The 71,047-nt window shown below is 40.1% G+C and overlaps 5 protein-coding genes across 10 annotated transcripts in view; 2 read left to right on the top strand and 3 right to left on the bottom strand.

Annotated features, from left to right (window-relative positions):
* Positions 1 to 26,142: 26,142 nt before the first annotated feature.
* Positions 26,143 to 33,298, top strand: LOC121986028 (protein ALTERED PHOSPHATE STARVATION RESPONSE 1-like). 4 transcript variants are annotated; one of them, XM_042539789.1, is made up of 7 exons: positions 26,143 to 27,674; positions 27,766 to 27,902; positions 28,794 to 29,017; positions 30,795 to 32,209; positions 32,376 to 32,553; positions 32,657 to 32,763; positions 33,070 to 33,298. In XM_042539789.1, exons 1-4 carry the CDS (start codon positions 26,363 to 26,365, stop codon positions 31,519 to 31,521), a joined length of 2,400 nt encoding a protein of 799 aa, XP_042395723.1. In that variant the 5' UTR covers positions 26,143 to 26,362; the 3' UTR covers positions 31,522 to 32,209; positions 32,376 to 32,553; positions 32,657 to 32,763; positions 33,070 to 33,298. The 4 variants fall into 4 exon arrangements, with proteins under 4 accessions (XP_042395723.1, XP_042395722.1, XP_042395720.1 ...); XM_042539788.1 differs by having other exon boundaries at positions 32,319 to 32,553; XM_042539786.1 differs by having other exon boundaries at positions 30,795 to 32,553.
* An 835-nt stretch (positions 33,299 to 34,133) lies between these two features.
* Positions 34,134 to 39,634, bottom strand: LOC121986027 (protein NLP1-like). Of its 3 annotated transcripts, none has more exons than XR_006113326.1 (5): positions 38,460 to 39,634; positions 38,212 to 38,259; positions 37,106 to 38,129; positions 34,301 to 35,851; positions 34,134 to 34,198 (listed from the first exon to the last, which is right to left on the bottom strand). XR_006113326.1 is itself a non-coding variant. In XM_042539785.1 (5 exons), the coding sequence occupies exons 2-5, from the start codon at positions 39,279 to 39,281 to the stop codon at positions 35,001 to 35,003; spliced, it is 2,745 nt and encodes a 914-aa protein (XP_042395719.1). In that variant the 5' UTR covers positions 39,282 to 39,392; positions 39,497 to 39,634; the 3' UTR covers positions 34,134 to 35,000. The 3 variants fall into 3 exon arrangements, 1 of the variants encoding a protein (XP_042395719.1); XR_006113327.1 differs by having other exon boundaries at positions 34,485 to 35,851; positions 38,460 to 39,633; XM_042539785.1 differs by having other exon boundaries at positions 34,134 to 35,851; positions 38,460 to 39,392; positions 39,497 to 39,634.
* A 1,144-nt stretch (positions 39,635 to 40,778) lies between these two features.
* On the bottom strand, positions 40,779 to 44,368 carry LOC121986030. The gene is made up of 6 exons (XM_042539790.1): positions 44,187 to 44,368; positions 43,677 to 43,995; positions 43,463 to 43,539; positions 41,881 to 43,356; positions 41,631 to 41,793; positions 40,779 to 41,496 (listed from the first exon to the last, which is right to left on the bottom strand). The coding sequence occupies exons 2-6, from the start codon at positions 43,768 to 43,770 to the stop codon at positions 40,913 to 40,915; spliced, it is 2,394 nt and encodes a 797-aa protein (XP_042395724.1). The 5' UTR covers positions 43,771 to 43,995; positions 44,187 to 44,368; the 3' UTR covers positions 40,779 to 40,912.
* A 1,340-nt stretch (positions 44,369 to 45,708) lies between these two features.
* Positions 45,709 to 48,504, top strand: LOC121986031 (probable phospholipase A2 homolog 1). Its single transcript, XM_042539791.1, has 4 exons — positions 45,709 to 45,949; positions 46,033 to 46,072; positions 46,162 to 46,281; positions 48,219 to 48,504. The coding sequence occupies exons 1-4, from the start codon at positions 45,839 to 45,841 to the stop codon at positions 48,401 to 48,403; spliced, it is 456 nt and encodes a 151-aa protein (XP_042395725.1). The 5' UTR covers positions 45,709 to 45,838; the 3' UTR covers positions 48,404 to 48,504.
* A 21,662-nt stretch (positions 48,505 to 70,166) lies between these two features.
* The window catches only part of LOC121986026 (protein indeterminate-domain 5, chloroplastic-like), a 2,822-nt gene continuing 1,941 nt past the window's right edge, over positions 70,167 to 71,047 (bottom strand). The window contains exon 3 of the mRNA XM_042539784.1: positions 70,167 to 71,047. This exon is cut by the window's right edge and continues 89 nt beyond it. Coding sequence (XP_042395718.1) covers positions 70,266 to 71,047 — 782 coding nt within the window. The 3' untranslated portion in view covers positions 70,167 to 70,265.

Below are 71,047 nucleotides of genomic sequence, written 5' to 3'. Positions count from 1 at the left end.
AGAATTTTAATTTTAATTTTTATTATGTGGAAGATATAATTTATTACAGAGAATTAAAATTAAAATATCTCTCTTTAAAAGATCTACAAAAGATTAAAAGAAAGAGATTAGATCTCTTTCCTTATTTGTAGATTGGAAAGATATTTTATTTTTTCTCTTTGAAAATTATTCACATGTTGAAAATTAAAATTATAGAAATTTCTTTTTATCAACCATGAAGGGATTTTAAAGGGAAATTTTATTTTTTAAAATTTCCAAAGACAAATAAGGAAGTTTTAATTGTTGATTAAAAATTGGCTTATTTGTTCTCCATGAGGTGGCCTGCCACATTCAATTAATTAGGAAATTTTATTTATTTTTTCTTAATTAATTGTTGTCAAGGAAATTAAGAAAATTTTATTGTAATTAAATTTCCTAATTTACCAAGTCTAAGGAATATAAAAGAAGGGGTGGGGGTACCTTCATGGGGAACAACCTCTATTATTCTCCCTCTCCTATTCCTTGGTGTGGCCGGCCAACATCCTCTCCCTCTTTTCCTCTTTGTGGTGGCCGAAACATCCCTCTTGCTTGGAGCTCTTGTGGCGGTCGGATACTACTTGGAGAAGAAGAAGAAGGAGAGAAAGCTTGCATCCCTTGGAGCTTGGTTGGTGTTTTTCTTCTTCCTCGGTGAAGCTCTCTTGTTTTGGCCGAACCTAGCTAGGAGGAGAAGAAGGTGTTTGGTGGTTTCTCATCTCGGAAGATCGTTGCCCACACAATGTCCGAGGTTAGAAGAGGAATACGGTAGAAGATCAAGAGGTCTTTCTAAAAGGTATAACTAGTAATTTTTCTTTCCGCATCATATTAGTTATTTTTGGAAATAATACCAAATACAAGATGCTTACGATTCTAGTATTTCGAATATGTTTTTCGATGTTGTGTTCTTTTATTTTATTTTTCCTTGTGATTTGATTGTTCCTTTCGGTTAACCTAAAGTTATTTTAGGAAATTAAATATTAGCTTTCCATAAAAGGTTTTGTCTAGTCGGTGGTGGTTGCTCTCATATCCAAGAAGGTCATGTGCCTCGCCACGTCAGTACTGGGAACCAATTATGGAAATTAATATTTAATGGAATTAATAACTTAAGGTGGTTTGGATCGAACGTGTTAAGTTCCGCAGGAGATCCAAGTCTAAACCTAAAAGAACAAATAGATTAAATTTTGGATCAAACGTGTTAAGTTCCGCAGGCGATCCAAAATTTAATTTAAAAGAACACATGGTAGCTAGGAAAAGGTTCAGACCTTTGTACAAAGTTTTTATACAGTGGAACCTCTAGGTTTTCCGAGTAGCAACCAACATGAGAAATAGGACGGCCAACACCATCACCAACAATGACACCATCAGAGCCAACATATGGAGTATGCATGGAGAGATTGGCGAGATCATAAGTGACATGATAATTGACTCCAGAGTCCAGAATCCAGTCAGATTGAGAGGGCTACGCTAGTGAGTAAGCAGCGGTATGGAAATCAGACTGTCTAGAGTAAGGGCGAGGATGCGGTGAATGAGGCACAAAGGCAGTATTCGGCAGATATTGAAAATACGGGCAACACGTGACAGAGTAACCCTGACGACTGCAAAGCTAACAACGACCGAGATACGGGCAAGGTGCACGCTGGCCGAAAGACAATTGGTACGGCTGCTATGGTTCACACATGATGATGGGTTGTGGCTTATGCAAGTGCCAACCGACGGGAGAAGCCAGCAGATTGGATGGTAGGATGAGCGGTGGCTAGAAGAGTAACTTGAGTATCCCGACAGGCAGTGAGGTGAGCTTCATGATTGAGGAGCTTTTCATATAACTCCTCAAACGAAATGGCAATGTCCCGAGCCTGAATTGCATGAGCAAACTCCTTATATATAGTCGTCATCCAGACCATGGAGAACTTTGATGGTGAGATCTTCATCGTCAATGGGTGCATTCATGAGAGCGAGTTCATCAGTCTTTGATTTGATAAACTGCAAAAACTCAATGATGGATTATGACCCTTTGACCGGATTTTGAAGTTGTGTTTTTAGTTGTGTGATGTGGCCATGAGAGGGTTTGCCATAGGTCTAAGAAAGAGTGTTCCAGGCTTCGGCAAATGTGCAAGCAGTCTCAATAAACGAGATCAAGGATGGAGACAGTGATCCAATGATGATGTTTAATATGAGTTGATCTTGGCGAATCCACAAAAGATATGCAAGATTAGCCATCTGAACATTGGAGGTAGTATCAAATTTGGCTGACCCATGGATGGGAGTCATCAACAAATCCAAGTAGATCATGACCAATGAGGAGGGTCGTGAACTGCAAAAGCCATGAGAGATACTTGGAGGAGGTAAGCTTCAAGGGAGCATGAGCAGCAGCATTGAAGGAGATCAGAAGAGTGGGGCAGCAACAGGAGAGGAGGCAGCCATAGGATTGTGGGGAAAAAAATGGCGGCAACGGCGACTAGCTAGAATTAGGTTTAGTGAAGTAGATCATATTGCTTTGATACCATGTAGAAGCTATTGAGAGAACATATATTCTCATATATTTTAAGAATGAATATTGATCATGTCCGAATCGCCGAACCAACGGGTGCTGGGCACGTGGCGCGCTCCTAGTCGATGGCGTAGGCCTCCTCCTGGTCGCACGAAGCTCCGGTGAACCTGCACAGAAGTTGGGTCGGGGAGATCCCCGGCGACGACCCTCCGACGCTCAAGTCAGGCAAGGGGACAGATGAAGAAGGTGGCTGCAGGATGAAGACTGGCGTGTACCTCCGATGAAGAAATGAGAGGTCTTATATAGAGCACCCAAGGAACACCAGGCAACTACATCGGGAGGCCCGCATGCCCTGTGCCATGTTGCGGTATGGTCCTGTCAGGGGAGCATATCGCGGTATGGTCCTAGCCATGGAGCATGTGGGCTTCTTCCTCCTGAGCCGAGCGCTCACCCGCCCGGCTGAAGCCTTTCTCCCGACCGGACGCCTGTGCCGGCTTGGCTTAGAAGACCTCTAGTGCTTGAACACCTTTTCCCCTGTTTCCCTGTGGAACGGCCAGGCGGTCTAATCGCTCGGCCTCTGCCTTCTTTCCCTATGTCCCGGCCGAGCGGTCCATCCGCTCGGCCACTTAATTCCTTGCGTCGGAAACCCGAGCCCCTGGCCGGGTTATCTTTGGTTCCGCTCGGACCAGCCGATCGGGTTAACCAGGCCATTACCCGATCGGCTTACCTTTGGATTGATGATGTGCGTAGATTATATATTCTTTTATGCATGTTTTCACGCACATTTACATACTTTGAGCATGCTTGATCTATGCATTTTTATACTTCCAGCTTTCCTTTTAGCATATTTACTCTTTTGGTTCGGAGATCTGCTTTTTGTGCATTTTCTGTACACAGGAGTCGATTTGGTGAAGAATCTACATCTTTGGGCATGCATTGGAGGAAACGAAGGGAGAAAGCACCAGGTCGTGTACCTCACACGGCCATGCACTGGGATGGAGCTCGGTCCGTGTGGAGTTTGGCACCAACAGAAGAGGAAGATGACATGGCCGTGTGAACCTCACACGGCCGTGTCAAGATTTGAAGCCAACCATGTAACGCCCGCCCTCCCTGCTACCCTAAGGGACGGGGCTACAATACTCTACGTGTAAATTTTTCGGTGAAGCCAGCGGAAGGCACCACACGGCCGTGTAGCATTTCCAGAGAGCAGAAGGGTTCTGGCCGTGTGGAGTCACACGGCCGTGCAGGTTTGGCAGAGAGGGAACTGGACATGGCCGTGTGAATCTCACACGGCCGTGTCACGGGGCCGTGTGGCGCCCGATTCCCTCCTCTATTTAAACCCTTCTTCATGAATTGAAAGGGGATCTCTCCCCCTTTGGGAGAAAGCAAGATTTGGTGGTTTCCTCCCATTCTTGGGAGGATTTCTGGGCAATTCTAAGGGAGATCTCGACGATTTCGACTCCGGAGCGTGGATTGGATCCGAAGACGAAGCTTCTTTGTAGATAAGTTTTCTCTTTTCCCCTCTTCTTGTTTTCTTGGATTGGGGATTCAAGGAATGCTTGTAATCTCTATTTCTTCGGGTTTTCTTCCTCGATTTATGGAGTAGATCTTGTATTCTAGGATTAAGGGAGTATTTGTATGATGGATTGATGTAATCTCTTATGGATTTGCCATCTTCTTGTTTCAATGACATTATCTTGCTTGTATCAATTAGATCTTGAATGATTGATGGTGGTTTGTGCTTAATTCTCATTCTTGATTGATTGTTTGGATTTCTTATGGACTTGGTAAGGATAAACTCTCACTCGATCATCCGAGGGACAGGTGCAAGCCCGTGTAAGGACGTTTGAGAGATAATCTTGAAGAGGAAATAGGAATATTCAAGAGAGTAGGATGGATTCTATGATTAGCTTCTTGTATCTTTATAGATTAATAAGTTGTGGGCTTCTATGTTGATATCCGAGGAAGGCATAGTAATAGGTGCGCTTCTGTGTAAGGACAACGTAGGTTCATGTCTAATTAATCCTATTTAGATACATTTCTCAGTCCTTAGCCGGTTGTCTATTGCAAGAGGGAACCGGCAACTTTCTACATGTTTGGAAATTGAGGAATAAGAATTGGTGAACCATTTACATTCAAGAAATCTTACAAAGAAACCGAAACTCCTAGAATCTCCCTTTATCATAACCCAAAACACTAAACTCTTGTTTGTTGATCTCTAATATTAGATTTGTTTACCTTTACTTTGCTTTTGAAACGATTGGATAGTTGTTTAGCTAATTCGCATTGAGACATTTCTAGTACTTATTCCAGTCCCTGTGGATACGATAATCTTTTATATTACTTGCGACATTTCCGTACACTTGCGGAGCGTAACAATTGATCCTGACCAAGGACCCTCCTTAAAGCGGGGCCCCCTCTTCTTAATACCGGATCACTTGCCTGCCCTTCAAGTCTAGTCGAAGGAGGCGCTTAAGTCCGACTGACTGGACTATGTGTCCGAGCGGGTGCTTTTCGCCTTTTGTTTTAAAATTATTCCACAGGCCGCTCGGCGTGTGCGCCGAATTCAGCCGTTCGGCGCTCGCTCAGATGTGACTCATGCGGCCTGCCATCGTTGCCGCCTATCCGAATCCCCTCGGGAACGGCTGCAATCCATTCCCTTAAGGTTGCGCGTGCATGGTATGGTGCACATTAAATGCGCCGAATCGCTCAGCGCCACGCGTCGACCATTGCGTGGCGGCGGCGTTACTTATGATGGGACGCCATCGTTTGAAATGGACGGCCCGATGGCGTCCTTGTTTCTCGTGACCTGGATCGGACGGCGGAGGCCGACCGGTCTCGGTCGTATAAAGCCTCAGTCCCCCTCCTCTGCCGCACGCTTGCTCGTGCTTTGTCCTTCTGCCTCTTCTGCTGCTGCGGCCTCCGGCGATCCAGTTCCTGTTTTTCGGCGGCTACCATCTCACCGGTGATCTTTTCCGCCCGTCTCCTTCTCAATGAGCCTTCTTTCTTCGTTTACTAGGTCTTCCCTACTCATTTTGCCTCTCTTTCGTTCCCATTCCTTTGATTTCTTGCTGTCCTTTTGTCTTTCCGATATGGCGAGCTATTCCGAACCCGCTACCAACGTTCACGGTCCATGGTATACGACCATGGAGAGTCGGTTTGATGAGGAGGACGCTCGGCGTCTTGTTCGGACGTACGGGATCCCGGACGACCATAAAATCGAGATACCCTCTCCGACCAGTCGTCCTCATGAACCGCCGCCTACCACTATTTGCTTCTTCTGGGGCCAGTTCCTGGGTGGCCTTAGGTTTCCCCCTCATCCCTTTATTTTATTAGTTTGCAACTACTTCCGTATTCCGCTCGGCGGATGTAAAATTTTTGTACGTGCCGTTCGGCATAATTGTGTTCCTTTGTTTCTATTTTTGTTTGCCCTTCATTGCCCTCTTCTGTCTGTTTGGTGCTTATTCGTAGAGTCGGTTAAGCTCCACGTGTTTCCCACTAGACGACCGATCAGGTTAATCAATTGACTCGTTTTCCTCGAAATCGTTTAGCGCTTGGCTATACTGTTTGCATTTAGTGAATGCGAAGTATTGGCAAACCGATGGCCGATCGGACTTAATCAATTTAGTACTTGCGAACGCTCGTTATTTGGCGTCCTTAGTTCCGTCCAGTAAGTTCATAGTCGCGGGTTCGACTCTCGATCTTTAACGACGGGGCTCGTCGGCGCGGATATTTATAGCCGGTCGGCGCGGCTCTAGATCTTTAACGACGGGGCTCGTCGGCCTTCCGCTCGGACGTTTATAGACGCTGGCTCGTCTCTCGATATTTAACGTCGGAGCTCGACGGCACGGATATTTATAGCCGGTCGGCGCGGCTCTAGATCTTTAACGACGGAGCTCGTCGGCACGGATATTTATAGCCGGTCGGCGCGGCTCTCGATCTTTAATGACGGAGCTCGTCGGCACGGATATTTATAGCCGGTCGGCGCGGCTCTCGATCTTTAACGACGGAGCTCGTCGGCGCGGATATTTATAGCCGGTCGGCGCGGCTCTCGATCTTTAACGACGGAGCTCGTCGGCACGGATATTTATAGCCGGTCGGCGCGGCTCTCGATCTTTAACGACGGGGCTCGTCGACCTTCCGCTCGGACGTTTATAGACGCCGGCTCGTCTCTCGATATTTAACGTCGGAGCTCGACGGCGCGGATATTTATAGCCGGTCGGCGCGGCTCTAGATCTTTAACGACGGGGCTCGTCGGCGCGGATATTTATAGCCGGTCGGCGCGGCTCTAGATCTTTAACGACGGGGCTCGTCGGCGAGGATATTTATAGCCGGTCGGTGCGGCTCTCGATCTTTAACGACGGAGCTCGTCGGCACGGATATTTATAGCCGGTCGGCGCGGCTCTCGATCTTTAACGACGGGGCTCGTCGGCCTTCCGCTCGGACGTTTATAGACGCCGGCTCGTCTCTCGATATTTAATGTCGGAGCTCGACGGCGCGGATATTTATAGCCGGTCGACGCGGCTCTCGATATTTAACGTCAGAGCTCGTCGGCGCGGATATTTATAGCCGGTCGGCGCGGCTCTCGATCTTTAACGACGGAGATCGTCGGCGCGGATATTTATAGCCGGTCGGCGCGGCTCTAGATCTTTAACGACGGGGCTCGTCGGCGCGGATATTTATAGCTGGTCGGCGCGGCTCTCGATCTTTAACGACGGAGCTCGTCGGCGCAGATATTTATAGCCGGTCGGCGCGGCTCTCGATCTTTAACGACGGAGCTCGTCGGCGCGGATATTTATAGCCGGTCGGCGCGGCTCTCGATCTTTAACGACGGAGCTCGTCGGCGCGGATATTTATAGCCGGTCGGCGCGGCTCTCGATCTTTAACGACGGAGCTCGTCGGCACGGATATTTATAGCCGGTCGGCGCGGCTCTCGATCTTTAACGACGGAGCTCGTCGGCACGGATATTTAGCGGATATTTATAGCCGGTCGGCGCGGCTCTCGATCTTTAACGACGGAGCTCGTCGGCGCGGATATTTATAGCCGGTCGGCGCGGCTCTCGATCTTTAACGACGGAGCTCGTCGGCGCGGATATTTATAGCCGGTCGGCACGGCTCTCGATCTTTAACGACGGAGCTCGTCGGCACGGATATTTATAGCCGGTCGGCGCGGCTCTCGATCTTTAACGACGGAGCTCGTCGGCGCGGATATTTATAGCCGGTCGGCGCGGCTCTCGATCTTTAACGACGGAGCTCGTCGGCACGGATATTTATAGCCGGTCGGCGCGGCTCTCGATCTTTAACGACGGAGCTCGTCGGCGCGGATATTTATAGCCGGTCGGCGCGGCTCTTGATCTTTAACGACGGAGCTCGTCGGCACGGATATTTATAGCCGGTCGGCGCGGCTCTCGATCTTTAACGACGGGGCTCGTCGGCGCGGATATTTATATCCGGTCGGCGCGGCTCTCGATCTTTAACGACGGAGCTCGTCGGCACGGATATTTATAGCCGGTCGGCGCGGCTCTCGATCTTTAACGACGGGGCTCGTCGGCCTTTTAAGGCTAACTCCTTACCAGGCCGAGCGACCTTGGCCTTCGTATCTTATCCCGCGCTCGAACAATATTTATGCCCGGCCGAACAGCACGGGTCATTCGCTTACGAATCTAAATATATACTCCTCCCGGCCGATCGGCTCGGGGGCCTTCGCTCTCGAGCTCCCAGCTCGGTTATAAACCTCCCAGCCGATCGGCCCGGGGGCCTTCGTTATTCGAGCGCTTGGCTCGGATAATTTATATGCCCCGGCCGAACGGCAAGGGGTCTTCACGCAGTAAGCCGTTCGGCGGAGAATGCTCAATGTGTTTTCATGTTTTTGCTTCCTGCATCACAAGTACATAGGCGACCGAAATGTATATAAATTTACATTTAGCGCACCTTTCACCCAGCTCGGATAACGTACTCCCGGCCGAACGACTCGGGGTCTGCTTCGTCGAGCGCTTGGTTCGGATATTATACCTCCGGCCGAATGGCTCGGGACCTTCTTTATTGAGTCGGTGTCTCAGATCTTATACACCATGAAGATAGGCCGCTCGGCCGATAATGCCAATTGCGTTTTTTAACATTTTGCTTCCTACATTTCGAATATACAGCCAAACAGAAAATACATAGCATACATTATATTGGCGCACCTTTCACCCTGCCCTGGAAAGACTGGAGATAATGTGCGCTTCATGGTTGATCCGAGTCCCAATCCATCTTCATCCGCTCGACGGCCCGTCCACCCATCTTCCTCCTATGTGGTCAATTCATCGCTTGACATCAAACTCCCGCTCTTGAGGTTCCAGAAGAGGGGTTTGCTATAAGTTGAATTCGGGAGACGAAGTATCTGCTTTTGAGGGAAATGGGACTGTGGCAGTCGATGCTTCCGCTCGGCCCTCGGAGGCTAATGCCGCTTGTCGCTCAGCCGCTCGGATGCGGCTTTCTGTTTTTGCTCCACGAGCTTGGCGGCCCTTGTCTCGATCAGAGCGTCGAGTTCCTCGTTTGAAAGCGTCACCATGTGTTGTCGTCCAGCCTCGTCCATTGTTTCCGATCGGATGCAGGAGCGTTCCAACAGACGGTGCCAAATTGATCCTGTCCGAATCGCCGAACCAACGGGCGCTGGGCACGTGGCGCTCTCCTAGTCGATGACGTAGGTCTCCTCCTGGTCGCACGAATCTCTGGCGAACCTGCACAGAAGTCGGGCCGGGGAGATCCCCGGCGACGACCCTCCGACGCTCAAGTCAGGCAAGGGGACAGATGAAGAAGGTGGCTATAGGATGAAGACTGGCGTGTACCTCCGATGAAGAAATGAGAGGTCTTATATAGAGCACCCAAGGAACACCAGGCAACTACATCGGGAGGCCCGCATGCCCTGTGCCATGTTGCGGTATGGTCCTGTCAGGGGAGCATATCGCGGTATGGTCCTAGCCATGGAGCATGTGGGCTTCTTCCTCCTGAGCCGAGCGCTCACCCACCCGGCTGAAGCCTTTCTCCCGACCGGACGCCTGTGCCGGTCTGGCTTAGAAGACCTCTAGTGCTTGAACACCTTTTCCCCTGTTTCCCTGTGGAACGGCCAGGCGGTCTAATCGCTCGGCCTCTGCCTTCTTTCCCTATGTCCCGGCCGAGCGGTCCATCCGCTCGGCCACTTAATTCCTTGCGTCGGAAACCCGAGCCCCTGGTCGGGTTATCTTTGGTTCCGCTCGGACCAGCCGGTCGGGTTAACCAGGCCGTTACCCGATCGGCTTACCTTTGGATTGATCCTGACCAAAGACCCTCCTTAAAGCGGGGCTCCCTCTTCTTAATACCGGATCAAATATAAAACAAATTTATATACAAAATATAATTATACTAAATAAAGGAAACATAATATACACAATAAATGTATAATAAATAGAGGATATATCATAATAAATGTACAATAAATAGAGAATATATCCCAATAATCACTATTAACTGTTAGTGATGACAACAGATGACATTTTTCTTGTAGTGACACTAACCTATGTGGGAGGTCATACCAACTAATAATGCTTTTTTCCTTGCGAACTTGAACATGAATCCTTCCGTTAGAAACTAATATGAATGCAATGTGATGTGAATTTGTCATCCAAATATTTTGGACAAAATAGTTGGGCTCACCAACATGAATAGAGACTAAAAAGATTATTAGCAAAAAATCTGCAAGGATGTAATGGAGTGTTGCCTATGTGTCATGACTTTGAGCTCTTTTGGATCCTCAATCGATTTTGGCTAAATTACCTCAAAATTGTAGATAAAAAGTATGGATTTTTTTTAAGAGTTTAGTAATGAAAAAATGATTCCTGACATGAAATTTGAGCTCTTTCTATATCAAATTGCATGAACAGGGACTAAAACAAACAATATTATAAGATCAATATGGACATGATCATAAACAAAAAGAATAAGGGGGCGTTTGATTTAGGGTAATAGGAATAGGGAATGGGAATGGGAATCATTGATTCCTATTGTTAATGTTTGGATTATAGGAATATGAATACAAATAAGGGAATGAATCCTTGAAATTGGGTAATAACTCATTCCCATGTACCCCCCTTCAATGAGTCATTACCCTATTTTCATCAATCAAAATATTCTCTTATTCCAAAAATACTCTTGACTTAAAACTAAAATTTTCTCCATTAATATCAAATATCAAAATATATTTATTTATTTTTTTCTTTCATATCACTTATCTCTCCTTATTCTCTCTCATTATATTTTCTCTCTCATCATAGTTTCTCTCTCATCATTTTATCACACACTTTCTCTCTCATTAATCTCTGCTATCACACTCTCTTTCCTCTTTTTTTCTCATTACACTTTCTCTCTCATCATACTTTCTCTCTCCTCAATCTCTTCCATCGCATTCTCTTCCTTCTTTTTTTCCTCATCACACTTTCTCTCTCATCATGCTTTCTCTCTCCTCAATCTCTCCCATCACACTCTTTTTTTTCTCATCACACTTTCTCTCTCATCATACTTTCTCTCTCCTCAATCTCTCTTATCACACTTCCTCCTTTTTTCCTCAATACACTGTCTCTCTCATCATACTTTCTCTCTCCTCAATCTCTCTTATCACACTTACTCCTTTTTTCCTCAACACACTTTCTCTCTCATTATACTTTCTCTCTTATCATACTTTCTCTCTCCTCAATCTCTCTTATCACACTTACTCCTTTTTTCCTCAACACACTTTCTCTCTCATCATACTTTCTCTCTCCTCAATCTCTCCCATCATATTCACTGTTCCCTTTTTCTCTCACCATACTTTTTCTCTCCTCAATCTCTCTCATGACACACTCTCTCCTCATTTTTTTCTCATTATATTTTCTCTCTCTTCATCCTCTCTTATCATACTTTCTCTCACATCATATTTCCTCTCATCATGCTCTCTCCAATCACACTCTCTTTTTTCATTTTCTCTCATCACACTTTCTCTCTCTTCATTCTTTCTTATCACACTTTCTCTCTCATCATTCTCTTTCATCATATTTTTCTCTCACATTCATCTTTCTCTCACATCTAATTTTTTCTCTTATTTTCCTTTAAGGATAAAAAAGGAAACTTTGATTTATTCCGATAGAAGATATACAACTAACCAAACATTGCTTTTAAGAGTGATATCCATGCTCATACTCATTCCCATTCCACAATACAATGATTCTCATTCCGATTCCTATTCCTAGGAAAGAACCAAACGTCCCCTAAATAATTCTAAGAGATCAATGTAGGGACCCAAGCTCTTTTGGGGGAAACGCAATTGCCTTTGGATAAATAAAAAAAATCATAGCCCACAAACTGACATTTATTTTAAAGCCTCTAATGCGCAACTTAGAAAGATGTCATATATAATTAAATATAAGAAAGTTGGGAAAGAAGTTAAACTGCACACTTCCCGAAAGAAGGAACCTATTTTTTTATTCAAAAGGCTGATGAGATAAAGGGTACTTTGTAATAATTAAACCATGGGAACTTGTGTTTGCTAGGCCTGCAAATTTGATAGTGTTGAAGAAGGGGGTTTTGATGGATGGGACATTCTAAGTTTTGACTGTATCCACGCAGGGAATATAATCATTTGGCTCGGTTGCCTTTGACTCCTTATTAAACCCACTCTCTGCTCGAGCCTATCGTACCATCAAAGACTGTGCAATCCCAGTATATCATGTCCATTCCAGATTATACAAATTTAATTTAAGTTAATTTTGATGGTGCCTTTTTAATGGAATTGAGTTGATTTAGGTTCAACATATGGAGCTCCTTAGACCAGTTTATTTTAGGTTTTCAAACTGGCAAAAGTCCAAAATGATCATATCCGACTTGACATGATTTCAAATGGAGCATGTACAGCACAACAGTATTAGTTGATTCTCTGATCCCTTCATTTTTGAGTCTTCTTCACCCTTGAGGGCCTTGGATGGTATGAAGTTTGCCCTTTTTGCGAATTCCTTTCTAATACCAAGAGCGACCATAGCTAGGGGTGGTCATGCAATTTCATGGTCTAACTTTTAATAGTCTGAGTGGTGAAATAATCCAAAGAAGTTAGATTATTACTTCCTAATCCCTTGCCATATCTTGGGGGTTGGGGCACGTTGGAGTAACTGACTATATCCTTGTAAATGTGCAACGTCTTCTTCTTATTAGACACCTTAAGGGGCTTGTAACAGGCGGCCAGAGGTTAAACACCCAATATATTCCTATAGTAAGTCTTGCTTGCCTTAGCTGCTTCAGGTTGAATAGACTAAGGAGGACTTTTGATATTTCTTACAACTGATGAAGTGGTGTAGAGAGGCTAAGCAAAATGGTATTCCCAAACGAACCATAATACTCCTCTACTTGTAGCGGCCAAAAATTAGGAGGTTGCTCCTTAGGGTATCTTTAATGATTAGAGTTCTAATTGAGTTGTATAGCTTTATGCATAACTCGAGTTTTTTTTTTATTCAATTCATAATATACAAGACCGTCTCAAAATTTTACGAGGTCCTAGGTGAAAAAAAGATCATTAATAATATTTTTTAAAATTCATTTTTTTTTCTTTATCTTTTTATTCAGATTTGGGACCGACAATGGTGGATTTAACTTTTTTATTAAATAAATCATATTTAAAATTTATGTCGTGTAATTTTAAGTTTATGATATTTCAAAATTTGATTATTATCGACATAAATATATAATAAAATTCTCATAATTGCTAATAATTTAGGTTTGGGTTCATAATCCATTCCTTCTATAATTTATCATTTATATAAAATAATAAAAAATATTTCGAGGAAAAGAAAAGAGCGAAAAAAAAATTACCGAGTGAGAGAGGAGAAGGATGTCTTCTTAGGGAACCAATGACGAGGGAGAAAAAAAATACATGGAGCACTAATGAGAGAATGAGTAGATAATTAACTAATTACAAAATGAGATAAAAAAAAAAAGACATTAGGTGTACATGCATGTAATTAATATATAATATGATATTATTAAAATACCCATGTATAATGCATGCATGCATATATTCTAGCTGGCCAGATTCTGGCCATTTAGTACTACCCGTAGTTTTAGAGTAAATCTTGTTGGCCATAATCTGGCCAGCTAGAAATGAATTGTAATGTATGCATGTACATGCATGTAATTAATATATAATATGATATTACTAAAATGTCTATGTATAATGCATGCATATATTCCGGTTAACCATATTCTAGCCATTTAGCATTATCCTAATTTTATTGTAGCTCTTGATTTTAGGACTAGAGAATATAATAATTATAATTAATATATAATTAAATGTAATTTTCATTGGAATTAATTGAAGAGCACTATGGAAATTGAAATGTGTAAAATCTGAAGCAAAATAATTGATGGAAGCCAGCAAAATCTAAAGAGAACTAGAACGAAAATAGAAGCAAGCATGTCTAATAAAGTCTGAGAAGTATAGTTGTTAAATCTAAATATTAGGTATTAAATCTATTTATTTTTTTTAAATAATAATGGACCCTAATAAAATTAGGGCCCTAGGCAGGCCTATGCCTTGAGCCGGATCTGATAACATGAATTATATGATTTTATACATATTATATCAATTTTAAGACAAAAGATCATATTTAAATTTTCACTATGACAAATCTCAAATCTATCTATAATGATTTAAAGATTTTTATTCATTTTTTTAAAATTTTATAAATCTGTCATAAACTTTACATTAGAGAATGGAGACGCCCTTAGCCAAAATCTCGACTAAGAAGGGGATTCCTTTACATGAGGGTACCTCATTCATGGCCTTCCGAGGCATTAGAAGATTCCCTTGATATCTACAAAGACTTGATTGGTAGGACACTCTCGAGAACTTTGGGATATGAATTTTTGGAGTTCAGTAGTTCGGGTTCTACTCCTCTGCTTGGGACTCATAAAGAAGAGGATTTTGTGTCATTTTCACTTCCTCATCGGTTGCAGTGATAAGTTAGGTTGGATGTAGCATGGTAATAGGCCACGCATCTTTTTTCAAATTGTTAAGCGAGGTTGATGTTGTCGACCATCCAAAGATAGCCTCTTCCAAATTATTTCTCTAAGTATTCACCATCCTCAATGTCTCTCGCACGATCAAAACAAATTTTTGTGATATCAAAATGATGCATTTTAAATCCATCTCCACGCTAGCTAGATGCTTAAAGAAATCGTCCTATCAGTGGTCGATTCTCAGGAACTGACGACCTAGGGTTTATCCCATCATGCGCCTATGGCCTGTGTATCTGCATAAACCTCCCTTCATATCCATGGGGTCGACACTAGGGGGGCCGCTAAGGTAGCGGATCTACCTTTAAAGAAACCGTCCTAGGCTCCCAGGGCGTAGCACAGACGGTGGACGCATGGTATCTCTGGCGTAATGGCCAGGGGTCGATTCTCAAGAACTGACGACCTAGGGTTTACCCCGCCATGCGTCTATGGCCTGTGTACCTGCATGAACCTCCCTCCATATTCGTGGGGCCGACACTAGGGGGGCCGCTAAGATAACGAATCTACCTTTAAAGAAACCGTCCTAGTCTAGTATGAAGACAGTCTGGTGCAAGGCAACACATACTAAGAGCAACTCCAACCGTATCCCTTTTACATCATTTTAATAAAAAAGGAACACCAAATGCACTTCAACCGTGTTCCCTAAACTTGCACCAAAATAGTACAAGTGCCTATTTTTTTTTCTTTTTTTAAATTTAGAAAACTACTTTCTTTAATATAATATATTATAATATTAAAATTATATTTATAGTATTCTTAAATATTATAAATTAATATTATTTAATTTAGCTATTATATAAATTTTATATATTATAATTTTATATTAGTTATTAAGTTAAATAAGTAATATTTAAAATATTTGTAAGTCTAATTAAAGTTCATAATGATGTATTTGCAAGTGTTATTTGTTTTGTGAAAATATTTAAAATATTTGATCTTAATTGTTTATGGTTGTGTATTATCTTTAAATATTAGTATGACTACTAAATTATTTCCACTAAAATTAAAAATAAAAATCCTAATTTTTATTTTCTTATAACTAAAAACATAATATCATAAAAATTAATTATCATGTACCATAAAATTATTAATTTTAATAATAATTATTATTATCACAATAAACATATTTAACAAATTAATATGTATATTGAATAATAAATTATAAGATGAAAAAATAGAATATTATAAGGAATATTCTTTTTTTTTTATTGTAGGAAATGATGTGTATTAATTGGAGTTGAAAAAATATTTGATGCTAAAACAACACTAAATTAGTGTTAAAAATGCATCAAAATGGATTTTATGGTTGAAGATGATCTAAGGGCAAAGGAGTTGTCCGACAAAACCCCTTTGATGCTTAAGTGATCACTACACTAAAATGCTATGGTTGCAAATTAATGTCCATACCACCACTTTAATGCTTATAAAGGATCAACATCCTAAACTCTAGGGTTGTTGGGCCCTAGGAATTATGGGTTGTAGCCTGTGAACAGATCATGCCCAATTATTATTATTATAAATTAATTAATTAATATTAGGTATTCATTTAAAGGACTATTTCAGTATTTCCTCATTCAAAGCAAAATTAATTTTTTTTATTCATTTTTTCAACAAAATAAGTCATAGCAATTAAAAAGGCCAAGTTGGATGACAACGACCGAGCCGAATACGACCTAAGGAGTAAGGACTGAGTCATCCAGAGTCAGGCAAATAAATTAATTATTGTTACTGAAATTGGACGCGTTCGTGCATGCGAACGTAGACTAAGAAATATACGAAGGCATGCAACGACCACCTTTTACTTCCTTCCATTTTACTTCTATTTTTTAAAATGCTACTAATTTCTTCTAGAACAGGGACGCACGCGTTGACTAAGAACCCAAACCGTCAATTTTATTGAGTCAATAACTTGAAAATTCATCTATTATTTTTTATTTACTATTTTCATCTTTTAAATATAGTTACCACTAACCATGTAAATTGGGTTAGCCACATGTAGTCTAAACATAAGCATAATGATATAGTCCCACGGATATAGTCAAAATTCTGATCTTATAATATGGATAAATATTCGCTGAATTTTAAATATCCATGAGTTATGCTTCAAATTTACTCGGTATCAAGAAAGGGTACATCTTAGTATTACTCGGATGAAATTTGGACATGTAGCTATCAATCAATCAATCAATCATTATAATAAAATATATAAACTTTTTGACTTAAAAAAAAAAAAGAAACAGGTCCAATTAAAAATCTGTTTTGATTTTTTCTCTCCTTAATTGTTTCCTCTTCTCCCATTTGATTTTTCTTCTATCACATATTTTCTTTTTCCTATTTCATCATTTTTTCTTCTACTCATCTAATCCCCTTTTTATTTTTTTTCATAATCTTAGGATGCGTTTGATTGAGAGTTATTCTGGATAACTTTGATTATTTATTCAAAATTATCAATAAAAATCTTATTTAATTTAGATAATTGATAATTCTCAAATAATGTTTCATGTCCGACAAGTCAGCAAAAGAGATATACAACTAGGAATCGAAAAACCTCAAAAAATTGAGATTTTCTTAATTTCGGGGTTAACGAATTTTTTTTACCCAAAATACCCTCAGATAAGAGAATAATATGACAAAAAAGAAAAGCATAAAGAAAAAATAGAAAAATATAAAAAATAAAATTAAAAAAATTAAAAAATAAAACCCCATAAAAATAATTAAAAAAATTAAAAATTGTAAAAAAACTTAAAAAAATAGGAAAACATTAAAAAAAATAGAAACCCCATAAAAAATGAGGAAAAAAAATAGAAAACCCATAAAAAATGAGAAAAAAATAAAAACCCATAAAAAATAAAAAACATAAATTTTTTTAAAAAAATTAAAGAGTAAAAAAATAATTAAAAAACGTTAAAAACATAAAAAATAAAAAAAAATGTAAAAACACATAAAAAATTAAAACAACAAAAAAAATAAAAAAATTAAAAAAAAACTTTAAAAAAACTTTAAAAAAAATTAAAAATGTAAAAAAACATAAAAAATTAAAAAAAAACATAAAAAACGTTAAAAATAAAAAAAGGAAAAAAGGGAAAAAAACTTTAAAATAAAAAAATGAAAAAAATAAAAACATAAAAAAACAAACAAAATAAAAAAATAATATATATATATATAAATAAAGAAAAACGTAAAAAAAAACGTAGAGTTAAATATAATTGGTTTTGTAACTGAGGGTAATATAGTAAAATATTAAACTAGGTTATTCATTAAAACCTTCAAACAAACAAATTTTTATTGCATTACTTAAATTGAACCAAACAATATTTGGTTATGTTTTATTTCCCATAACTTTGGTTATGTGATTATCTGATAATCGCATAACCAAAATTATACATGATAACTTGAACCAAACGCACCCTTAATATTATCTTTAAAATTCCCAGTCGTAAGTGGCTACCACTGTTATCAACATCGTCATTGCAGCATGCTATTGTTACTAGCGTTGTCGTGGTTTGCTGCTAACTCTGTTGTCGTCACTTTGTCGAGGTTCCACAACAGACACTTTTTGATTGGGGTAATTTTCTTGCTCGATCTATTTTAATTACGAATTTAAGTGTTAAAAAATATATAGTGTTAATTTATATATATATATATATTAATGCTTTTGTTTGCTATCTATTTTGTTTGTTATTTTTTTGAATTATTAGAAAAAGATAATAATGAAATTAGGTGATTATGTTTTTAAAATATTATACTAATGATAAATTAAGTGAAAATAATAATATTAAAGTATTTAAAAAAAAATACAAGATGAATTTACTTCAAAATGACATCTCCCCCTCTACCACTTCCTCCTCCTTGTCTTTTCTACTATTTCTTGATGTCGACTTGAATGGATATATTAATAATCTTGGACTAAGAAAAAACATCCTTGAGTATAATTTGAATGACTAATCATTATTTCAAATAAAATCAAAGGTTAAAATAAATTTTTTTAAATTTAAGTTCATTTTTAACTATTTAAATTTGAAATTTAGATTTTGAATGATAAAAATTGATCTACATTAATTTTTAAAAAATTTCTCTTCTTAATTAAAATTCTGACTATGCCACTAACCACCAGAGTAATTATGTTTGATTTGATTAATAAGTTGGGATAGGCATAAGTGGCTTGATGTATGAGTCAAATCGATTATAATTTAATTGTGGATTATATCACATATGACATATATTTGAGTTAATTGTAAAACATTTAAAGTATAAAAATTATCATAAAATTTAAATTTTAAAAATTATTTAAAAATTTTAAAATATATTTAACTCTTAAAATATTTTTTTGATAATTTAGATGTTCCGATTTTGTCTGATTAATTTTAGAGATAGATAGATCTCTTAAGTCATCTATCAAATAAATTTAGAATACAATTTATACCCACGAAATTAACTTTGAGAATATTTCTTTCATTTAGAATTTAAATTCAGATACTCTTATTATTTCTTTGAGTTGTTTAATATTGCACCAAATTCCATGGGTCATTTTTTTTATAATCAAGGATAGCTTTAATAATTTTCTCATTTTTTGTTATGATTTAATATTTATGGTGGATAAAAAAATAAAAGGGCATCCTTATTTTTATTATCATCAAAAGGTTTTAAAAATATCAAAAGAGAGATTTTCATTGAATAAATACACTTATTCTAACACTATAACCATACTTACTATAATATATAGTAGTGAACTTTATCAAATTATACAGCAGCATAACAGTTGCTATAACAATATTAAAATATTTTCTATCGAATTAGAATGATTTTTAATTGAGCTCGAGTAACTTTAATTAATTTAATAAATAATTTTAGTAATTTTAATCAAATTATATTAATTTCTGTCCATGTTCTAATAGTTATCATCATAACTTCTACAATAAAATAAAAATAAAAATATTTTTTGATATATATATATATATATAATGATCTTTTAATAATCATAAGAATAAGGGAGGATTTTTTAATTCTTGCCCATTATTATTCATGTCCTACTTAGCTTATTGCAATACAAAAATTTTATCTATGTCATTGAAAGAATATTTCTCTTTTAAAAATTATTAAAACAACATTTTATATATAATCTAGTATTCAAATACTCTTAAAATTATTTTGCACTAAATAGTATGATTTTAGGGCTAAGGAGTCACCAAATTGAATTATCAAACTATTAAGTTACATTGCTGATGAACAAGAAAAAAAAATTAACTGTAAACTACCGGAAGAGGTATCTTTTTAAAATTTCAAAAAGAGGTGTCTTTTTAATAATATAATTAATAAAAAGAGCTTTCGATATTGAAGAAACGTCATCATCCGGGTCTTAAAAGAGTATAAAAAATAGCCAATTCGAATATAGATGATATTTAATTTACTAATCATGAACTAAAGTAAGTTTAGACATCAGACATAAGGAATTAATGGTACTTCTGAGGTTTGGGGATACTTCATTTTTAAAATCGTCTGTTTTTATTAAATATTTTAGAAATCTCATTTTTCCATTCAAAGGATTACGTGTAAAATATAAGTATTGTAAAGTATTCTTCAAAGTCCAATTGAGTGGCAGTTATGAGTTATTGAAATGACATGACGAAAAGTACCTGACAAAATTTAAATCGAACATTCTCAAACGCAATCATCTAGATTTTTCTTGACTAATGCAGACACCTGTTCAAGTTTATTTAAATATTCTGATTATAAATTAGATAATTATTAGTTAGATTTTTTTCAGTAGCATATATTTCTTTTAATTTTGAATTTAAATACACATTGGAATATTTTGTGAAGAATCATTTAACTCATGCTAAACATGATCTTCGTGTTAGGAACCATGCGAGTTAAAGGGGAGGGGGCGGTGAATAATTCTGATTGCTTTTCATCTTGATCTCGTGTTCGTCGTTTGAATACACAGTGGAAACTTGAATCCAAAACCAATGTCACATGCACAACTCTAGGATTTACTTGTTATCCGTCTCTTAGGTGATTAATCCAAGGCCTGCTCCTAGTGATCTCCCTTCAACTTTCTCTTTTTTGAAAACCTTTCGAAGGTGAAGGAGCCTCTTATAAGCTTGTTTTTACAAGAATGCCATAATGCAACAACAGTATAAGATATACAAGCAAATACAAGAATGTAAACAACTTTACATGAATCTCACTTTTGATCCCTATTGATTGCTTGAGAATGTCTCTTGTTGATCCGGAAATATACTAGTACTTCACCTCAGAATCTCTAAGAATCGGCTCTTAAAATCTCCTTGAAACCCCTCTTTTAAAGCCTTTAGGTCAGGGTTGATGTCCACCTATCAATCAACTGATCTCACCCATCAGTCAATTAATCTATTCTTTGACGGTTGAACGACCTCTGAATTTTTGGAAATTAGTCTGATTTTTTCGATTATTTGAACTTTAGTCGACTAATATCAACTAGGGCTGGCAAAAATAACAAAATTCCCGACTCTTGACTCCCAACCCGTTCCCTTCCCTAAAATTTTCCAGACTCAAATTTTTTCCAACCCGAGTGATCGAGATTTTTCCCGACTCGATCAAAATCGGAAAAAGGATCAAGAACACAAGCTTTACCTGATTGGATTCCCAACCCAACCTGAATATATTACTAATATTTTTTTAAAATATATAGAAAACTAGGGTTCAACACATCTCGTTCAACAACCACTCTCCATTATTTTTCTCAATTATATGAATGGTTTTTAAACTTGGTGTGAAGGAGAGAATCCGTTGCCGATAAGAGCCTAGTGGCCACTCCGGTTGAATCCCCCCCAATCCTTCGATTGGCCCCTCCACTCTGATATATTTCATTTATTATTAATTATGTGAAAATGGATGCATCTAGCGGAAGTGGTAGCTCTCCTTCTACCACTCAACCTCAAGCATTATCTCCATCCAAAATACCAATCATTCATGAGGAAGTAGTAAATATTGGAGACAAAAGGAAAAAAGTATCAGATGTATGGTCACACGCCAAGAAAATTATAAGGAGAAATAACAAAAATGAGATCATTGCTATTGTTACTGTTTGTAATTATTGCAAAATTGAAGTTCCTGTCCATAGCAGAACACATGAGAATAATGACATTGATGGACATATGAAGAAAGACAGAAAGAATCCTTATAATGCGGTCAAGTTAGGTTCTTTATTTGGTTATTGAATGTCAAATGGTAGGTGTTAAGAAATTTAAAAAAATATTTTTGGAATATCATCATCCTACCCTACGGGATCTTGAACATTCAAGATATTGAACATTTGAAGTTCGACACTTGTCGGGTACGAGATCAGGAGAAAAGAGATTTCCAATTTTTATCGGGACGGTGATATGGTAAGATGGTTATGGGATGGCTCCTTACCCAATTCCACCCATAATATCAACCATTAGTCGAGTTGAACAGTTGAATTGACTTGCTTTTGTTTGATTTTTTGATAGACATTAATCGACCGATATCAACCATCAATCGATTGATATTATCAGTCGAGTTGAACAGTCAAACTCAAATAGACTTGCTTCTTTTCGATTTCTGATCCACATCAATCGGCCGAATCAATCATCAGTCGATTGATATCATCAGTCAAGTCGAACAATCAAATTGATTTGCTTCTGTCTAATTTATAAAGTCATCAATCGACTGATATCAACCATCAGTCGATGATGTAATCAGTTGAGTCAAATAATCGAATCAACTTGCTACTGTTCGGTTCCTAAATCCATCAGTTGACTGATATTGAGTAAGAAATATAGATATCTGAACGAGCTTCGTTTCACACTAAAAATTGTCTCGTTTTGGAAGTTTACTTAGTCGGGACTATCAATCGATTAATATTCCTGTTTCAGGCTAATTAAAGTCGAATTCCCAGCTTGTCTGATATCTAGTTAACATCAACCTATCAGGGCTTTCTTTACTCGACATTCGGTCAATCTTGATCTATCGAGACTTCCCATTACCTAGCATCTGGTCAACCTTAATCTACCGGGACTTCCTCGTTGGCTCGTTACTTAGCATCCGATCAATCTTAACCTGTTGGGACTTCATTGTTTCTTGGCATCTGATGAAGCTTGACCTATCGGGACTTCACGTCTCATGCCAACTCACTGTTTGACTTTCGACTATTAAGTGTTTGGTTAACCATGATCCACTTGGACTTTTATCTTGCCAACTATCTGTTGGATTTTCGATCACTATGTATCTGGTCAGCCATATCCACTTGGACTTTCATCTCATGTCAACTCCATGTTGGACTTCTAATCGTCATGTTTTCGATCGACCGTGACGCATTTGGACTTTTTATATTTTATCAAGTATCTGGTCAACCTTGTCCAACTTGACTTTTTGATCAACTAACTTAACATATTGATCGACTGTCAAGTATTCGATCAACTTTGACCTACTTGACATCTTGATGAACTAACATATTGATCAAATATCGAAATCTCAACTCAAGTCAACTTGAGTTTGACCAATTTTGACTAGTGGTCAATTGCACCAATACTTCGAACTACACTTGTAAAATTAAAAAAAAATAAGAAGGTACGAAAAAAATTTAATCGAAGAATTTAATAAATTAAATAATAAAGTTTTTTATCGTATGATATTAACGGTGATTATTGGCAAACTCATTGATGTACAAGTGTGATTTGTTATTGGATCTATAACTCCTATTTTTTTTATTATTACTTTTGATAATGCAAGTATCCAATTTTTTACACCGGCTAAGTCTTAAAGGTGACCGGTTCAGCCTCATGGAAAGCTCCCACTGACAATCAGGGTAAAATTGGAAGCGTACACAACTCTCCGAAAGAGCACGCGACTCTTTGGCCAACAACCAACGTCCCAGGTTTTTCATCCAATTAGAGGAAAATGAGCTGCAATGTGTCATAGCTAAGAATCAAACCATGAATGCTTGATTAATCTGTCAAACACCTTATCGCTACATCATTGTCCAAGGACATTCAAAAAAGTTTATTAACTTATAGGGTGCGTTTGGTTCAAGTTATCATGTATAACCTTAGTTATGTGGAATAAAACATAATCCAATATTGTTTAATTCAACTTAGGTAATGCAACAATTTAATTTAATGTTTTACTAATTTACCCTTGCTTCTTCCTCGAGGAAGAGGAAGCGTACGCCCTCTTCCTGGACATGCCAATTTTTCCCTCGATAACATTAGTGTCTAAATGCAAACTGCCCTCAGAATCTATTTCAAGACATTAGAATTTCAAAGGAGACACAACAAGTGATGATAATAGCAAAAATCAATCTGAAAGCAAGAAATTCGGTGTTCATAATCCAATGAATGAACCAGAAAACATTCATCGGAACATGAAAATCAATCGAAAACCCTAATTTGGTAGTTAGCCTACCTCTAAAAATCTTACTTTGATAGACGTACCTCCTTCAATCGTCTCTCTTCGGCTTACCCACTTATACCTCTGCCACCTCTGGACCCCATGCGACACGGGCGAAGCTACAAAAAGTCTTCCAAGGGACAGGATAGAGATCATGTCCCACAGTAATTAGTTGTTAGCTTCTTCCCTAGTTGGTGAGTTGGCGATGGGTCCTCTTCAAGTCTATATTTAGGCTTGTTGCCAAAAATGCATAATAAATCACTTGTTCAATGAGGGGATGGCAGTCGGGGTCGTTGCCAAACTACTTGTCAAGAGGCAGAATCCCAAGGAGGCACCGCCACGACCGAGATCATCAAAGAGACCGAGGAGGGAGTCGAGGTCGAAAGCGCTAAGCCATTCCTTGTATCGTCCAAGCATTGAGACAACCCATGTGAATAAATCCGAGTTACAAGGCCACTGGCAGGCGCAAAGCCATGCTCCTCCTCAATCGACGCAACAAGGATCCTCTATCCCAAAAAACCCTTGTCCCCGTGTCCCATTCAGTTTTTTTTTTTTTGAATTTTTTTAAAGCTTTCGATTGTGTGCCAATGAGATTTTGTTTTTAGTGTTTAAGGGTTGAGTTATAGTATTAAGCATACACAAATTTTCAAATCATTTTTTTTGGATGTGCACGGAGTATACGGCACGTAAGGTCCTTAAGGTATCATTTTTCATATGATTTTTTTTCGATTTAAAATTTTTCTGTGCTTAATACTATAACTCAACCCTTAAATCCTAAAGGTAAAATTTCATTGGCACAATCAGAAGCTTAAAGAAATTCAAAAAAAAAAATTGAATGGGACACAGGGATAGAGATTTTTTGGGGGATAGAGGATCCAATCTCCTCTGCAAAGGCGGAGGAGTTGAAGAACCACGTAGGGACCCAAACCTTACGCAAAGGCCGCGGGAGATGCTCGGTTTGTTGAGGGTAATTTTAGAGAAAAAAATTGTTTATCCCATAATAGTAAAATACCCTGCGCTTATAAGTTTTTCTGATTCCGAATTATGTTTCTAAATTAATGACGTGACGAGAATTGCTTATTACCAGAAATAGTTAATTACTTAAATCAAATAAGATTTTTACTGATAACCTACCGAGATTATTAAGATAACTCTCAACTAAATATCCACGGAGAATTTTTGATGAAACACATATTATTATAACCTCTCTTAAGTATTATTCTTACTTTTAGAAGAATATAAATTAACTTTCAAAACATGTTTTAATATCATAAGATAATATTAATTTTAATATATAAGTATTGATGTATTTAAATATATATATATATATATATATATATATATATATATATATATATATATATAATCTTACTATTTTATTAAAAATCTGTCCCCTTTACTAACTAATTTTGGTGAAGCCTAAAATGAATTTACGTTAATGTCATTTTTTCTATTCACACTAAAAATAATTTTAAGATTTATTAGTAATTCCACAAGCAAAATAATCATTGATCTAGAGTTCGAGACTCAGCTACGACGTATTATTATAAATTTTTCTCATCATTAATTTTCTGTGGTTGTTTTATATAAAAAAAATATAGTTCTTTTTAGTCCCACATCTTAGAATTAACAACACTATAATCAAAGAAGCTTTTATAAATTTTTTAGGCTGACGATGTTAAAAAATATACTTTTTTTAGTTTTTTTTACTAAAATAAGTATAATATTAAATTAAATTAATTTTTTTCATAAGGAAGCCTGTTATAGTAGTTTGTTGTTAGGATTCTCTAGCATCATCCTTGTATTATTATATTATTTGTATAGGTCTGATTAATCATAAATTTTACCTAAATAATTAATTCTTGATTCTTAAAATTATATTCTTAGAATTATATTACGCACGCAACCGCGATCACTAGTATTAATGATTTATTTTTTATTGATAAATAATTCGACATTCCACAAATTATTGGTTAGGAATCATGGAGCTATCTATCGATTTCGAATCGGAATAGTGTCTAGCTGGCGGCTAGGCATTGGAAAACTTTAAAATGGAAAAATTGCTGCGCGAGAGGCGTCAAGATGACGTGGCACAAAGGGAATATTTTTATTAGGCCCGTACCGAATAATTACATTCGTTATTTTGTGTGTGTGTTTGTTTTGTTTTGTTTTCATCTTTACGCAATTCCTACCGCCATCAAAAAAGCCAAATAGCAATTCGCTTTTACGACGCGGTCGACGATGTCATGATTCGCTCTTCTTCTACGGCGGAATCTTGTCCTTCTTCGATCGCACAACCCTAATCTCTCCGATCGCTGCCGAACACGGCCGCTACTCCTCCGGAGAGACTCCGCTGACGTGATTTCCGCTGGTTGGGTTGCCTTGGCTGGTAGATTTTGGGGTGTTCGCCTCGGGATGGGTTGCGGAGGCTCCAAGCTCCAGGAGGAGGCCGCGGTGTCTCTCTGCCGCCAGCGATCCCAGCTCCTTGCCGAGGCCATCCGTTATCGATACGACCTCGCCGACGCTCACGCCGCCTACGCTCGATCCCTCCAATCCGTCGCTGTCGCCCTCCATGAGTTCCTATACGGCACCCGGCCGCCCCCTCAGGCGTCCCCCGTCCTCCCACTACCTGCCCAGAGGAAAGGTGATCCTGTTCCGCCATTCACGCCCTCACCCCTCCCCGCCGCCGCCGCTGCAGCGGCTGTGTCCCTTCCCTTTGCCGCTGTCCACGGCCACTCTCAATCTCACTCTGGTTCGCACATCAATTTCCACCCCTCCGATTCCGACTCGGATGATATTTCTCCATTTCACTCGGATGGAGGTTCTCCGCTTCACCACCTGCCCGTGGATGATTCTGCCGCCGTTGGGAAAACCTACGTCAACCTTAACTATGCAAAAAAGGGCCCGACGCAGTCGTCCGTCACCCACGAGCAGCAGCCTCCAAATTCCGAGCCGGTGCGTTTTGGCTCCGTCGATGAACCAGCTTCCGTGGCTGGCCCTTATTATGGCTACCCATATCCTCCTCAAAATTCCAACTTTTACCCTTCCTATCCTTCTTACCAATCACACATGAACTACGGGGATGGGATGAGTGGTGGGTTCTTTGGTTTCTCTTCGCCACCTCCAAGCATTCCACCACCAGCCATGGCAGCAAGTGGGAATCCTACTTCCCGGGAGCCTCCACCGCCTCCAACTTCTACGGCTTCAGCATTCGACTTTTTGAACCCATTTGAATCGTTTGATAATTATTTTGCTCCATACTCGCCTAGACGTAGCTCAAGGGAGTTGAGAGAGGAGGAAGGGATCCCTGATCTAGAAGAAGAAGACCGGGAGGTAGTCAAGGAAGCATATGGCGATCCAAAGTACACAGCTTCCACATCAGCCTCTGCGAATGGTGCGAATGCAACGTACTCCGGCAAGACTGCTAGGCGATCAAAAGAAGTTGAGATAAGCAGAGCTGATGATGCTTCCCAACGAAAGGCTAAGCCAGTAGAGGCAGGGAGCAGCTCGGAGCATGAGATTCACATGATTGAGAAGAGTGTGGTGGCTGAACCTGCAGAGCGGCGCACTGCAGGATTTACAGTTTCCCGAAATTACCGGAATGATTCTGAGATCGTACAAGAGATAAAGACTCAGTTTGATAGGGTTTCGCAATCGGTTGAGCAGGCGTCCAAGATGCTTGAAGTGGGAAAAACTCTATATCAGAAAAAAAATTCTTCTCACAAAGGTGGACACGTAGTTTGCAATTTGAGTGGAACTTGTTTCTTTTATTTATTATTATTATTATTATTATTAATATTGTTGTTGTTTTTTAACAGTTTCTGTCAGGAGGATGATATGCGGGTTGTCTCTAACTTCGACCAATGCAGATCTGTCATATGAAGAAGATGACAGTCTTTCATCAACATTGCAGAAACTCTACAGTTGGGAACAAAAGCTTCTTGCAGAAGTCATGGTTAGTACAACGATCATATTTTTGAGGTTTAGTAGTCATGTCATTTGATTTTAATATTTATATGGAACCGGCTGACCACAAGCAGATCAAAGGTGAAACCAGGGAAGCTAATGATTCTGGATAGTCTAAAGCAATAATTCTTTGGCTATCATAGGAAATATTTTTTTTTTTTTTATCATCTCCTTAAATAATACTTAAAGACTTATAGTTTTTCCATTGACCAAACTTCTCAGAGAGGTTTTTTCCCCCTTCAGATTACTTCTCCAGGTCCTTTTTCAAAAGTTTGATTAATTTAATGTTCCAGTTATTCTACTTTATTGTTTTCAACCAATATCTGGTTGGTTGGGACCATTCGTAGTTGACTTTACATACCTCCTCTGATATTAAACTTGCAGGAATTTTTTTTTTGTTTGATTTGGAATTATTAGTCATAGCAATACCTGAGCTATGTTCCAAATGGGAATTATCTTTAAACTTGGTGGCATGTTCCTTGATCTAATCCATCACGATGCCATTTTTGTCAAATTCATCTTCTTTTTTTTTTAAAGTCTAGCCTATATGTGTTTATTGACCTTCACATTGTTTCAGCTATATTTAATATACTTAGAACATGTATCTGGACCAACCCTGATATTCTAGCTTTTTGAAGATGTGAACTGTAGGAATCCTCCTGCAGGATTCCTGCATGCGACATACATAATGCATCCGCCTTGTGAATATTGCAAAAGGCAATTATGTATGTTGCATTGAAGCTTTCATTATGGTTGTCTTGATGAAGTTTTATGTGTAACTGTTTGAGGAATCATTGTTCCTTGGCTATTTTCATATACTCAAGTTGGAAAGGTATGTGCTTGTCTTGCTTAAATGACTTTATTCTAACCTTATATGTAGGTTGAAGAAGAGATGAGAGTTCAATATGAAAGAAAACGTCAAGACTTGAGGTACTTGAGTGAAAGGGGCGCAGAAGCTGAAAAGCTTGAGGCAGTTGAAACTTCCATCAGAAAGTTATCTACAAAGATAAGAATATCCATTCAGGTTGCGGGCACAATTTCAAATAAAATTAATCAGCTAAGGGATGGAGAACTCTGGTTACGAGTCTGTGAAATTATCAATGGGTATGTAATATGTATTTGTCGCTCTTTTTATATATATTATTTTGTTTTGAAATACTCTTGTTGAGTATGTAGTTATGTTAAAAATAAAACAGTGTTGCCATGCTGAGTTACTTTAATTGAATGTGATATGAATTTGTATGTTTAACTATGGATAATTTAAATAGGATAATCTAAATAGGTTAATTTAAATAGGCTTAATCAAAGTCTAATAAAACTATTCCATTAATTTAATATATACTTTTTTATTTATTTTAATTCTGAAAATATATAATGAAATTTTTATTTATTTATCATATGGAGGCATAGCGATCTAGTATTTTCTTTTTAAAACAATTATTTTATTTTATTTTATTTTGTATATTTTTAATTATTTAAATATTTAGATTAATTTTTTATTTTTAATTAATATATTTATATTGAAAAATACTGAAATCATATTAACATGGCACAATACAGTACCGAAATTGTATTATTCTTGTCATAAATTAAAACTCTGATACGGCTCGAGATTTTAAACCATGTGTTTAACTATTTCCAATTAATGTAGTTTATATCTCTGGGTAGCAAGTCATTATAATCGCTACTTGGGAAGAATTGTTGCATATTTTTTTGTGTTGATGTCTTGTGGACGACCCTTCATGGTCATAAGAGTTTTTCTTATACAATGAGGATTGAGGGGCTACCCATCTATGTGATTTCTTAGTAACATACTGTTTCCACTTTTGTGATTCCTTGATGTACATTCTTTTAAAGGCAGAAAATTTTATTTGGTTTCCTATGCTTCTTATTGTGGTCTGTTACCATCTTTGGGTCTCTGCATTATGCCCTTTTGATCTTTTTATCTATAAATAAATAAATTTTGAAGTAATATCGGGTCTTTTCAAAAAATTATTCTATTGGTACTTTTGGACTTACTCTCAATTTTGACGAATTATTTGCTTGGAGTTCATTATATTTGTAAAGAAAGAAATATAAAGTAGTTCATTATATTCACTTGGTTATCATATTTGCTATGCCATTTGTTTGGAGGATGTTATACTCTCTTGTTGCTCATTTAATAACTTTTTTTCAATTCTCCCTTGATACACTTAATTCTATTGCATTTTCTTGAAATTAATCTAATTAATTGATTGGTTGTTCAATCTGGTAAACATTTGCTATGTCTACTACCTTATGATTTTTTTTTTTTTTAATTCTAATGTTCTGATGATACTGAGAAAAGGACGTTTGCTGTATCTTGGTGAGATAAGAACAAATTATCTCAGTATGCTATATTAGTTTTGAGGCCACAATTTTGTGTAAACTAGAGCCTTATTGATTCCCTAAAATTAGTAATTATTATCAAATTGTGAAGTTAATGTCCTCTATGATTGATCAGGGGCAAAGCATCAATATCACTGTAGGTTTGTGTATGTTACGAGGAATGTGAATCAACTTTTATTTTCTTGCCCTTTTAAATTTTGATGAAGAGAAATAACATTCTAAGTAGTACGTAATTTTTATCTTTTCCGTTAAGCTTCTAGAGATGAGTTATCAAAACCTTGTTTCACCATTATTTTATAATATGAAAATAATCCACATGGTAAATCTAATATGAGATTTATATTTGTTTCATTGAGCTGTTTGATATAGTCTATCTTAATGTTGGTGCATATCAGCTTGTATGTGGCATTGTGAGATCTTACTGCAGAATTGTCTCAATATTCAATTTCATGCTGTTTCACTTTTATCCATCTTAAAGGTGCAATGTGTTCTTATTGTCACAACAACCTTGCAGTTTTGAAGAAATGTGGAGAGTCATGTCAGAATGCCATCTTATTCAGCATCAAGCAATATCCCAAGCACAAAACCTAGACTCTGCTGTGCCTGGAGGAAAGCCTCCTGATGCTTTGGAGACAATAAAGCATTTAGAATTGGTTATGGCTGAATGGATTGCCAATTTCTCTATTTGGGTTACCGCTCAAAAGATGTATGTCAACGCTTTGAATGGATGGTTAAGGAAAGGTATAGCTTATGAGCCTGAGGTTACTGATGATGGAGAGGTTCCTTTTTCTCCTGGGAGATTAGGTGCACCCCCTGTATTCGTTATCTGCAATTACTGGTCCTCCAGTATAGATATGGTATCTGAAATGGAAGTTATTAAAGCAGCACGGTCATTTATCGATAATGTCCTAAATATATGGAAAGAGCACAAAGCTGTGCAGCAGCAGAGGCAGTTAACAAATAAAGATAAGAATAGCAAACTAAGGTCAATTGAAATGGAAGAACAAGAACTGCTTAAACAGAGAAAGAAATTACTTACAATTTCTAGCGAGAACAAGATGCCAACAATTGGACATGAGGATCGTGGGCCGACTGTCATAAGTTTCCAGTCAAGTCTGAGACATGTCTTTGAAGTTGTGGAAAATTTTTCTGCTAATACCATGAAATTATATGAGGTTCTTAACAAGCAAACTGAAGAAGAGAAACAAAGATTGGTTGGAGAGGATGCAAGAGGGTCGTAGGATTATGCATCACTTTTTTGAGTTTTCATTTGGTTGGCCTCCCTGAGATTTTACAAAGTCTGAAAGCCTGATCTTCTACCTTATATTGAAAAGGCAAAGCAATTCATGTCATGGATAAACAGGCCTTACAAGTGAATTGTGGGGAGGCCTGACAAGTGAAGTGACTCATTGGCTATGAAGCACAGACACTAACTTAGGAATGAACACTTGATAAAAATTAAATTCCATACAGTAAATTGTTTAAGGATGGATAGCCAAGAATGATGACAGGTGTTCCGAATGGATTCTATGCCCTTCCTAAGCAAGGAATGAAATCATCTTGGTACTGGATCCAAATTTGCCAGCATAGTGTATGACAACAGATGCTTGGTGGAAAAGTGAACGAGTCATTTGACATAGCTACGAGTTAGCTCCATTTCATATGTTTGCAGTGGTAGGGGTATGCATTTGAGTATGGAATGGGCTTTGGAGTTTCTGAAAAGCAATCAGAATCATGAAGTGAACTTAGGCTGAATGGTTCTGGAATGATGTTGAGTGACGACATAAATACATCAAACAGCTCGGGGTGATCTGAGGTGAAAACCCAATCATCCATGATTACTTTGACCGGCAAGTTCTGAGTAGCTGTCTTTGCGGTAGTATGGGGAGCAAACATCTGGAGAACAATTTCCATGCTCCAAGCCTGCAGGTACCAATATGTTCTTGTCATCTCTTATTATTCAGCAGTCACAGTTTGAAAATGGAGCAGATAATTTGATACCAACGCCCGAGTTCACATTTGTTCAATCATTATTCAGTTTATTGTCGTAGCAAGGCAAATACTACATGCTTCAGAGTCCACCTGTTTGTTACAGTCTAGAAGTTGCGGTACTCTGAGCCAAGAGTGTTTTCGAGTATATGTTGCCACTTATGCTGCTGTTGTTGCTGCATCACGATGAGCTTGGTGCAGTGTAAGATGTGAACATTTGCCGCAAACACAGTTTCTACCTCTCAGATGCGCGAGCACATCATTATCTGTTCCTGGTGCATTAGGTAAGTAGTTCCATTTTTTTTTTTTTTTGCATAGGTGTCTATTGCTTATATTCATAGTAACGATGTGTATCTGGAGTAATTTTGTCCTAGTCGATTGAAACAGGGTATACAGGTTGCAGGGACACAAATTTCGAACCAACATATTTCAGTTTGCAATCTCATGTATAGGCACTAGTCAAGGCATGTTGAGTTCTTTATCGATAGAGTGAGGTAGTTTCTCTTTACACTAGAATGGCACAGATTTAACTTTTTTTTTAATAATTTATTATTACAATGTTTTTTTTTCTTTTTAAAATTCAAATATTTATGCTGGCACTGCCAGTTTTGTTTCCTTAATTTCGGTGGCTTATTGTCAATTATTCATGTGTTTTACTTAGATCAGTTCATACTGAATTGATTACGTGCAGTGCTATCAATATCATCAGATACCTGCACAATGACTTTGTTTCCAAACTGTTTCAAATTGTGAATTTTAGAATCTCCTCTGAAGCTTTTGTATGTAATTTAATATTGTAGGGTCGATTGCGCTGGTTGAATGAATCCGGAATGGAACGATAAGCTAATCTTATTGTTGATTAATATTAGTTTCAATTCTTGTAAATATCATTTGTTGTATATATCATGGTAGAATTCTTGTTCCAAGTGTTGGACATTAGAATGAAGACGAAGTCGCCATTCATGTGGGGTGAAATAACTCATCAGTTGTCAAACACGTCTTTGCCTTTACTACAATGAATGGATGAAATGATGAAGATGGATGAAACAGGTGTCTGAATTTTGATTTATGTATTTATATTTGTTTACATGCAGTTGGATGAATGAATCCTTGTATCGACCCATTCATATTCGTAGTCCTTCCATTAATTCATCTCGTTTTCTTAAAAAAGAAATAGCTAAACATCAGTCTCCGAAGCCTGTTTCACGGATCAAAATCTCAACAAAGTTATACACTCCCATTGATAACTCTTCAACATCCTAAAAAGGGAGTGGAGAAGAAAAGCCATAACAAAGGTGTACCTCCCATAGCCAGCCAAAGCACAGAGTTAATATCGGCATTATTCCGATCACCAGCTAACTTTGCGCATCACTGATACGATAAAGAGATCCAAATTTAGTAAACGAGAAGCCAGACCAGAATCTAAGGCACCACACTCCTTATGCTTCTGCAATACGAGCTTCTTGTTCTCTCCTGGACTTGTAACCATCTGAACACTGCCCTCACAAGATTTTAAATAAAACGGAAAACAAACTCTTGAAGCTTCATTGTTGTGCATGGAAGTTTTAGCTCCAATAAGTGAGAATGATGATGAAAGAAACAAATCTATCGGGTGTCTTTAGATGTTGATTGAATCTATTTTCTATCAACATTTCCATCAGCAAACCATCTCACACTGACTTCTCTTTTGATCAGAGCAGGGACAATGGCATTGTGCAAGTAGGAGAAGTCCATTGAGTGAATGATCGTTCTATTAAAGGTTCCAGGTCCCTTGTCTCTTCCAGTGAGAAACAGGAGACGGAGCTCCAGTAGCCCTCCCGATGCTCACCTGCTTCTTTTCATCCCTTCTTTTTCCTCAGTGAGGGCATTTCTCAAACTCCATGTCTCAATCAAGCTACCAAACTAGAGCTCAGATTTTGGTTGGCAAAACTGCATAGTAAATCTATCCGTCAATATCAAATATCTAAAACCTTGGAAATAGACAACGCCACTGAAATCATGGAACTTAATCGAATTGTAAATACTATGGACCTTAAACAAAAGTATTAACATTGCATCAAGATAAATTATTGCACAAAACTGAGCAATACTCCACTGCGTTTGAATTTGGATAACTGTTGATTTGGAATTACTCATTCATAGTCTGTAACCTTGCCAGTAGCCAGTATTAGCATCTGTTCAGATCCTTTTTGAGGATGTTATTTTTTCTGCTTACCATCATGACTCTGGAGTTTGTTGATCTTGAATCAATGGAGCACACTAAACATCCAACAATCTCTGTAATTGTCTGTCAAAGTTCATGCTAACAACCAATTGGATCTTTAATCGGGATGCAAGCATGATAAATGTGAAACCCATTGCATCTATAGTTTATTTTGCCTTTGATCTTTATACATTGTTAACAAGTCTTTCCCCTTGAGAATGAGCATAAGGAATCTATCTTGTAAGTTGTTAGAAGAATAGTTAATTCCATAAAATTCTTTTTAAGCGATCAATTCACTTTTTGTATCAGCGTGCTACTTTGTTTCATATTCAGGACGGTCTCAATGAGCATTAGCATTTCAGCATGGAGCATTGCATGTGTTTGAGAGTCCATGGCCAACAATCCACACTGATAGATACATGGTCACAGATCATTGCTAAGATCAGGCCATCATTGAAAAATTCCATAGCTGGAAGAAAGCAGATTGGCCTCCAAATGATGAACTCCATCAGATGTTACATGGAGATGCTATGGTCCATGAGTAACAATTTCTTGGACAGAAATTTTTATTGTTTGAACATCTGACAATCTATATATATGAATGCACTCCTGTAGATCTGCATCACATGTTAGTAAAACCCACTCCGACTCATCATCGACGTAATGGAGATTCACAGAATTTTCAACAACTATATTGAACCTCTTCAAGATCTCATGTCTCAACTCTTCAAAGTTCCAACTAGGATCTAATCGTATCCTAGCTTTCTCTTCACCATATGTGGCTTTTACTATCATCCAATTGCTTTTAAGATTTCCAGTAGGCTCCAAAGTAGAATAATGCTCTCCAAGTGATTTGTGACTCTGAAATTCATTAGGATAAATCCATGTGCTTTGAGATGACAGATGCAAATCCATCTCCCTATTTGCTCCCTGAGGAATACCACTAATTTTCTCATGGTTTTCTTCTTGCTTCATTCCAGGGTTAGCAATCTGAATACAGTGCTTTTCTCCACCTGGAGATGAGAGACTTGGAGTCGAAGTTTGACTGCATGATGAGTGAGAAGATGATGAATGGTGATGACTTGATCTAGCATCTACGTCCTGATTACTATTTGGACAGTCATTTTGGATCGATTTTGATACTGGAAAATCTCCTGAGTTTCTATCTTGAGAGTCTCCTGATGAATTCTTCTCTGAGATGGGTACTGTTGTGAAATTTTTATACAGGGAACTTAGTTGAATGGCTTTATCAGCTCCATGAACTGAGTCAATAACAACCTGCAGTTTCTTTAAAGAGTGGTCTACTTTCTTTATCTTCCGGGAAGGCCAACGAGTTATTCCATGCTGCCGACAGATTCTTTTAAGAGTAGTAGGGCACACTGGCACATGAAAAGTTAATAGACAACAGTATCATTAGTCAGATTGATTGAACTATGCAACTTGTCCCACAAGTATAGTTGAAATGAAAAATAACTGAATCATTGCAGCAGTAGAGACAGAAAGGGCATCCATATAACCTGGTAAGGTACCATCACAAAAACTAAGAAAATTTTCATTTTAATTAAAAAAAAAAACTCTAGAGGGTCATTTGTTAAAAATGTAAAATCTGTGGTAAATGAAATTTCCCCTAAAAACTAAACTACCATAAATATGACCAAGAGTAAGCCCCAAGTTGTAGTCAGATTATAGATAACTTAAAAGCAAAAAATTGTAGTCTATGGTGATCCTTTTTAGCCAATTGTGCTTCCTTCCATCATCATGCCCCAATGATCTGGGATTAGTTACATAGAGCTTATCTCTATGGAAAGCTACATCAAATGTAATATGGAAAGCTACGTCAAATGTAATACTTAAATTAATAAAATCATTATTCTGTTAAATTAAGTTTTCTTTGGTCTCCTACTGCTTACAACTATGATTTAACTCTCGTCACTATAATCAATTATTCACCTTTCGACATGTTTACAGTTTGCACCATCTCAACTTATATCTCTTATTTTATCATCATTGTGGCATAGCTCCGCCTATCTGATCTCGGATATTGATATTTTTTTATTTCATTCTTTATTGTATCATGATACATCCATCTCAACATTCACATCTCAGCAACCCTATCTTTTTTGTACATCTCTCTTCATAATTTCTATATCCAAATTTGAAGAAACAAGGACTCATTGGTGCACTTGAATCCTATATCCATTTTTTTTGTCATTTTAATACAGGCCACCTAGGCACCAGCTACCATCTAATAATGTTCTTTCCCTTTCCTAGTCTTCACTTGCAAGTTGACAAATATGCAGCAAAAGAACCAAACAACACAAGCAACACTTAGCTAGGAAGAGTTCAACTCAAGAGTTACACTAAGATCTTGGATCCTTACGCTTCCATTGAAACTAATTTGTATTATGTTCCATCATATCAGAATCAAAGTTTCCTTTGAGGAATCAATGTATGACTTTGTTTAACAAAGAGAAAGAAAGAACAAGAAGAAATTTAGTATCACTATATTTAGTCATGACACTTTCTGTTGAGAAAAGGAAGTTATTAAACAAAGAAACATAAATAAAAAAAATTAAAGGAGAAAAATAATTATCTAACCCATGTTGGCTTTTCCAATAGAGAATGAACCTTACCACCGACACTCTTTGCAGCATCTTTCAGGCTACCAGAAAAATATTTCTGAAGAACTTCCAAACTGACATTCTTCTCTGGTTTTCTGTGCCTCTTTGCTGTTGTCTTTGCCACCACCGGATTACTACTACTACCAAAATTCATAGAATTTTCATTATCACTATCATCTTTGCCCATGTCTACTGGATGCTGCTTATGCATTGAAGATATATTTAGTGCATTTGATATCACTTCAACATCATCTCTGTCCCTTATGATACCAAATCTTTCTATTTCATCCTTATGATCATCTTGGCTTGTTTTTTTCTTCAAGCCTCCTTCTGTATTTGATAAAGGTGCAACATCCCTAGACATCCTTGTTATCTGACCTTCAATAGTAGTGACAGTGTGATCTATTTTACCTGGTTCTGCTTCAGGCGAAGAACTTTCCATCAAAAAGTTTGGAGGAATCATTTTATTTACCCATAATGTCGAATCATCTGCTAGCTCCTTATTGGTGACAACCCTTAAATTTTGGCAAACATGTTGCATAGTTCTTGATAATGAAGCAAGCATCAGTTTTTGGTCTTCAATCAGTAAGCAATTTGTAGGGAGAAAGAACTCCAATACAAAATCAGCATTTCCAGTAAGAATACTCCGAAGGCGTATCGCAACAGCACCTTTCAAACCAAACAACTTTGCATGGTGAACAAGCGGATACTCTGTCTTACTGAAAGTGGTAACATCCGGAAAAAAGCATGGTTGATTTGTGATGAAAGCTCTACCAACAATACCTTGTCCTTTTAGCAAGTGATACTCGGAGCAGGCCTCATAAAAATCAATCATAGAAGGGTCATTTACATAACAAGCAGCATCAGCAGTGGAGACACATTCCCTATAGTTTTCATCAGAATGGCGGAAGCCTTTCTTACCTTGTTGTGTGCATAGTACCCAAGTTTGAGCTAATGGTAACATGTGAATCTTGCAAACAGTTTTTAGGACCTCCAGAATCTCAGATACAGCTGCTTGGTAAGAATCACTACTCACCTAGTAACAGGAAAAAAAAATAAATCAGCCTCTATGATCAATAGGAACTCAATCATGATACTTGTGCACTCTACTAGCTCACCTTAATCTGTGGAACAATCACTGTTGAAGAACTACTAAGATCTACTTCCTGCAAATTTTAGCATTTTTCAGCAAAATTTCACAAAACAAAGAAAACGAAACAAACTTCAACTCGAAGAGACAAACAAGAAAAAAAAAACTCTGGAATAGGAGGCAGATAGAAATATGCTATTTCAGTCGGAAAAGGATAATTCGAAAGGAGAGATCATAAAAGCTTAAGAATAAAGAACAAGAATGGAAAAGAATAACCTGCAGAGCATTGCAAATTTTCTCAAGCTCAAACGTGTAGTTTATTTTCTGAGTTGTCATGATAACTTCCACAACTCCCAAGCAAGAACGACGACCATGATCAAAAACAGGAATTCCTATACTTCCACGTATTCCAAACCGCTGTGCATAGTCCACACGTGGGTACTCATAGCTGTTAAAGTATCGAACATCTGGTGTCCACTCAGGCAATCTTCCTATAAATACTCGACCAGGCAACCCTAATGCCTTTCCAGAGCTCTCTTCGGCTGAGAACTGATAGCTGGTGGAGACTTGTCGATAGTTTACAAGTCTCTCACAATTCGGGTCGAGTGAGAAAGGTTGACCGTACGTTGTAAGAAACATTTGGTCTCCTCTCTTCACAGGCACCCATAACTGAACTAGTACTTCTCCATCCCTTTGAATCTCCTTGAAGTGATCAAGTACCCGTACGATTTTCTCTTCCACAGAGAAACTGGAAGCCCCTGGTTGAATCTGCCAACTCGTTCTTGTCTCCGAGGTTAGATTCTCGTTCATGGATTCATCCCCGGGAAGACACGTAGATGCATCTGGCCTCCCTATGCCTTCTCGATAACAGGTCTCCAGCATACTCGGATTAGGGTTGTTATCGTTGACCTCAAAAAGCGGCGAAAAGCTCATAGGGTTGAAGGGGCTGATGGCTTTAGGCGTATCAGATTGGAATTCATCAAGGAATTCAGGAAATTCCAACCAGCCATCTCCAGAGAAAAACTGATCCAGAAAATCCAAATCGGCAGCCCCATCAGAGAGATTTCGCGCCGGTGAACTCTCAGGAACGGCATCCATCAGCCAAATCGCTTCGACCCCCAGCAAGGAAAACCTACTGAATCCGTACCTCAATAACTGACCACCAGAGGATGCGCCAAGTTGCCAATAAGCAAAGAGACGAATTTGTATCTGTTTGCAATCAAGACCACAGAAGCATCAACAGATCATCTACCGAGCTCGCTCTCTAATCGACAACGGAAGAATCCAAAGCGGGGGAAATCGGAAACACCAACCACCGGAGCAAGCCAAGGAGAACGCAGACGGTGGATCGAAGGCGAGCCTTTGACGAATTCGCTCCGGCGGCTGGTTCGTCTACCTCCAACTCGGAGCCAAATTGCGCGTAGGAAAGTAGAAAATCTAGTGGAGAAAACGAACAAAGACACCAAAACCTTTTTAGAAAAATTAAATTATGAAAAAATTGAAGAAAAAAAAACACAGTCCAATTTAAGCTAGTTTTTAAAGACAGTTTCTGAATTTGAAATTGTTTTTAATTTTAGTTAAATTTTAGTCGTACAACAATAATGCTGGATTAAACTTCAATTTGTTTGGAGTAATATTTCTTTAACCCACGTTGTCTCCCCACCTAATGACAAAATTAGAATGGGTTTAAAATGCTTTTATAAAAAAACGCCAGGTAGAAAAAAATTATATCAATATTATTATAGCAGTTGAGGGTAAATCCTCTGGATCATTTTTTGCGATCCAGAGAATGATCCATAAGTATTCATTGATGAAATATATGATCCCTATTTATAAAATAGATGGAGACTATTCATTCCCATCAATACGTACTTAGGGATCATCCCTTGGACCGCAAAAAACGGTCCAGAAGATCCGGGCTCATAGCAGTTATGACACATAACTGCTACACGTCATAATAACTATTATTGTAATATCAGATTAATTTTTGCTAAATTGTTCTAATTTATTAAATTTGCTATGCATAGAGTATTTTTCTATTAAATAAATATTTTTTTTTCAAAATAGGACATATAACCATTGGATACTGAATTTTTGGACTATTTATTGCGAGTCCTTCCTGACTCATACTAATGGCCGGTGAAAAATTTTTATAGGATCGAACTAGTCACTTCATATTTGATCTTATCTGATTCATTATTTACAATAATGATGATTAAGAATCATAATTATTATAATAATATTTAACTAATTTTAATAGAGTTGATAAAAAAAAGTATTTTTGATATATTAGTTTTAATTTTGTTTAAGTTAGAGTAATTTTTCTACGTTGGAACCTATATGCCCCTGAATTGTTACTCGGAATAAAGATATTCTTCAGATAAAATATAGGATGAAGCACTGCTAAATTTTTTAGAAAAAGAAAAGAAAAAAGGGGCACTCTCTTCATGATACCAATAGGATGAAGCCCTTTTGATTTTTGCCCATTTAGTGTCCAAGAGTAAGCTAGTTTATTAGGAGTCTTCAATTAGTTAAGCAAGAGAAACCAATGATTCACACATACAATTTCCCATTTTAGCCAGTTCATCTTTCTCACTTCAACATCAATCAACTTTTTCCTCAAAAATTTATTTTACTATGGCTGCAATGTGGAAAAGATTCTTCTAAATGGAAGAGGACTGCACAAACATTACAATCAATTATCTTTTTCCCTAGTACCTATTTTCTATCTAGTTGTTCCAAAGACACATTTCTCTCACAATATCGTCGATCAAGTTCAGTAGAATGGCCCTCTCGATCTGCCTTCCTACGACATCCATGTCTTCGTACGACATCGTTGGCCAAGTTGTCATCTTCAAATCTTGAGCCACCATGCTATTTGGAGCATTAGAACCATCAACTGAAGAATTTAAGAGCAACTGAATCTGATTCCACAAGTCTTCCAACAATCTTTTTCCTTGTGATGAGAAAGTTGGGCCTAGAATCCATCTCTTGAACATGGAGCATTTTAGATTCGGACCGAGCAGACTTTGCATAGACTCATTCACCAAGTCAAATAGAAGTTTGTGTCGTATAGTTACATCATCATTGCGAGGTATCGAAGAATCAGTATCCACCTTGCCGTGTTTGCTGTATGCTTCTTCCATTTCAAAATCTTGGTATGAGATTGGCTCATCCTCATAAAACCCAGCAGTTGCAAGGATATCATGCAAGTGAGTCGCATCCTTGTTCTCCATGTCAGTTATTTCTTGCATTGGAGGCTGCTCTCCTACTGTCATTTCAGCTCCACCATGCTCAAGATTTTCTGATAAATCTGGTTCAGCAATAGAGGTGTTAAGATTATAGCATGTGACAAAAGCTACTTTAGATAAGATGAAACAACTTCAAGTCTTGAGAACACAATTCTAGTTTGAATTAAGTGCACTCAAAACAGATGATAACTTCTACCTCTTCCTGGAGCATTGGAACTCAACTCTTCAGAGATACAGGGTGAATTGTGGTATTCCATGACCTCCAGTGGTGATATCGGACTCGGGTTGTCTTGCCTACAAAACTCTTCAGAATTTCTTGATACAGATGCTGGACTGGGAGGCACCTCTGTAGATTTCTCCTGAGAACAAATAGTTTGCATCAAAACAATGATACAAGTTGCTAATAGCAGATAAACTAGTTTCGACAAAGTTAAGAACAGCCTTGCCTGAGCCATGGCTGTTTTGTCTACTGAAATGAATTTGCCTTGAGTTGATTCCTTTATTGGCTGATTCTTTCTCCCAAACAACATTCCTTTAAGATTTAAATTATGTTTTAGATTGGATACTGTTCCTTTCAAGTTAAAACTATCCTTTCTTTGTTTCCTTGTTTCTGAAAAATTATTATCAGATGGTTCATGCTTCCTGTGAATTTGAGCAGAAGCAATATGCTGGTCCTCTAAGAGGAGCTTCCCGAAATCTGTTCCAGACATTGGTGCAGAAAATGATCTGATCAGGTTCCGTTGTGGTTCTGAATCTGAGTTGATTGTCAGAAATTTCTGAGTTGGACTTGGATCTGATTCATTCACTTTGTCTGAGAAATCAGATATCAACTTTGGTATTTTCTTTCCTTTTGTGGAGGAAGCACCTGAATCTCCATGGATAATTAAAGGATTCTCCAAAAGTAACTCATTTTTTAGCACATTCTTTGATTTCTGGGATAGAAATTTCCTCATATCTCTTCCAATGAACTCCGGTGAGTCAACCGGACTAATTTGCATGTCACTCCTAACAGTTCTAGTAGAGTTTGATCGCAACAGATTCATTCCCATGTCTCTGGTCACACTTTCCCTTATCTGTTTTGCTATGTCATGAGCAATTTGTTTTGGATTCATCGCGCTTTCATCAAATGAAGTCCTCACTACATTTCCTCTTGATACAAAATTGTTTCTACTCCTTCCTTGAACTTCAGTTCTGAGCCTTTGCTTCACCTCTTCAAGAAAATCTTCCATGCTATTTTCCTTCCCAAACTGATCAGAGGATGCAGCTATTTGCTTCTCGTCGCCGTCAATCCTCTCAAAATTAGGCTTCAGTATCACTATTCGTGTAGCTGAATTAGTTCTCTCTTGTTTCCTATCAGTCTTAGTAACTCGGAAGCAATCAAAACTGACCTCTTCTTTTGTATCAATTATTTGTTTTCCTTGAGCTATGAGGCCGGTCGGATTCTTTTCGGTCACTTTTTTCTTGGTATCCAAATACTTAGCCATTTTTTCCTTGCACAGAATTTCTTGTGCAAGGAGGGTTTGGTAATCCTTGCCATCTCCATCTGTCTTATGTTTCAGTTGCTTTGAATGTTCCCATAACTTGGAAGCCTGCCATGCCTCAAACTCCACCTTGAACTTCTTCAGCTGCTCTTCTTGTGGATGTTGTCGTCGGTGTGGCTTTCCTCTGCTCTCAGCTTTTGTATGTCTTCCTTTACTGTTTACGAGTAAGCTGTCCTTTGATTCCCTAGAGGATGTAGAACTCACAGTGGCTTTGCTTACTTCCATCGATCTTCTTGATCTATAGACTTCATGTTCCTTTGTGTGAACTTTCAGACTTTGTTCTGGAATTGAGTTCATTCCCATTAATCGGGCAACGACACTCGGTCCAACAGATCTATCACTTGTTTGCCTAGAACTAGAAGTCTCTCCATCAATCAACCTCTTTGTAGAGTTTCCATTGGGACAATTGTTCAAAGAGTACTCGTATTAGATCGAGAATTTGACAATAACATATGCATGATTTGCAAATACAAGGTCGAGAATTTACCTGAACATCTCCAGTGACACAGTGATACCCTCTAGATGCACTGGATATGTCCAAGCTATTCCGGGGAGCTTCGAAACCTACCATGATCGACAAGAACTTAGCAAAGAGAGTAAAGAGAGAAGATTTTTTTTTTTTTTTTCTGAATAAACTGCAATAAACTTTTCAATCTCTTCTGAAATGAAAACTTGAGCAGCATTGAGAGTTGAGTCCTTACCATCTCCATGCTTCTTCGGTGCCGATCTGTGGGATTTATCCATTTTACCGGAGTCGAAAAAAGTAAGATATTCCTCCAATATGTGATCCTTCATATGCACTTAATCATCTATTGCCACTAGATTCAATATCAGCTACGCAATAACTTAAGATTCAACTGCCAGAGGAGGTCACTGGCTGATTTCTGAATCTTCAGACTCAGACAAATGACAGAGTGGATGATGATGATGAAGATCGACAAGGAAAATATAAGTCAAACTCAATGTGCAATTCTCAAGAAAAAAGAAGAGATGGATTAACCGATTTGCAGCCACAAATCCCTATCAACAGAAACATTGGAACAAGGATTAGAAAGAATGACAAAAAGAAAAAAAAAAAAAATCCTTAAGCATCTAAAACTACAGAAACACAAGTTCCTGGAAAGAAAAAAAACAAAGCATCAAACTAGCGATAACTAGAGACAGCGAGGATCGATCAAAATCTCGCCAAATTTATCAAGAAAAGCTCCAACCTTTTTGGTAAATATTCTCCCGTTTCCTTTCTCAGCGCTTGTTTCCGCGTGGATCTGAGCAGGGAAGTAGATGAGGAGGAGGAGACATGGATCAATGGTAGAAATCGAGGAGAAAGCCAGCTTTTTAGAGCAAAAGAAGGAAGCAAAAGAGCGTCGCGGTTAAAGCCGGCGTTTTTGATTCCTAAAAGCTCATCATGTAGTGGCATTTTATTGTTATTTTTCTTATTCTTCGTAGACAATTATAATTTTGGGCTTTGTTTCAGAATTGAAAATTTAATTCAATCGGATCAAAAAGACTCATTAAACGTGCGGGCGTTTGCGAAGGCTGTCACAGCTCAGCCGGGAATGGGGGTTGCTTGGCCGTTGCTTTGCCGCGCTACATTTGGCGCCATTTTATATGACCGTTTCCGTGCTCCGTCGTCGCCTTCCAAGTCATGCCGCGGGATGACGTGGCGTTGCTTCTCCTTTTAATTAAACAAATTATTCTTTTTATTTAAAAGAATGTTTAGATTTTATATATAAACAAATTGTTTATCCCTCTGACTAAGTGGCCACTAGAATTTGAGGATTCGGAACAAAATAATGAACTAGAATTAAGTACTTAATCTAAAGAAATTAACTAAATTTTATGAGGTTAGCTTAAGAGGTCACGAAGTGCCTTGCACATTGTGGGGCAAAAGATGCTTGTTTAGTTGCATAGCAAGACATGATGGTGGCATGTGTTGTGCATTGGTTATTCTCATGATGCTTCACGTTGCCTATCTTATCTTTTTTTTTCTTTGATGATTACTAATTATATATCCTAAACAATCGATTAACTTAATATAAATTAATGTAAGATGTTGCCAAGTGGACAACCCTTTTTACTAACGATTCAACAAGGAATCATTGGTACTCTTATATATGGATTACAAAAAAGGCATTGGTATTGAGAGACACTTAAGGTACTGTCCTTGTCGATAAATAACTACCCCATGACTGAAATTAATCTAACATTTACTATCAACTGAACAGTTAATCTTACTCGGGCTTTATCTAGCGATATGGAGTAAGAAATGGCAAAGGAGAAAAAAAATAGACACTTGGCCCATTTCCAAGTTGACTCGCCTAAAGATAAATTATTTGAGAACTAAATATATTCTACGGTTATTAAAATCATAATCCTCATGAATTGATGTGTGTATGGATGATTGTTCTAATAAATTTTGGATTACTTTTTAACTAATATAAAAGATTTTACCCACATTCCTTTCAGAAAGGAATGTAAAGGATTCAAATGCCCTTTATGCTATACCCACATTCCTTTCAGAAAGGAATGTAAAGGATTCAAATGCCCTTTATGCTATACCCACATTCCTTTCAGAAAGTATGGGGTTGCTACACTGACAGTTTCACTTTTTTTACTTTAAAATTATAAGTTTTATTTAAATGATACTAATACACTAATTTCGGAAATTATCAACTATTGAGGTGCTTATTGAAAAATTTACTGAAATTCTTAGTTCAGGGTTTCCACGGGCGGTCCGGTTCACAAAACACGAAGAGGGTTTGGCGGTTGGCGACTAGGCATTCGGCAAGAGACGAAGCCCGGAGAGCGAGCGACCTCGACGCGGTCGTACGCGGCGCAGAAGGCAGAATCCCCCAGAAGGACAATGCGGAGCCAACGGGAGAGATTTCCCGTCTCCCTCGTCACCTGCTTCCTCCTCCTACCCCTCCTCGCAGTCTTCTTCCACCGCATCGCTGCTAGCGACTCCGACGCCCATGTACCGATCCATCTTTTTCCTCGCATCGGAACCTTAGCTTCTAGGTTTGACTCTATTTCTGAGATCTTAACTCGTGCTCGCAGATCAATTGCAGCAGGAGATGCGTAGCGGAGAACTGCAACAGTGAGTTATTTTTGGCTCATGGATCGGACGTCTTGGGGTTAAAATTTGAACTAAATTGACTTTTTTTTTGTCGTTGTTGGTTTGATCAGCCATTGGTATTCGATATGGGAAGTTCTGTGGCGTGGGTTGGACCGGTTGCCCTGGGGAGAAACCCTGCGATGAACTCGATGCTTGTTGCAAAGCCCACGATGAGTGTGTTGAGAAAAAAGGTTGGCATTTTTGCTTTCTCACGTCTCGCTGTGGTTTCCTTTTATCTTAGTATAATAGACCTAGAAATTGAACTCTTTTGTATTCCACCTGAATAATGTAGGATTGATTAAGCTTTTTTAAAATCATTTTTACGAATGAAAAAGGGAGGAAAAAGTATGTAATGCGTTGATATCTTTACCTATAGATTGATGAAGTTTCTAGCTTTATAGATATTCCTCTTTTTTTTTTAAAGAAAAAAAGGAGGAAAAATACATTAAACATTGGTATCTTTACCTGTAGATTGAGGGAATTTATAAGGTCTCTTGTGAAACTCTAATAGACTAATACGAATAAGATAAAATGTAACAATAGATAAATGTCATCTCAGACAATTATACTATAACTGCCGTGCCTCTGTTTGGTGAGCTGATAGCCAATATGGATATTTGCTTGATCATGGATAAAACTTATGCTTCTAGATCTTTAGAAGAATAGGATAAATTGATTATATCATGGTTGGGAAAAACCTATGCCGAGTGAGGTGATCGTATCGCACATAGTGCAGATGCTGAATGCAATCACTTATGTTGATGCTTATGTGAATGATGTTAAGAAAATCAATTTTTAAAATGTAGCTTGAACAATTGTTAATAACTTCTTCAAAACCAAAGGTTGATAAATATAGAAGTTCCACCTACCAAATAATGATTATTGATTAGTAGAAAATGCAAATAACATAAGTTTTTAAGTATTCACCAATCTGGAAAACATGTAGTGCTTAAGTAAATAGATTCATAGTTTAATCTGAAAAGTTGGCAATCTTCAGAAAGTATAATCATCTATGAATTCCTCTTAATTATCACACTCCTTTTATTTATCTAAACAACATTGTGAAACTTTTACAACTGAATCTAATGCCAAATTCTATGCTAGTGTAGTCTCATTTTGTTTTTAACCATTGTAGATATTCCTTTAAGACTATCACGTCTTTTTCATACAAAGATATGATTTATTTTTATTTTTATTATTTATATCTAAATAAAATTAGTGATTAATAAGATGCACTGTATTCATTCTAGTTTATTCTAAGGCATAAATTGGATTGAACTTTATGGCTTTCCAATGGTAATATGGAAAGTAGATAATGCTTGAAACCATACCCAATCTACTAAGGGGAGAGGATAATGATCTGCTCTTCAACTAAACTTAGCATAGAAAGCAATCTTTATTTATTCTCCTTTTGTTTTGGTTGTTGGGAAAAGATATGAACAAGGTATTAATAAAAGATGATTACCGGGGTGGATAGTTGACCAACTACCTAGCACCTAGTCAGTGGGGGATCCATTATGGTTTAACCCCATGCATCTCATGTTCAATCTTTCAACGTCTAATGCACATAATCTGTTTCAAAATAGATTGTACTCAGTATTAATAGTTTACAGTGTAAAAAGGACTGGCATACATAAAAAACTAAAACCTAGCCACTTTTCTGGCAATCAATTGGTTGACCAACCAAATTCCACTTAAGCATCTGGTGTGATTGGTCCAAAACATTACTGTGGGAAGTTTTTAGTATGCTGCTTTTGTGTGAAGTGCCTTAGTATTGGCCGGCCAACTAAACCTTTGTATCAACCTGTTATGCTAATAAAGCCTTATCATGAGTTTCCCTTAAATAAAAATTTATCCTTGTACTAAATCATCAGCAATGGGAATGCAGAACTACGAAGAAGCAATGGTGTGAGGTTGTTGATCAAGATCTGACTTGTTACTCTCCATTCATTGTTTACATTCTGCTCTCATAGCTTTGAGCTTATAGGACTCGTGTTAGTTATTTAACTATAAGCATGGGCTCTTTCCCATACTTGCGAATTGAGATACACCCTCCATGTCCAGCCTATATCATTCTGTTGTTTTTCTTCAGTTCATATTCTGATGTTCCCCTGTTGACTAATTCCAGGTCTGATGAGTGTTCCATGTCATGACAAGTTCAAGCGCTGCATCGAGAAGGTGAAAAAGACCAACAAGGTTGGGTTCTCCAAAGAGTGTCCCTACGAAACAGCTATGCCTACCATGATACAAGGGATGGATATGGCCATTTTATTCAGCCAACTGGGCACACAGGCACGCAAATCAGAATTGTGATTCCATTTTTTCGGTTTTTGGCAAATACTATCTGAGAATACACAAATCTCATTATACCATTCTTTCTAATTTAATGAGGAAGAATTTTCATTGTTTTGATATATCCTATTTGATTACGTAAAAACGATTGTGACACTTTTTTTTTTTAACTGAATCAACATTTTCCCACCTCAAATTATAGAACTGTTCTTTCTGATTCTAATTTACTAAATTATTAACTGACGTTATCTTTGCTTGTTCATTCTGTTAGTGTGTGAGATTAAATAGGTTAACATGTGTGATTAAATAGGGAAGATTTAAGTAATTAAAAATTGAGCTTTTTGAAAGAAAATGAAGTAGCTTGGTGTGGTAATGGAAATGGATAGCGAGGCATCCTAGTTTTTCAGACTTCTCATCCCCTCTCACTGTCTCACATAGGAAACAACTATTGGTTGAACTCTTCTTCTCTGCCTCAATCACATCGCACTTTTTAAAGTGAATGCCATACTTTTCTCATTCGCCTTAATGTTTGCATTTATTATCTGAAGGACAGCCACTAGGTATATATGCGCTAGGTATATATGTTTATGCTCCTTCGTTTTGACCTCTAGATTTGAAGATATGGTATTTAAGAGGTGGAGTCGAATTGACATAAAATATCCTACAAAGCAGCTTTGTGAATCAATTTACAAGGTAAAAATTGCAAATTCATGCAAAGTTAAGTTGTTAGATGCTTTAAACTAACTATCAATGGAAGACATTCAAATATATATATATGAATTTTGTCTAGAAAAATCAAGATAAAACTTTATTTGCGAGTCATCTTACATTTTCACTATGCAAGCAAATCGACCTATGAGTATAAAAACCTCTAGTTTGTGCATGCTTGAGTTGGGGATGACCACCAATTGACTATCTTAGGTTGAAAGGAGCTCCAACATTAATCTCTTGTTGTTCATGACGCGAGAAGATTTGTGAATTAGCTTGTGTAGTCAAAGTTCATAGTTTGTATATGCAAAATTGAAATTTTATGGATCTTAGATTACAAAGGACTTAGATATCTATTTTTGTTTAAAAATTCTTGGCACAAGCTTATTTATTGATACGTATACAGTCTTGCATGAAAAATAAAATATCCACTATTTAGTTGGTGATTTTAAAATTGTCTTCTTTGTTAATGTATCATGTAAGTCCGATCCTCTAGACCACTTTTGCGGTCCAAAGGAGGCTCCCTATGCATGTATTGGTGGGGATGCATGGTCCCCACTTGTAAAATAGGTGGGGATCATGCATCTCCACCAATGTATAGAAAGGGAGTATCCTTTGGACCGCAAAAAGTGATCCAAATGATCTCCTCTCATGTATCATAATATCTAAAATTCTTAATTTCATCAAAGACTAAATGATAAGTTTAGAATCAACAACCCATATTAAATCATCAAATATACTAATTCAGAATTGCACTTGAATATTGGTCTAAAAATAAAAAAAAATAAAAAATGTATATATATATAGATATAATTCTTAATTTCATCAAGACTAAATGATAAATTTAGAATCAACAACTCATATCAAATATACTAATTCAGAATTGCATTTGAATATATATATATATATATATATATATATATATATATATATATATATATATATATATATATATATATATATATATATATATATAATGGCTAATACTATTTATTTAATATTTCAAAATTTCATAAATTAATCGAACATTTTAATGGACTTTTATTAGATGAAAATTTTATGTATAATTAATTAATAACGTAAAGCTCAAAAAATTATAATAAACATATCAATTTTGTAGAATATTATGACGTTTGATATATACTAGGAAATGACTAGGGCTAAAAGAGACTTATACATCGAGTTTTCATTCCTAAACCATATCCCAATCAATAAATCAAAGTCATAAACATATATACTCCTCGAAGTTAAATCTTTTCCAATAATACTTTTATACCGATTTCAACTATCCCTAAAATCTAACTTAATTACCTACTATTCTACAAACCAAACAATTCCAATCCCACTAAACTCCGTTTACTTCGATCTACTCCATCCGAGTAAACTAAGTTTAATTTCCTAGGTAACTCGTCATCTGATCCTCACATATATGCATGGTACACTAATTTCACGAGAATGCACAGTACTGCGACTCGCATCGGATTCTCCATGAAAATGGTGATCACTTGCCTCACACGTACCGACCAATAATGCTTCATTTGTCACATAGCAAATTCATACATTTCCTTTCTTTTTCAATGATCGATGAAGAAGACGACGACCGAATATTATTATTGAACTCACTATACTTTCAGCCATATCTAGTTCAATAATTGATCAGTTTCAGCTTAGCAAATGAAGGCACATGTGTCATTCCTCCCATGTCCACGGCTACATGCACACACACATGAAACCCTAATTTTAAAATATGTGAAGAAGGAATATATTCTGGGGGCCCTGCAATGCAGACAGACGACCTAGCTAGCTGCTCGATCACTGTTCTCCATGTGAACCACCGATTTTCGCAAATTATCGATCAGAAGTCGTATTCAATTTGTGGCAAGCGATCGAGAGGGTAAAAGTTAATTAGCATCCTCTTCGAGTAAAATGCCATCGCATCGGGTGTAGAGTCTGCCGGCGAGTCACGACCGCGCGCGCCGCTGGAGATTCCGACGACAAGGAGTCACAGGACAAACAGAATCGTCCACGGTGGGCCCGATGGTCAACTTGAGTTTTGAAATTCGGAAAGATTTCAGAGAAGGTAAACATTCTTCCAGTGAAGATTAAAATAGTGAGATTAGCCAGGAGGACGGTAAGGAGGAGTACAGTTTTCAGTTTACTGTTGCGGTTTGCATGGACTCGTCAGTGGTCACGCTGCCATGCACGTGAACCTGCCCTCTGTGCCACCGGGCAGACCACAAAATGTAGCAGAGCAATCTCATCGTTATAATTAATTATTTTAATTCAAATCAACATTTTAATCATTTTAATTAACACCAATCTTCGACGTTTCATTCCCACGGTAAACTTAATTGGTAAGCTTAGGGAGCGTCAGATTTATAAAGGTCAAAAGAGAAAAAAATTAGGGTTTATTTTATTATGAATATCAAACTTAATAAAAAAAATTATATAATAAGATAGATGTTTATATAGTTAGGTTAAATACTAAGAAAAAGATTAGTCTATCTTTAATAGTTAATAAATATAAAAGTCTAATAATAATAATATAATATAATATCTTTTTTTAAACTCATAATGTTATATCTAGAAGCATTCAGATTTATAAGACAAGAAACAAAAACATGAAGTGAAATGTATCTTGGTAAATGATCCTGTCCGAGCTCTGAGTCGAGGATGCTGGGGACGTGGCACTCTTCACTGTCCTTTGGTGTCGAGGTGGACCTCCGGCGAACCTGCAAAGAAGCCGAGTCGGGAGGGGTTTTCCAGCGACGACCCTCCGACGCTCAAGTCAAGCAACGAAGAAGCAGAGTAACGTTACTGTGGCTACAGTGATCAAGATTCCATACCTCCGTCGAAGTCTGGGGGTCCTTATATATGATCCCGGGGAGGTGTGAGCACGCTTCTCGATGCGTGCACGCTTCTCGATGCGTGCACGCTTCCCTAAGCATACCTCAATATGGTTGTGTCATAAAAGCACGACTGACGTCATTCCGTAATCGTCCGAGCATATCCCAGATGTGATGGTGGAAGCTTTCACCGTACGATATTCTGTCCGCTCCGGCCGCCGACCATGCTGTTTGTCGGCGGCAGATGTCTCGAGAACGAAGCTACCAGTTGCCCTTTCTGTCTTCTAGCATTCCTATCTGTTCCCGTGCCGAGCGGACCAGCCGCTCGGCGCTCATGGCCTCCGGGAAGCCCTGTTCACGTGCTCGCCTAGGATTGGCGCCTTATTGTCCTGTGTCTCGGTCGAGCGGCCTGTCCGCCCGGCCCATATACCTTTTTACCTTGAGCATCGGAAACCCGACCCCTGGTCGGTCTATCTTTCGTCCGGTCCGGGAGACCCTTGGCCAGATGTCTGGTCGGCCGGATGCTGGTCGGCCGGATGCTTGGTCGGCCCCGTCACTCCACTCGGCACGACCTCTGGCTTGACCCTCATCTTCCGAGCTGACGCACTTCAGCAGCGGTCGGGAGAACACCTTCTTGTAGAGTTGATCCCCGATGAGCGTGAACCGGCCGACTCTCCTCCTCAATAGCTGGGCTTCCTCCCGATCGGACGGCGTGGCTTCTGAGCGCATAAATTTTATTATGGATGTTCTCCAATCGCTCGGGAACGTGAGGCCTTCCATCCGGTCGATGTGCGCCACCAGGGACACTTGCTCAATCGGTTGCTGGAGGACGATCGGCAAAATTGAACTGGCGAGCTTGGCTAGCTCGTCCGCAGACTGGTTCTCAGCTCGGGGGATCTTCTGTATAACAACCTCAACGAAGTTAGTCTTGAGTTTTTCAAAGGCCTCCGCGTAGAGCCTGAGCCTCGCGCTGTTTATCTCGAAGGTCCCTGAGAGTTGCTGAGCAGCCAACTAGGAGTCTGAAAATAGTGTCACCCGACTGGCTCCCACGTGCCGCGCGGCCTGCAGGCCGGCTATTAGGGCCTCATACTCTGCTTCATTATTGGTTGCTCGGTAGTCCAGCCGGACGGACAGGTGCATCCGCTCTTCTTGAGGGGAGAGCAGCAAGATGCCTATTCCGCTTCCGAGCCGAGTGGACGATCCGTCCATAAATACTTTCCACATAGCTTCGGGCTTGGGATTTTGCACTTCGGTCACAAAATCTGCCAAGAACTGTGCCTTAATCACCGAGCAGGGTTGATATTGAATGTCAAACTTGTTGGTGCAACCTTAGGTCAAGGTTGACCTGGTTGACCTGACTCGAGTTGACCTGAATAGAGGTGTATTTTGATGTTTGACGAGAATAGAAAAGTTCTATTCTGATGTTTGACGAGAGTAGAAAAGTTGTATTCTGATATTTGACAGAATACAAACTTGGGAGATTGTGGGTGCAATCTTTGGTCAAGGTTGACCTAGTTGACCCAAGGTGAGTCGACCTGATTCTGGAAAGTCCCGGTGAGTGAAGCCAGGTAGTTGGAAAGTTCTGGTGAGTGAAGCCAGGCAAGGGAAATCCAGATAGGTCAAGGTTGACCAGACATCTGGTGAAAAGTCCAAGCAGGGAGCTTGGCACGAGAAAAGTCCAAGTATGGAGACTTGACACGGAAAAGTCCAAGCAGGGAGCTTGGCACGGGAAAAGTCCAAGTATGGAGACTTGGCACGGAAAAGTCCAAGCAGGGAGCTTGGCGCGGGAAAAGTCCAAGTATGGAGACTTGGCATGGGAAGTCGGAGAGGGCTTGGTAGCTCGTTCTCCGGACTAGGTCAGAGAGGGCTCGGGAGCTCGTTCTCTGGACCGGACGTGGAAGTCGGAGAGGGCTCGGTAGCTCGTTTTCCGGACTAGGTCAGAGAGGGCTCGGGAGCTCGTTCTCTGGACCGGATGAAGTCGGAGAGGGCTCGGTAGCTCGTTCTCCGGACTAAGTCAGAGAGGGCTCGGTAGCTCGTTCTCTGGACCGGACGAAGTCGGAGAGGGCTCGGCAGCTCGTTCTCCGGACTAGGTCAGAGAGGGCCCGGTAGCTCGTTCTCTGGACCGGATGAAGCAGAGAGGGCTCGGTAGCTCGTTCTCCGGACTAGGTCAGAGAGGGCTCGGGAGCTCGTTCTCTGGACCGGACGTGGAAGTCGGAGAGGGCTCGATAGCTCGTTCTCCGGACTAGGTCAGAGAGGGCTCGGGAGCTCGTTCACTGGACCGGATGAAGTCGGAGAGGGTTCGGTAGCTCGTTCTCCGGACTAAGTCAGAGAGGGCTCGGTAGCTCGTTCTTTGGACCGGACGAAGTCGGAGAGGGCTCGGCAGCTCATTCTCCGGACTAGGTCAGAGAGGGCTCGATAACTCGTTCTCAGGACCAGGTAGGGTTTAGGGCTGGGAGCTCTAAACCTGGATCGGTCTGGTGACCGATCCAATGATACGGCTGATCGATCTGCAGACCGATCAGTAACCAATCAGTGTGGTACTGTGAGTTATCTGATCGATCTGGAGACCGATCAGGAAGCAACACAGAGGAAAAGGAGAGAAAGGACTGATCGGTCCAGGGACCGATCAGATCCCTCCTGGACCGATCAGGATATGGTCTGATCGGTCCAGGCTTAGCCTGATCGGTCTGTGGATCGATCAGGGATCTCCTGGACCAATCAGGTGATCGGTCCAGGCATAGCCGTTGAGTCACAACGGCTATCTCCGTCTTCTTCGCAAAACTCTGTCGCCAGGTGAGCAGGTGCAGGTTATAAAGAGGTCGAGGGCTTCTACAGTAAAAAAAAAACTGCTTCTTCCTGGTTCCTTCTGCTCTTACTGAGCTTTGCTGAGCTCATACTTCTTGAAGCTTCGAGTGAGCTTCCTTTGGCTGGTTCAGCTGCTGTTGGGCATCCGTGAAGTTGTTGCTTCATCAACGGACTCCTGTCGACGAGAAGGCAAAGTGTTTTTACATTCGTATTGCTTTTTGTTTCTTGCTTTCTTTCTTGTACTCCTATCTTGCTGTTGCAAGAGATTGTGACGAGGTTTCTCCACCCAGAAGGAGTTCATATTAGCCGGTTATCCGGGGTCTCATCCACCGACGGATTGATAGGCTTAGTTCACCTTACGGACACGCTGAGGAGTAGGAGTTTCATCTCCGAACCTCGTTACATCGCTGTGCTTGAGGTTTGATTTCTCCATTTACGATTCTGTTGTTATTTTTCCGCTGCGCTAACTTGATTTGTAGAAAGAAACGCGAATTTGGGGTCGGCTATTCACACCCCCCCCTCTCTAGCCGCATCCGAAGGTCCTAACAAGTGGTATCAGAGCCAGGTTGCTCTTCGTTGGATTAACACCCAAAGGAGCACAAGCTAGAGAATGGATGGACTTGGAGAAGACGTCACGATTCCACCCTTCTACGATCGCGACGACTTCGCGTTTTGGAAGGTAAGAATGAAGTACTTTCTTATGACTAACTTAGTTAATTAGAATTGTGTACAAGTAGGTTTTGTTCCTCCAAGGGATGAAGAAGGAGAAATTCTTGAAAAGAAGAGGTGGACGAAGGAACAAATCCACCAATCCGTAATCAACGACGAGGTAATGAAAAATTTTGAATTCTCATTACCTAATGATATCTTGTGTAAGATAGGTGGTTACAACAATGCCAAGGAATTGTGGAACAACTTGGCCAAGTTCCATGAGGGAAGCTCCAATTCAAGTCATGAAGAGGAGTCAAGTGAGTCAAGTAGCTCACTTCATGGAGGTAAGGAATTAGAAGTTGAGGGCTACTCAACATCTAAGGAATAGGAGGAGGAGAGTTCTTCTTCAAGATTGGAGTAAGAAGAAGAAGCCTCTACTTCCGGAAGGGATGAAGAAGAAAGCATACAACCATCCTCAACCCTAGGTAACTCAAGCAATTTACTTTCAAGTAAATTACATATAATGTGCTTTGAGTGTAGGGAATTTGGGCATTACAAGAGTAAATGTCCAAAGAGGATTAGGAAGACTCCACCGGCGCCAAAGGTCAAGGAAGCCGGAGTCCCGATACGCAAGGGCAAGGAGCACGTGGTGTGTTTCCAATGCAAGCAAAGGGGACACTATAGGAGCCAGTGTCCGAGGGGGAGACAACCTCACAAGGACAAGAGACCGAGCACATCGATAGGGGGAGCTAAGGCAAACCCTAAGGTAACCTTTAAGGCACATTCTTGCAATTTGAATAAGACACATGTTAATAGTAGTTTTGTTGCAATTGTCAATAAAGATAGGCATGACAACAATAGAAATCAATACATGTGCTTAGGTGCCGAACATGTTAGCCTAGGTAAGGACAATTCTAGAAATGCTAACCCTAGAATTACCTCATCTAAGGCTAAGGAGAACCTAGGTAGAAATCCCAAAACAACTAGACATATGCCTAGGAATACCTCAAAGAAAAATGACAAATTAAAACTTGAGGTATTAGAAAAGGAAAATCAAGTCTTAAGGTCAAGACTTGACACTTTAGAAAAGACCCTTAAGAATTTAGAGAAGTCAACTCAAGGGTCTAAGGGTCAGAAATCAAAGCCCAGGAACATGAGAGGTTTGAGTCACAAACCTAAGACTCAAGTGGTCAAGCACACTTATCATAATGTTCCATTCGATTATGGAACAAGACCTAGGGCTAGAAAGACCATCACTAAGGTCACAAGGGGAGTCACCTCTAGAGTTGATCTTGATGAGTCCCAAATGACCAAGGCTTTAAAGCCTAGGAGGGTCATTAGGAGGGTTGCTAGGGAAGTCATCCCTAGTGAATATTTAGTGAACCCAATGAGCTCCAATAGGTATTGGGTTCCTAAGAGCGTGATTCCATCACGCTAGATGGTTTAGGGTGTGCCAACCTTACTTGAATAGGTAGTTAACCTAATCATGGCAAAAGGTGGCACTTTAGGAATTTTCAAGGTGTAATCAAGCCTTGAAAATGAAATTTAAAATTTTACTTATTCCTAAGGTGATTAGGATGTGTCAACCACACTTGAAGAATTTTCTAGGGCCAATCTAATTGGCACATAGTGATCTAAAAATCTTTAGTATATGATTTTAGATCTATTACACTTAGGAATATAGAATTTATGGCAAAATGATCAAAATTATCAAAAATGGCAACTAAAGCTAGAATTAGGTATTTTCTATACCTTTATATGTTATTTGCCATATATTGTTTGCCATATGCCATGTCATGACATCATATTTAATTTACTATCATTTAAAATGTCATGATAATGCTTAGGTTAGTTATATGTCATGCCTTATTTAAGTTTCATACTTTATGCCATGACATCATGACATTGGCACATGTTTCCACTTATGATATTATTTTATGTCATGTCATCATCTCTTGCATGTATGATCAATTAAATTGATTTAAGGACAAAAACACAATTTGATATGGAAATCAAATTGTTGTTTAGAAAATGCATGAGAACTTAGCTTAAGATGACCTAAACTCATATCTCACATCAAAATTGACTTGGATGTGTTTGATACACCTTAGATGTGTGTGAGATATTAGGATTATGAGTTAGGATCAAGGTGCATAGTTCTTGTACCTAGATGAGCCTAATTCGAAATGGAGGATCATAGGGAAAGTTTGCGTACAAGTCATGTACACTTAGCCCTAAGATTGTGGTCCTAAATTGAATGGTTTAAAATCATTTCAAAATTGATTTGAAAAACCTTGATGAAGCTTTTCTAGTGATAGCATTCATCATTGAGCAAGTTGATACAAAGTTGAGGTAAACTTGAACTATTTCAAAGTTTTTAAACTTTGTATCAAGATTTGAAAATTGAAATTATTTTCATAGAAAACTATTTTTCCATGATAGTATATGTTATGAGGAATGTATCCTCAAAATTTTATAATTTTTGGAAATTCCTGTAATTTTGTAGGGGTTTCTGAATTTCGGGAGGAAGAAATTCAGAAATCAGACATGTGTGACCGATCAGGAGGTTCCCTGATCGGTCCAGGGGATGCTGGATCGGTCACTGGACCGATCCAGGGAAGTGTGGATCGGTCTGGTGACCGATCCAGTAAAGGCTGGGCGTGTCAAAATGCTGATTTTTGATTGTGTTGTCTGAAATTTCAGCTGAAAGTTAAAACACAGTTTGTGTTTTGGATTTCTAAAGGTTTGAAACTCTCCAAGACATTGTTAGTGCAATGGTCAAGGGGGAGTTGACCTTTAGGGGTAGTTTTTACCTATTAGTCAAGGGGGAGTTGACTTTTAGGGGGAGTTTTTACTCTAAAGACTTGAGTGATATGGGATTATCACTAAGTTGATTGTTGACTTTAGTATCAAGGGGGAATTTAAGGGTTTCAATGAAAGGTATGAGACTTTCATTAGGAAGAAACTCTTGACCTTGATTCACTCTTTTTGATGTGTGTCAAAAAGGGGGAGAATGGGAGAATGTCCGAAGAATGTTCAAGAAAGAACATTAGAGTTTGGGGAGAATGTTCAAGAAAGAACATTGGAAAACCTAAGTTAGGTTATCGGGTTAACCTAACTTGATTATGGTGTTTGTCAAACATCAAAAAGGGGGTGATTGTTGGTGCAACCTTAGGTCAAAGTTGACCTGGTTGACCTGACTCGAGTTGACCTGGCTCGAGTTGTATTTTGATGTTTGACGAGAATAGAAAAGTTCTATTCTGATGTTTGACGAGAGTAGAAAAGTTGTATTTTGATGTTTGACAGAATACAAACTTGGGAGATTGTGGGTGCAATCTTTGGTCAAGGTTGACCTAGTTGACCCAAGGTGAGTCGACCTGATTCTGGAAAGTCCCGGTGAGTGAAGCCAGGCAGTTGGAAAGTTCTGGTGAGTGAAGCCAGGCAAGGGAAATCCAGATAGGTCAAGGTTGACCAAACATCTGGTGAAAAGTCCAAGCAGGGAGCTTGGCACGAGAAAAGTCCAAGTATGGAGACTTGGCACGGAAAAGTCCAAGCAGGGAGCTTAGCACGAGAAAAGTCCAAGTGTGGAGACTTGGCACGGAAAAGTCCAAGTATGGAGATTTGGCACGGAAAAGTCCAAGCAGGGAGCTTGGCGCGGGAAAAGTCCAAGTATGGAGACTTGGCATGGGAAGTCGGAGAGGGCTTGGTAGCTCGTTCTCCGGACTAGGTCAGAGAGGGCTCGGGAGCTCGTTCTCTGGACCGGACGTGGAAGTCGAAGAGGGCTTGGTAGCTCGTTTTCCGGACTAGGTCAGAGAGGGCTCGGGAGCTCGTTCTCTGGACCGGATGAAGTTGGAGAGGGCTCGGTAGCTCGTTCTCCGGACTAAGTCAGAGAGGGCTCGGTAACTCGTTCTCTGGACCGGACGAAGTCGGAGAGGGCTCGGCAGCTCGTTCTCCGGACTAGGTCAGAGAGGGCTCGGTAGCTCATTCTCTGGACCGGACGAAGCAGAGAGGGCTTGGTAGCTCGTTCTCCGGACTAGGTCAGAGAGGGCTCGGGAGCTCGTTCTCTGGACCGGACGTGGAAGTCGGAGAGGGCTCGATAGCTCGTTCTCCGGACTAGGTCAGAGAGGGCTCGGGAGCTCGTTCACTGGACCGGATGAAGTCGGAGAGGGCTCCGTAGCTCGTTCTCCGGACTAAGTCAGAGAGGGCTCGGTAGCTCGTTCTCTGGACTGGACGAAGTCGGAGAGGGCTCGGCAGCTCGTTCTCCGGACTAGGTCAGAGAGGGCTCGATAACTCGTTTTCAGGACCAGGTAGGGTTTAGGGCTGGGAGCTCTAAAACTGGATCGGTCTGGTGACCGATCCAATGATACGGTTGATCGGTCTGCAGACCGATCAATAACCAATCAGTGTGGTACTGTGAGTTATCTTATCGGTCTGGAGACCGATCAGGAAGCAACACAGAGGAAAAGGAGAGAAAGGACTGATCGGTCCAGGGACCGATCAGATCCCTTCTGGACCGATCAGGATATGGTCTGATCGGTCCAGGCTTAGCCTGATCGGTCTGTGGACCGATCAGGGATCTCCTGGACCGATCAGGTGATCGGTCCAGGCATAGCCGTTGAGTCACAACGGCTATCTCCGTCTTCTTCGCAGAACTCTGTCGCCAGGTGAGCAGGTGCAGGTTATAAAGAGGTCGAGGGCTTCTACAGTAAAAAAAAAAACTGCTTCTTCCTGGTTCCTTCTGCTCTTACTGAGCTTTGCTGAGCTCATACTTCTTGAAGCTTCGAGTGAGCTTCCTTCGGCTGGTTCAGCTGCTGTTGGGCATCCGTGAAGTTGTTGCTTCATCAACGGACTCCCGTCGACGAGAAGGCAAAGTGTTTTTACATTCGTATTGCTTTTTGTTTCTTGCTTTCTTTCTTGTACTCCTATCTTGCTGTTGCAAGAGATTGTGGCGAGGTTTCTCCACCCAGAAGGAGTTCATATTAGCCGGTTATCCGGGGTCTCATCCACCGACGGATTGATAGGCTTCGTCCACCTTACGGACACGCCGAGGAGTAGGAGTTTCATCTCCGAACCTCGTTACATCGCTGTGCTTGAGGTTTGATTTCTCCATTTACGTTTCTGTTGTTATTTTTCTGCTGCGCTAACTTGATTTGTAGAAAGAAACGCGAATTTGGGGTCGGCTATTCACACCCCCCCTCTCTAGCCGCATCCGAAGGTCCTAACAAAACTCACTCAGCTCCGTTGTCCACTTGATGAGCCGCCCGGACGCTTCTGGATTCAGGAGCATCCTTCCTAGCGGGCTGTTCGTCATTACGATTATTGTATGCGCCAAAAAATAAGGACGGAGCCTCTGTGCGGCCAGTACTAGGGCGAAAGTCAATTTCTCGAGACTAGTGTAGCGAGATTTAACATCTTTTATAATGTGGCTTAAAAAGTACATGGGCTTATCTTCGCCATTCGGCCTTACTAATGTCGAGCCCACAGCATGCTCGGTCGAAGACAAGTAAATCCGGAGCGGTTCTCCTACACCCGGTTTGGCCAGCACGGGCAAAGAATTTAGACAAGTCTTCAGCTCCTCGAACGCCCGATCGCATTCCTCGTCCCATTGAAACTTGGTAGCCTTGCGCAGAGTCTTGAAAAAAGGGAAGCTTCGGTCGACCGTTCGGGAGATGAATCATGATAGCGCCGTTATCCGACCGGTGAGGCGCTGTACTTCTCGAAGATTTCTGGGAGGAGGCATATCTTGCAATGCTTTTACCTTGAAGGGGTTCGCCTCTATGCCCCGCTCGGTCACAATATAGCCCAGGAAACGCCCGCCCTTTGCTCCGAACAAGCACTTCTGGGGGTTTAGCTTGACCCCATATCTCCTCAGTGTCTGGAAAGTTTCTTCCAAATTCGCATAAAGGTCCGCCGCTCGGAAGGATTTGATAAGTATATCGTCTACATACACTTCCAAGTTGCGCCCGATCTGCTCCCGGAATACATTATTCATCAGCCGCTGATAGGTAGCTTCCGCGTTCTTCAGTCCGAACGACATTATGTTGTAACAGTAAGTGTCGTCTGCCGTGACGAAACTGACTTTCTCTTGGTCTTCTCGGGCGAGCGGCACTTGATGGTAGCCATGATAAGCATCCAACATGCATATCAGCTCGCATCCGGTCGTTGAGTCTACCAGTTGATCAATCCGGGGCAAAGGGTAGAAATCCTTCGGGCATGCCTTGTTCAGATCCCAGAAGTCGATGCAGACTTTCCACTTGTTGCCTGGTTTGGAGACCAGCACCACGTTTACGAGCTAGCTCGGGAACTGCACCTCCCGTATGTGGCCGGCCTCCAAGAGCTTCTCCACCTCCGCCCGGATGATGATATTCTGTTCGGCACTGAAGTCCCTCTTCCTTTGCTTTACCGGCCGAGCATCCGGCCGGACGTGAAGCTCGTGCTGCGTTATGCTCGGCGAGACTCCTGGCAGCTCATGGGTCGACCAAGCGAAAACGTCGCAATTTTTCTGGAGGCATCCGATCAACTTTTCTTTCTACCTTGCTCCCAGGTCGGCTGCTATGAAAGCCGTGGCCTCCGGTCGGGTAGGGTTGATCTGTACCTCCTCTTTTTCTTCATAAACTAGAGAAGGTGGTTTTTCGGTTATAGAGTTACCTCGACCCGTGGAACTTTCCGAGCGGATCTAGCCTCGGCTCGGACCATTTTTACATAGCATCGCCGAGCGGCCAGCTGATCTCCTCGGACCTCCCCAACTTGATCTTCCATCGGGAACTTGATCTTCTGGCAGAAGGTGGAGACGACCGCTCGAAAATCATTGAGAGCCGGTTGCCCTAGGATAACATTGTACACGGAGGGAGCGTCGACCACGATGAAGTTGGTGGTCCGCGTTCTTCTGAGTGGATCCTCCCCCAGCGAGACAGACAGCCTGACTTGTCCGACCGGCAAAACTTCGTTACCGGTGAACCCATAGAGGGGGTTGTCATTGGCAACAACTCGGCTCGGTCGATTTGTAATTGGTCAAATGCCTTCCGGAAGATTATGTTGACCGAGCTGTCTGTATCAATAAAGATGCGGTGAATAGTGTAATTAGCTATTACCGCTCGGATGATAAGGGCGTCATCATGCGGGACTTCAACTCCTTCGAGGTCCCTAGGCCCAAAGCTGATCTCGGGCACGTTCTCCCGCTCCTGACTGCTGCCGACTGCATGGACCGTAAGTTGCCTTGCATGCGCCTTCCGTGCCCTGTTGGAATCTCCTCCGGTCGGCCCTCCGGCGATGATATTGATTTCACCCCTCAAGGCATTTCCTCTGTTCTCTTCCTCCAGTGCGGATGACCTAGGCCGTTCATGCGACGCCCGGGGATTAGCTCTGTGCGGCTGGTGGGGGTGCCGCTCGGGTGATTCTCTGGCTGCCCGTCACCCGGCCTCTTGGTGCCGATGTCACCTATCAGGTGATGGGGATTGGCTACGATAACTCCTGGGAGCGGGATGAGCGATCGGAGGGAGACTTCGACAATCCCGGGTGTTGTGTGTGGCAGATTGGTAGAGCGAGCAAAACATGGGAGTCCATACCTTCCCCTTTGTCTTGGGTCGATCGGCCGCTACTTGTTGAACGGCGTGCGGCCTTGCTTGCTGATAAGGACGAGCTATCTCTGCGCGAGGTCCTCTCAGTGGTTGATAATTGGAAGGTGGCTTCCGCTCGGTGTGGGCTGGTGGCTCGGATGGTGCTTCCTTTTTCCTTGCCATTTGAGCTTCCTCTACGTTGGTGTACTCGTTGGCTTTATTCAGCATGTGGTCGTAGCTGCGGGGTGGTTTTCAAATAAGCGATCGGAAGAACTCACCGTCCACAAGCCCCTGTGTGAACGCGTTCATCATAGTTTCCGAGGTGACCGTTGGGATGTTCATAGCCACCTGGTTGAAGCGTTGGATGTAAGCTCGGAGCGACTCGTTCGCGCCTTGCTTGATAGCGAACAGACTAACGCTGGTCTTCTGGTAGCGTCTGCTGCTCGCGAAGTGATGGAGGAACGCCGTGCGGAACTCTTTGAAGCTTGTGATCGATCCGTCTGGCAATCTCCGGAACCACCGTTGTGCCGACCCCGAAAGGGTGGTGAGGAACACTCGACACTTCACACTATCTGTATATTGATGCAATGTGGCTGTGTTGTCGAACTTACCCAGATGGTGATCCGGGTCGGTGGTCCTGTTGTATTCCCCGATCGTCGGGGGCGCATAATCCCGTGGTAGTGGGTCTCGCAAGATTGCCTCAGAGAATTGTCGATTGATTCGCTCGGGGGACGCGTCTGTCCGTGGCGCCTTGCCCTTCCTTGCATCGCGGAGGGGCGCCTCATCGGACAAAGAGCCCCGGTCGAGGTTGGTCTGTGCGACTTCCGAGGGCGTTTGAAATAAAGCCCGATGGAACGATATCGGGGCGGGAGGGGCTTCCACCTGAGTGCCGGTCGGCCCTTTGTTTTGGCCCCATATTGAGAGCTGCTCCGGTCGGTCATCTAGTGTCGCCCGACCGCTTGATGCCGATGTTGCCTGTTGAGCTATCCGATCGGCTTGAGCCTTTTGTTGTTGCTCGACTATCTTGGCTGCTCACGCTTGGATGAGTGCGTTGAGCTCTTCGGGGGAGAGTGTCACCATGAGTTGGCGTCCAGCTTCTTCCATCTTCTATGCTCGGATTCAGGTGCGTTCCCACAGACGGCGCCAATTTGATCCTGTCCGAGCTCTGAGTCGACGGACGCTGGGGACGTGGCGCTCTCCGCTGTCCTTTGGTGTCGAGGTGGACCTCCGGCAAACCTGCAAAGAAGCCGAGCCGGGAGGAGTTTCCCGGCGACGACCCTCCGATGCTCAAGTCAGGCAACGAAGAAGCAGAGTAACGTTACTGTGGCTACAGTGATCAAGATTGCATACCTCCGTCGAAGTCTGGGGGTCCTTATATAGGATCCCGGGGAGGCGCGGGCACACTTCTCGATGCGTGCACGCTTCCCTAAGCATACCTCAATATGATTGTGTCATAAAAGCACGCCTGACGTCATTCCGTAATCGTCTGACAATATCCCGGATGTGATAGTGGAAGCTTCCACCGTACGATATTCTGTCCGCTCCGGTCGCCGACCATGCTGTTTGTCGGCGACAGGTGTCTCGAGGACGAAGCTACCAGTTGCCCTTTCTGTCTTCTAGCGTTCCTATCTGTTTCCGGGCCGAGTGGACCAGCTGCTCGGCGCTCATGGCCTCCGGGAAGCCCTGTTCACGTGCTCGACTAGGATTGGCGCCTTATTGTCCTGCGTCTCGGTCGAGCGGCCTGTCCGCCCGGCCCATATACCTTTTTACCTTGAGCATCAGAAACCCGACCCCTGGTCGGGCTATCTTTCGTCCGGTCCGGGAGACCCTTGGCCAGATGTCCGGTCGACCGGATGCTGGTCGGCCGGATGCTTGGTCGGCCCCGTCACTCCGCTCGGCACGACCTCTGGCTTGACCCTCTTGACCATTGACATCCACGTGTCGTTGACCTCCCGCCAACGAGTGATCCCCCGTCCTTACCACCGGATCAGTAAACATATCAATAATTTGCAGATTAGAAGGAACGAATAACAATGTGATGGTGTCAAATTAAAGATGATGACGAGTAATGTGACAATCAATTTCAATATCTTTTATCCGTTCATGAAAAATTAAATTGAGCACAATTTGAATAACACTCTAATTATCATAATATAACAAATTGATGAAGAGAGATACTTATATCCGCAAGCAACTAATGTAACTAAATTATCTCACAAGTAGTTGAGATCATGGTACGATACTGGACTTATATAGAGGATCTAGAAATAACATCTTGTTTCTTACCTTTTTAAGAAATGAGGGAAATATCAAGATCAACTCAGAAGTTAGGGGTAGATTAGCATTAGAGCATGCACACAGTTTCAGAGATAGAGTAGAAGAAAAAAAATGCTTTAAAATTGAGTACCCCAAAATACCTGAGAATACAAAGAACAACAACCCAATAAACTATAGTTGATGAAATGACAAATTGACTGACTACATGAACAACATGCGTAATATCTGGATGAGTCACGGTGAGATAAAACCAAGCCCCAATAATAGTTCGGTATAAACTAGGATCCAACCAAGGTGTGCCATCATATGGAGAATACCGACCATTAATCTCAATCTCAATAGAAGTATCAACGACCTATTATCCATAAGATGTGCACGTTCAAACAAATCATATATATACTTTAATTGGAATAAAAGATAATATTTTGGAGAATAAACGACCTCAATACCTAGAAAGTAACATAGTATACCTAAGTCTTTCATAGCAAAATAATGAGTTAACTCATACTTCAAGAAAGCAATTATATCAGAATCATCACCAGTAATAATCATGTTATTAACATTTAACGATAAAAGAATATGACCTGCACTCGTACATCTGATAAACAATGTTAAATCATGATTACTAGGATGAAAATCAAGAAAAATAATCACTATAGAGAATTTCTCAAATCAAGCACGAGGTGCTTATTTAAAACCATAAGGTGCTTTACGAAGTCTACAAACTTCACTAGGTTGGTGTGAAACACCAGGAGGAGGAGTCATATAAACGTCTACATGAAGAATACCATTTTGAAACGCATTCTTGACATTCATCTGAGATATGTTCCATTAACAAACAGAAGCAATGGCAATCAGAGTACGAATAATCGCTATTTTTACAATAGGAGTAAATGTTTCCTCATAATTCATGTCACACTCCTCAGAATAATTTTTAGTAACAAGACGAGCTTTATATCTTTTGATAGATCCATCAGATTTAGTTTTGATCTTGTATACCTAATGAGAACTAATAGTGTGTTTTCCTGGTGGTAACAGTATCAAATCTCATGTATGAGTCTGATGCAGAAAAATTAGTTCCTCAACTATAACATTCTGACAAAGTGGGTTACGAACAAATTTTCTATAGGATACGAGCTTAGAAGAAATAAACAGATGCAACAAATGAAATAAAAGAACGAGAATAACAAGAGTAAGTAAAATCTGGTAGTTAAGTAGACTCACGAACATGAGTAAACAAACAACGGTGGAGAGAATGATCAACCTCAGGAGATGATTGGGTAGTGGAAGAAGGAGCATACGGAGGGGGTATCTCAGGAACCAAAGTACCAAATTCAATTGAGCTACTAATAGGGGTTGTGGGTGAAACTTCCTTAGTGTCGATATTAAAAGGATCAATGTAAAATAAATCTGACTTTGTCATATTATGTGAATTAGCCAAAATAGAAAATAGTAGAATATGCTTAAGAAACACAACATAACGAGAGATATATAATTGTTTACTAATGGGATTGATCTCGTTCAAAAATCGTGGAGATGGGTTAGCTAGGGATGTGGCTGCTCCATTGACTGGATATAGATCTCGTTTCTCTCTACAACATAAGAAACGTCAGTGCCGAACTAGGGAAAGGGTCCCCGGTGTTGGCCTTCCGATGCTCAAGTCAGTCACCGAAAAAAGGAAGAAAATTGAACAACAGTAAGCACTAGCGTGAATAGTGAATAATGCGTACCTCCGTTGGTGCATGAACCCCCCTTTATATAGCGCCCCAGCGGGTGATGTGCACGCATGTTCTCCAATTTATCCTATGAAAGGACTGTCAGGAAACTGTCTCTGACATCATACCTTAACAGGGCATGCAAATCTTTGACAAGACAGTAGAAACTTTCGTCATATGATCCGTCTGTCAACCATGCCTTATGTCAGCGGCAATATCTTTCAGAAGGATATTAAGAGATACGCCAATGATCCCTCTGCTTGGCCAAGTGGGATAACCCTAGGCTGAGAACTTCTCCACTTAGTCGGACTCGGCTGCTCTTCCCTATGGCGGCTCAACTCGGTAGCTTGTTTCTGCTCGACCGGACTAACGCTTCGGTCATCCCAACATTCCTCTGCTCTGTGATGAGAGCCTGATGATCTTGGCTGTACGGGAGTTTTGCTTGGATCAACCCTTTGCTGGTCGGCCAGTTCATGCCCGATTGGCCACTACAGTAGAGCTCCACTCAGCCCCCCTTTAGTGAGCTCGTTGGTTCTTGGCATTGACCTCCTTGACTTTGACTTCCACGTCGGCTGCTATCTCTGTCCTTTGACCCGCACTTAGTGAACCCCCCTTTATCACCGCATCAAAGATCAAAACAATGATATCCTTGTTGACGAACATTATAACCTAAAAAGACACATAGAATAGACTCAGGGGTTAACTTATTACCCTCAACATGTGGATAAAGGACAAAGTAAATACAACCAAAAATACTCAAAGAGGAATAGGTAGGAGCATGCCCATACAATTTTTTAAAAAGTGACAAGCTGAATTGTGTGAAATTAGAATTCTATTAATCACGTGAGCAACGATAAGGATTACTTCCCCCAAAAGACACTAGAAACATTGACAGATAATAAAATAAACATGGTGGCAAAAGGCGAATACCCTCGCCCTCAGCACCCCTGCCAACCCATCCTAGGGCCAACACGGAGGAGGTAAATCATGGATGACTACTAGCCTTTGAATTAGTGACTAGCACATAAGGGAGACATTTATCTTGCCTTTGCCGAGATTCGAACCCCAGACCTCATTGTGCCAACACCTCATGTGCTAGCCACTAGATCGTCCCGAGGGGACCACAATAAAATAAACATGTTATTTCAACAAGATGTCTATGTTTCCATTCAACCACACCATTCTGTTCAAGAATATCTGTACATGAGGCTTGATAAATAGTACCGTCAAAAGCAAGTAAACATGAAAAATGATTCGAAGTGTATTCACCCCCAAATCACAATGAAAGTACTTTATAACACCAAAATGTTGAGTTTTCATAAGAGCTCTAAAGTTATTGAAAATAGTAAAATAATCAAACTTGTGTTTCATAAGATAGACCTAAGAGTAACAAGTGCAATCATCAATAAATGAAACATAATATCTTGACCCCCCTATTTGTATGAATAAGAGAGGGTCCTCATACATCATAATATATAAGATCAAATGGAATAGAAAAAAAAGAAAGACTTTTATAAAATGGTAAGATGAAAAATTTGGCCAGTTTATAACCACTACAATCATAAATATTAGAACTTTTAAAGGTAAAAAATACTCCTGTAGAATATAAAAATTGCAAACGAGATACTGAAATATAACCTAAATAAGAATGCCGCAAATAAAAATCAGAAGATGAAAACTCAAACGAAAAGATGATAAATCCACACACGATGTTACAACGTCTGGTACTTTGAGTTGATCCAAACCATAGAGTTCTCTTTGCCTACGACCTATCCCAATCATCTTCTAAGATCGTAGATCTTGACCATAACAATTGGATGAAAAAAAGAAACTATATATCCATACTCACATAATTGATTAACAAAAATAAGATTTAAAATAAGACTCATAATATAATAAACATCAGTAAAAGATAAACAAGACGTAACAATTGAACCAGCACCCACTAATGGCATAGGAGTATCATCAGCAATCACAATAGATATAGATGAACTGGGAGAAAAAGAAATAGAAGATGATAAATTAGATGACATATAATAAGAGATACCAGAGTCCAAAACCCACAAGGATAAAGATCTACTTGAAATATTAGATGTTAACAAACCTATATAATAAGAAGTTGACATTACAAAGGGTTGCGAAGCAAAGAATTGTTGAAACTGTTCAAGCATATACAAATCAAGTTTCCATGATAAATTAGATGGCATATAGTATATCATAATCCGAAATCCACAATGATAAAGATCTACTTGAAATACCAGATGTGGGAAGTATTGGAAATCTCCATGTGTCCTAAAAGGTCAACTGCCAAATTAAAATAGAGTTCAAAGTCAAGATAGGTCAACGGGATTATCTCCACTAGACCTACCTAGGATGAGTCGTTCCCCTATATATCCCACTCAATTGCCTCTGGGACGAGAGGCTTCACCATTCGTCTCAACGCTGCCGAGACGAATGGAGAACCACCTCTGGTCTTGGCAGGACCGAGACTAGAGGCTCCTCCAAGACCCAAAGGATCTTCACCAAAATGAGAAGCTTCATTAGTCGGATCAATTCAACCAATCCGATTGTCCTACTCAATAGAATCAGTTCTATCGTTTGGATTGTCATGCTCAGTTGGATTAGTTCTATCAATTTGATCGCCCCCATTCAATCATCTCAGCCTCGTAGATTGGATGCTCAACTCCTCACTGCTTAGTCCCACCGACCGGACACTATGCTCCTCGTCGCTCAACCCTCCAACCTGACGCTCCCCTCGGCCATGTCAAATTAGGATTCCTTCACTTAACATGTTATGCCCTTTAACTCAACTATCTTATAGGTTGGCATAACATATGGGATAATACGTGGGTTGTCAGAGCACATAAAGTGACATGGTGTGACCTTATATGATCTTCTCCAGTATAGAACGTGGGTGACATGACCCCCAAATACGGTGACATGACACCATATGACATTCAATTAATGAGGAAATAAGTATTATTTCCAGAAACCTACATCTACGGGCAAAGATATGTATATAGACATACATATACTCATTAATCATTGTATTTTCCTAGCTATTGTTCTTCTTCTCCACCTCCCCGTCAAAAACGGAGTCAGAGCAATCCTTATCTTCATTCTAACTCTCTTTGTCTTAAGTTTAGCAGGCGTTACGGTTGATTCCGCTCTCTTCATCTTTCTCTTCCTTAAGTTTGAAGACTCCGTCAATATAAAAGACAGCTCATTGATGGTCCAACATGAACAACTACTAATTATTATTAATTATTATTAATGATTCTAATTATAACGAGATTATACGTACGCTTATATATATATTACATTCTCACGGGTTGCTCCTCCTGGAAAAAGCCGACTTCATCTCCGACTCCAACACGCATAAATTGGCGACGCCAAGGAAGTCCCTCGTCAGCCCGTTGTCGGCAGCCGGCGTGCCCCTGCCGGCGGCGTGGTGCAACTTGGCGGCATCGTCTACCACGTTAGCGTTGTTGTTGCCGTATACACCGCCGCTTAGGGAATCCATTAGGGTTTGAAAGGTCCTGCCGGTGTCCACCGGTTGCGCTCTCGAGGTGTCTGAGTGGTAAGCGGCGCCGGCGAGCAAGGAGCCGCGGCTGTTCTGCGTCGCGGCGCCCATCTGCGAGGCCTTCTGAAGCAGCGCGGTGGCGGACATCTGCGGCGTCAGCGCTGCGGCCGCGGGCTCGGTGGGGCCGGCCGCGAGAAAAGGAGAGGCGTCGTCGTTGCTCATGCTGATGCCGGGGAAAAGACTGCCGGCGGACCTTGAATTGTGGAATTGATCGGAAGGGAGCAGTAAGTGATGGGCGCCGCCGGCACCACCGGCTGCGGCGTTGTTGGAGAAGAAACTGAGGTTGTAAAGACTTCCCGGCGAGGAATTTATGTTGCTCTGCATGTCTTGGATCAAGCTATTTAAGTCGTGGCCGAATCCAGCGCCGGCATGGTAGGATTGCGTCGGCCGGAACAAGGAAGAGCCAGTCGCAGTGCTCAAGTGGCCGAACTGTGGATTCTCCGGAGGAACAAGGTCCAAATTGATCCCGCCGGCGCCGACACCGTTGCCATAAAAGTTTCCGCCGCTTCCTCCACCGCCAGCTG

Source organism: Zingiber officinale, chromosome 5B, assembly GCF_018446385.1.
Source record: "Zingiber officinale cultivar Zhangliang chromosome 5B, Zo_v1.1, whole genome shotgun sequence".
NCBI classification, from domain to species: Eukaryota; Viridiplantae; Streptophyta; class Magnoliopsida; order Zingiberales; family Zingiberaceae; genus Zingiber; species Zingiber officinale.
Note: the sequence above shows the minus strand (reverse complement) of the source record. Positions and strands in the feature narration are given on the sequence as shown.

Excerpts from the sequence above, each read along its gene's own strand:
- LOC121986028 (XM_042539789.1), top strand. The coding sequence starts at position 26,363 with ATGGGTTGCGGAGGCTCCAAGCTCCAGGAGGAGGCCGCGGTGTCTCTC. Across the intron at positions 27,675-27,765 it reads AAAAAATTCTTCTCACAAAG|TTTCTGTCAGGAGGATGATA; the intron begins GTGGACACGTAG and ends GTTTTTTAACAG. Across the intron at positions 29,018-30,794 it reads GTCTGTGAAATTATCAATGG|TTTTGAAGAAATGTGGAGAG; the intron begins GTATGTAATATG and ends ACAACCTTGCAG.
- LOC121986027 (XM_042539785.1), bottom strand. The coding sequence starts at position 39,281 with ATGGATGCCGTTCCTGAGAGTTCACCGGCGCGAAATCTCTCTGATGGG. Across the intron at positions 38,260-38,459 it reads AAATTTGCAATGCTCTGCAG|GAAGTAGATCTTAGTAGTTC; the intron begins GTTATTCTTTTC and ends TAAAATTTGCAG. Across the intron at positions 35,852-37,105 it reads TGCTGCAAAGAGTGTCGGTG|TGTGCCCTACTACTCTTAAA; the intron begins GTAAGGTTCATT and ends TTCATGTGCCAG.
- LOC121986030 (XM_042539790.1), bottom strand. The coding sequence starts at position 43,770 with ATGAAGGATCACATATTGGAGGAATATCTTACTTTTTTCGACTCCGGT. Across the intron at positions 43,357-43,462 it reads GTGTCACTGGAGATGTTCAG|AGGTTGATTGATGGAGAGAC; the intron begins GTAAATTCTCGA and ends AACTCTACAAAG. Across the intron at positions 41,794-41,880 it reads ACAAAACAGCCATGGCTCAG|GAGAAATCTACAGAGGTGCC; the intron begins GCAAGGCTGTTC and ends ATTTGTTCTCAG.
- LOC121986031 (XM_042539791.1), top strand. The coding sequence starts at position 45,839 with ATGCGGAGCCAACGGGAGAGATTTCCCGTCTCCCTCGTCACCTGCTTC. Across the intron at positions 45,950-46,032 it reads CTAGCGACTCCGACGCCCAT|ATCAATTGCAGCAGGAGATG; the intron begins GTACCGATCCAT and ends TCGTGCTCGCAG. Across the intron at positions 46,073-46,161 it reads CGTAGCGGAGAACTGCAACA|CCATTGGTATTCGATATGGG; the intron begins GTGAGTTATTTT and ends TGGTTTGATCAG.